The 72,089-nt window shown below is 33.1% G+C and overlaps 1 protein-coding gene and 1 pseudogene across 1 annotated transcript; both read right to left on the bottom strand.

Annotated features, from left to right (window-relative positions):
- Positions 1-24,338: 24,338 nt before the first annotated feature.
- LOC141522827 (olfactory receptor 4K15-like) lies at positions 24,339-62,216 on the bottom strand (annotated as a pseudogene).
- LOC141522826 (olfactory receptor 4F6-like) lies at positions 52,259-53,206 on the bottom strand. The gene has a single exon (XM_074236259.1). It carries the CDS (start codon positions 53,204-53,206, stop codon positions 52,259-52,261), a length of 948 nt encoding a protein of 315 aa, XP_074092360.1.
- Positions 62,217-72,089: the final 9,873 nt, after the last annotated feature.

Here is a 72,089-nt window from a genome sequence, read left to right as displayed (position 1 = left end):
AAGCACATTTTTTATTATCATTATTATTCATTTTTTTTGGGGGGGTTGCAAGGCAAATGGGGTTGGTGGCTTGCCCGGGGCCACACAGCTGGGTGATTGTTGGGTGTCTGAGGTCAGATTTGAACCTGGGTGCTCCTGGATCCAGGGCCAGAGCTCTGCCTGTGCACCACCTGCCTACCCCTACTACTATTATTATTATTGTTGTTGTTATTAATGTTTATTTTATTTTATTTTATTTTATTTATTTATTTATTTATTTATTTTTGACTTTTGCAGGGCAATGGGGTTGGGGTGGCTTTCCAGGGGTCACACAGCTGGTTGATTGTTGGGTGTTTGGGTCCGGATGTGGGCTCAGGTGCTCCTGACTTCAGGGTTGGTGTTCTGTCCACTGCACCACCTGGCAGTCCCTATTATTATTATTATTATTTTCTTTTTTTCTCTTTACTTTATTGCTCATGAGAGTCTATATTTTCAGGGGAGGGGGTATTATGTTTACTCTTAAACAAGAATATTTTAGTAATGTATAAAAAATAATTTGTACAAAAATAAGAATAAACTAATACCCCATTGTCTAAATCAGAGATAGGACTCTTCCTAGATAGGATATACAGACTCATATGATATAATCGTGCCACCCAATAATCTCCCTCTTTCTATCTCAATTGAGAACATTTTCACCCCACCTCCCCTCCTCCTTTCCACTCCACAAGGAAAAGGGCATAAGTAGGGGTGTCACACTTAAAGAGTCAAGGGGGGAGTTACAGATAAGCAATGTACATGTAGGTGAGAGATGGTGGAGATAGACTTGTACAGTGTCTCTGCTCTCTTTTCTTCTCTCCTGGAGACATCCAATGTCCTTCTGCATCTTCTGAATCTGTTCCAAAAAGTCCTCTCCAGCTCTGGTGACTCATCTTCTGGTAAAGAAACTGCTTAACATCTTATTCAAATCAAAACTCATGTTTCCATCACAAAACAATGAGATTCTTCTCATTACAATTTACATTTAGCCTTATTGCCACATTGACAGCATACTTCACTTTTAACACAATAAACTTCTATTAGTGTTTTATACATGAGCAAACTCCCAATAAGAGTTATTACATTGACTCAGGCTTGTTACATATACATTCAATAGTAGTCATCTTTGTTCAAATAGTACCCAGCATCTGGCTTAAAACAAAACAATCTTAACCTTTGCTCTCATTCCAAAAATGACTCAAACATGCTTAACCAAAATGAATTTATTTCAAAATATTCCTATAGTTTGCTTTTCCTGGTGTACTTATTTAACTCACATTTCTTTCCTTAAACTAGAACTTGAAACTGCAATTATCCTAAGAATTTCTCATTCTTCTTCTTACCTAAATAAGAATTGAGGAAACTTAATATCTATCTTCACATGTAGCTGATAGCAGGTGTCAGAGCCAGACACCTAATCTATCTCTGGCTATTAGATTCAATTTGCTGAAAACGTCTTTTTCTGGTTTGCTTAGTAACTAACTATAAAGATCCAGGGCATTAAAGGAAAATTCCTTCACAGACAATGCCAGTGTACAAGCAAAGGTCCCATGGGTAAGTCAAATGTCTTAAGTCAGATTTATTCTTCCAGGTGAGACATTATCCAAATGTTATTTTGGGGAATTCAAGTCAAAGGGGTCAAATCTCAGCCATACTGAGAAGCCACCCCCTTCAGCTGTACATCCTTGTCACCTGAAATCTTTAGCCCATTGTCTTCCTTGGCTCCAAGAACATGACATTTACCCAGTACCATTTCGTTTTGTTGACAATCCTTGTATCTGACAAGAGAAAATTGATTAAAAGTCCCATGGTCTAGAATAGTTGTTTTACTTAATTAGATCTTCCAGTGAATACAATTCACTAAATTCCCATTATAGCCTTAATGGTGTCCCAATTAATGAAACTCCTACCTATAGCTCTGAGTATCCTTCCTAGGTCTTTGCCTAAAACTAGATATTCTACCTATGATTGGCCCTGCAGGTCTCATCTCCTACATCTTGCTAGAGGCATCCTTTTGATATGAAATTATATTTACTCCATCTCTATATAAATATAGAAGATCAGATTCCCCTTGGCTAGAGAAAGGAACCTCTTTCTAGCCTGTTATATTTTTTACAACAAATAAACACCTCCTTTGACCAGGAGATTGCATAGAAAAAAAATCTCAAATTATCTTGTGTTTTTCTTTCTCATATTACACAGTACTTTGACTTCAAAGCAAACAACAACAGCTTTGGAATATATATATTAGCCATCCTCAATGTATAAGGTATTATTTTTGTTTTGACAAGGTAATTGGTGTTAAGTGACTTGCCCAAGGTCACACAGCTAGGTAATCACTAAGTGTCTGAGGCCTGATTTGAATTCAGGTCTCCTGGCTCCAGAGCCTAGTGCCCTATCCTCTGAACCATCTAGCTGGCCCCTAACATAAAAATTACTTTTCAGAATTCTTTAAAACTATTAGAATATCTTAGGTAGCTTTAAATTTCCAACATGCACTATCAATTTCAACATAACAGAACAGCAATAAGAGTATCACATAAATTACTAGATTACACAAAGCAATCCTTCCATTATCACATTATTCACAAACCCACAGATCTATCTTAGAAAGGCTCATACTTTTTGTTATTTCCCTTATTTCCCTTCAAAGCAATCACACAATAATCCCAGGCTTTACCAATATAGTATTTAAATAGCATTCCTAAAAGATAACTAAATCTTGCTAATATAATCTCTTTGCAGTTTCAAAAGAATATCACAAAACTGATAAAACATCTTATTCATCAATAAGTTACTCAAATTCTTCTTGAAATCATGAACTTGGCAAAAATGCTTTAATAGTTTGCCCCTTTCTTCTCCTATTTATCCCCATTTTACAGATACATAAACAAAACAATTAGAGTTTAAATGACTTGCCCACCTTCACATAGGGAGTAAGTGTCTGAAGACAGATTTGAACTCTGATCTTATGGACTATAGGCATGCACCCCCTAACTTTCATCTGAGTTCTTCATTTTCACCACTTATCCATGTTCTCTAACACACAACACTTACTAAATGACAGAACCACATGAGGCAGGTGTTACAATTGGCAGTAAAGCTGGGCTGTATCTTCAAAGGAGTTAAGATGGGATCCTTTGTGGGAGCATCATTCATTTTGACATTACTGTGGTCATGACATAATCATGAAGGCATGGGGAAAAAGTTACTGATTCCAAGGATGCAACAGGAAGCAGGATCAGGCATGCATCTTCAAGGATTTTGAATGGCCCATGCTATACCCACAAGTAATAATGCAAAGACATTGGACAAGAATACAGTTAAAATACTTCCCAGTAGTTTTGAAGTAAACACATTCAACCTTGGAATTAACACAAAAAAAATTGTCTTTAACATGAAAATGACTGAGGGAGCGATGAAATCAATTCTAATATTATAAGGAGTTCCTAACAAGAAACTCATCCATGAAATGCTTATTACCTTAGAGATGTTTTTTTTATTATTTTATAACAACCTTCCAGAACCATACCCTAAGAAATATGTATAAGCCAATTACCCATACTAACCCTATACCAGGCAAATTTCAATTGCAATCCAGAGTGTTAACACTATAGTTCTAAGATATGACACAGAGTACCAGGTTGAAAACAGGGATCCTTCAATAACCTCCAGAATAAAAAATATCCTGGTTGAATATTACCTCCTATACTCTCCAGTCCTTGTTTGCAAATGCATTCAAGACATCATCTGAAGTTCAATGTTCATTATTAATTTATTTTTCATCACATTCTTAAGATCTGGCAGTTACAAAACAATAAATAAAGCTTGATGTGTACAGTGTACAGATTTTATTTTTGTTTTTTTCAAGGGAAAAGAGGTTAAGTGACATGCCCAAGGTCACCCACCTAGGCAATTATTAAGTGTCTGAGGCCAAATTTGAACTTGGGTCCTCCTGACTCAAGGGCAGCTGCTCAATCCACTACACCTCCTAGCTGCCCCTGTGTCTGCTGATTTCTAATGTGTAAATAATCATAAAATTTAACTATAAGATCTAAAATATCACTTCCCCAAGACCCATTAGAAATTTTTAGCAAATTAAATGACATTGACAAGAACCCCAATTTCTTTTATATACCAGTGAGTGAATTTTGAAAATAATGTTTTGTTTTACACAATGTCACTATTTTTAGGATGTTTTTGCAAGTTAATTGGGTTAAGTGACTTGCCTAAGGCCACACAGGTAATTATTAAGTGTCTGAGGCCGGATTTGAACTGAAGTACTCCTGACTCCAGCACTGGTGCTCTATCCACTGCACTACCTAGCCACCCAGTGTCACTATTTTTAAAAGCTAGGAAGGGCTTTATTATAAATAATAAGGTCCTAATGATACCCTTTGAGCTTTTCTCCTACTATTCCTTTCATGAACCATTAACTTCAGTCACATTCTTTTACTCATAGTTCCCAGACTTGCTTCAATCCATTTGTTCAAACCATCCTCCTTGCCTATACCCTCTCTTATCTCTTTTTCCTATCTTCCTACCTATTTCTTACAGTACACATAGCAATAGTCCTGGAGTCATGAGGACCTAAGTTCAAATCCTATCTCAGACTCTTGATATTTAAAAGCTATGTGACCTTGGGCAAGTTGCTTAATCTCATTGACTCACAGAAAAAAATGAAAAGGAAAGAGAAAAAGAAAGCCAGAAGGGTCTCCTCTCCAGAAAATGAAATTCCTTTCCTAGGATCTGATTTTTCCCCATTCCTCCTCCTCTCCTGGATGATAAATGATTATCCTTAGCAATTTACATGCCTTATATTATTATTAACTTAAATGTGTATGATTATTAGCTCATCATCCTAGGAAAAATACAAATGTCAATGCCACTTTTCTTTTTCATATGCCACAGAGAAATATGCGGGACTTCAAACTCCAGGCAAAAAGAAATTTGTCTCAGTACAGAACAAATGTGACTCATAAACCCATACCAATCCTATCAGAAATACTCAGAATAAATTCTCCCCCCTCCCTGCAAAGGACCAATTCATTCATTCATTCATTCATTCATTCATTCATTCATTCATTCATTTGTTCATTTATTTATCTGTTTAACTATCTATTTATTTATTTTTAATTTAAGAAAATGGAATTAAGTGACTTGCCCACAGTCACACAACTAGGTAATTATTAAGTGTCTAAGGCTGGATTTAAATTCAGGTACTCCTGATTCCAGGGCCAGTGCTCTATCCACTGTACCACCTAACTGCTCCTCAGAATAAATTCTTATAGTTTATGGAAACTTGTTGGAAATTTAAAGCATATTCAGTCAGAGACTATCTGCAAGATATCTGTGGTTACATATAAGTTTATCCTAGTTCAAATAAAATCTAGGAAAAACCCTCAGATTCACTCTTCCTCTATCTTTGAACTGTGGTTGAAAGAGCCAAATCAACCTACAAACCTTTCTGTCCTCCAAATCTTCAAGAACAGCATGGGTCCAAGGAGAGCACTCTGAATCACTGTTGGTTATATAGTTAAAAACAAACACTTCTCCTTGTCCCTACCAAAGTAATCCTGAGAGCCACTGAACCTCCTAAATTTTACTCATAGCAAAAGGTTCATTCTAAATATGCATTTGGGATCACTGTGTGAAATAAAACATTTCAACACAGACCCTTCCAAGCCTTAGTGGAATGAAGTTTTGTTGCAATTTGCATAACAAAAACAAAAACAAACATTAAATTCATCTCTCTTATCTGCTTATTAGGTAAAAGAATAAAGTATAGTATAGCAATATTTACACAGATTTCTGATACAATTTTTAAAATGTGAGTTGTCCTTAGAAGAGGCTAAAAGAATTATGTACAACTCCTACTCTCACATAAGGATTCAATTACCAGTTGATGTATTCTAGATTCATAATGGGCACCATGGGAATTCTCTCTCTAAGAAACTTTGGTTTTTTACCCCCCCAGAAGTGCAAAAGTAAACTTTTAAGGAATGTTTAGACCCACTCTAAAAAGTTAATGCAAAGAAAATTAGTAGTTAAAAAAACCTGGAAACAATGAATTTGGTAATAAGCATATTACTGTGTTCTGAGAAATTATTTATATGATTAATGAAGAATGGAAAGGCTTATTTGAACTTATACAAAATAAGATAGGAAAAAAATAACCATATGTACAATGAATAAAACAATTAAAATGGAAAAAACTAGCAAAATAATAGAAAGTGAAATTTCTAAGACTACAAATAAAAAGCATGGTCCCAAAAAGAGATGTAAGAATAAAATCTATTCCTTTGGAGAGTTGCAAGGTTATAGGAAAATTACATGTATTTTCAGAATTTTTATATGGAACAGTTTGATGGTAAGGTTCTCTGAGAAGGCTAGAGAAAGAAATAGATAGGAAATTTAAATAATTTCAATCATGCAGTCAACCTGCTTCATTCTGGACATGGGGACTACTATCATAAACACTGGGAATACAACAAAAGATAAAAGTCATTCCTTGCTTTAAAGAATCTTGCATTCTAATAGGAAAACTACATAGAAACAAAACATAGAGAATAATCTGGGGAAAATTTCAGAGAGAATTTATTAAAGAAAATCCCAAAACATTTCTTACAGATAATGGGACTTTAGCTGAGACTTGAAGAATACCAGGGAAACCAGAAAGCAGAGAAGAGCAGACAGAGAATTTCCAGAATAAAGGAAAACAAATGAAGAAGTTTAGAATCAAAAGATGTAATGTCTTGTGCAAGAACCTGCAAGGAGGCCAGCATTACAGGTTAGATGGGAAATATAAGTAGATTGGAAGGGTAGAAAGGGCTGATATTATGGGAGGGGAAGACTGCTTCTTATATACAATAGAAGATTTTCTATTTGATCCTGGAGACAACACAGATCAGCTGGAGTTGACTGAATGGGATGGGAAAGATGTAACATGGCCACATTTGCATGTAATGATCAATTTGGGAGATTAGTTGAAGATGGACTACACTGGAGACACAACAGTCCAAGAGTGAGGTGATGAGGACCTCTGCTAGAGTGATGTTTACATTAGAAGAGAGATAAGGAGAGTGGCACATAAGATGCTTCAGAAGTAGAAATAACATTTAGAAATTAACTTATGTGAAGAGAGAGCAAAGTTAAGATTTAAGGATAACAACTAGATTACAAATCTAGGTAAATAGGAGAAAAGTAATAAACTTTTAAAATTATGTCATATAACTTTATTTAAATAAATTTAAATTCATGTTAAAAAGATATTTTTGTCCATTTAAAAGATAATGACACGTCTCATCTTTCAATGACATCGAATCATTGAAAGCACCTCATTTTGCGGTAATAAAGAACTGGAAAGAAAATAAGTATCCATAGATTGGGGAACAGCTGATGAAATTATTACATATAAATGTAATAAAGTATTATTGTGCTATAAGAAGCAATGAACATGATGAACTGATTGAAACAAAAATGGAATGGAATGGAAGACAATACTGGAAATGAGTGAAAGAAATGGAATAATGTACACATTAACTAAAATAATATAATATAATATAAAAGTATAGCAAATGATGCCAAACATTAGTATGAAGACTAGCTCAGCTCCAAGTGAGGAAATAAAAAAAATCTTCCTCTCTCTCTTTTTGGTCAGTTGGAGTTCAGAGGCGTGAGTAATGAATGTGAAATACATAGTCATATGTAGTCACTCAGGCAGTTGTTACTAAAATATTTTTTAAGATTATAGGAAATATTGATTGGGTTATGTGATTTAATCAGAACTGATTTTGAAATAAATGATAGTTATCTACAAACTTTTTTTCTTTTTTACAGTTGGTACAGAATTTAATTTCCCTCAGTTACATGTAAAATCAAATTTTGACATTCATTTTTAAAACTTTTATTTCCATTCTCTCCCATCCTCCCAAACTAACCCCCTTCATTGAGAAGGCAAACAATTCAATGTTAGCTAAATATATATGTAGTCGTGCAAAGCATTTCCATGATTGTCATGTTGTAAAAGAAAATATAGACCAAAATAAAAAACCCCAAAGTATTTAAAAAATTATTCTTCAATCTGTATTCAGATCATTGTATTGCTGAGAATAGTTAAATAATTCAGAGTTGATCAACTTATAATATTACTGTTACTTTGAATGCAGTGCATTTTACTTTGCATCAGCTCATGTAAGTCTGTTCTTATTATTCTGAGAGCAATCTACTTCTCATTTCTTAGAAGAAGAATCATAATCCATCATAATCACATAATAAAATTTATTCAGTCATGCCTCAACTGAGATCAAGGAGAAAATATTTCACTTAGGTAGAAAGAAATAATTCAAGTATTTTAGAGCCACAGGCAGGATAACATGAGATTTAGCATTAAAGGATCAGAGAACTTGGAATATAATATTCCAGAAGGCCAAAGGGCAATTTCCAATTCTTTGTCACCAAAAAAAGAGGTACTATAAATATTTTCCACCTATAGATCCTTTTTTCTTTTGTTTTTTTTATCTCTTTTGGGATATAGATTTAGTAGTGGTGCTGCTAAGTCAAAGGGTAGATATGATTTTGTTTTCTTTTGGTTATAGTTCCTAATTGCTGTACAGAATGGTTGAACAAGTTCACAACTCCACCAATGAATAAATGCCTCATATTTTCCATTCCCCATTCAACATTTGTCACTTTCCCTTTCTGTCCCATTAGTAAATCTAAAAGGAAGATGATATTAGTTTAATATTTTTATATTTTGAATTTCTCTATTAGAGTATTTTTTTCTTATGGCAATGGGTAGCTTTGATTTCTTCATCTGAAAATTGTTCATATCTTTTGACCATTTATCATTTGAGAAACAGCTCTTCTTTTTTCACAAATTTGATTCAGTTCTCTATGTGTTTGAGAAATGAGACCTTTTAAAGAGAAATTTGATTCAAATTCTTTTCATAGTATCAATATCAACCTTTTCCTCTATTCTATTTCTCCCCCTGTTTATTATCTCTCTTCTTTATGGTTTCCCTCCTCAAAAGTGTTTCCCTCTACAATCTACCTTCCCTCCTCAAATGCTTCTTATCTGAACCCCTTCCACTATTATTTGATTATGGAGTAAAAATTGATTTCTATATAAAATTGGAAGTGCATATTGTTCCCTCTTCGAGTCAATTCTGAACTGAATAAGGTTCACTTATTCTGCACCACTAACTCCTCTTCCCCATCAGTGTAAAATATTTTCTTGCCTCTTTTATGTGATTTTTACTTCTCTCTTTCTCTTTCTTCTAGAATATTCCTCTCTCAAACCTTAATTTTATTTTTAAGGTAGAGTCCCTTCATATTCAACTCACAAGTTCTCTCTTTCTCTCACTCTCTTCCTGTATCTCTGTTTCTGTCTCTGTCTCTGTCTCTGTCTCTCTCTCTCTCTGTCTCTCTCTCTCTCTCTCTCTCTCTCTCTCTCTGTTTCTCTGTCTCTGTCTCTGTCTCTGCCTCCGTCTCTGTCTCTGTCTCTCTCTCTTTGGCTCTCTCTGCATCTCTGTCTCTGTCTGTCTCTGTCTGTCTGTCTGTCTGTCTGTCTCTGTCTCTCCATAGATATGTGGGTATGGGGGTGGATATATATATATCAATATAAAAACTCTTTTTATGTGATTAATAAAGTAGAAGTTTGGGGGCAGCTAGGTGGTAGAGTGGCTAGAGCACTGGCCCTGGAGTCAGGAGTACCTGAGTTCAAATCCAGCCTCAGACACTTAATAATTAGCTAGCTGTGTGGCCTTGGGCAAGCCACTTAACCCCATTGCCTTGCAAAAATCAAACAAACAAAAATAAATAAAGTAGAAGTTTTAATTAATTAAGAAGATCATCTTCCCATGTAAGAATATAACCAGCTAAACGTTATTAAGTCCCTTATGATTTCGTTTTCTGTTTACCTTTTTATTCTTCTCTTGAAGAATTTTCTGTTAAGTTCTGGCCTTTTCATCAGGAAAGTATGAAAGTCACCTATTTCCTTGAATGTCTACTTTTTTCCCTAAGAGGTTGTGCTCAATGTTGCTGGAAAATCATTTCACTCTGACTTTTCTGTGTTCTGTCACTCTAGAATTTGTTTAGCGTCAGTATTTAAAGGTATTAGGAAGGGTTTGGAAGAGAGCTTAGGTTAGCCACTGACTTTACTCCACTATCTTGGTTCTACTTTCAAACAAAATATTCTTTTTTAAAAAGGGAAATTTGTTCCAGAAATAAATCGATGAGTATAGAATATTAATGTTGGAATGTGATAAAGTGAACACTGGACTGGAACTAGGGATCTGAATTCTAAATTTCAATATTTACTTTCTCAATAGGCATCCAACGTAATTTGTAATACCGGTATTCATATCAGGTTCCTAAATTTTCTAGCTCTGTGACCTTATTCACTTCCCAGTTTTCTGGACTTTTATTTCCTATCTATGGGATTTTCTGCCACTCTTTTTCTTGCTATCTGTTATGCCATGAGAACTCCTTAGAATTGTATACAGCAAAAAATCTTCATCAGTCATCTGCAATCACCTTTTGAATCAAATCTACAAAATCAATCATATAGCCTGATACTGATTTGAGGCCATTCAATTCCTGATAAAATATCATCAGATTTGTGAATAAGTTTATAAAATCATACAATAAAAGTTTTAGAACTGTTAAGAAAATTATAGATAATCAAAACTGACCATATAATTTTATAGATGAGGAAGCTAAGATCTGGCAAAGTTAAATGATTAAAATCACTTAGCACATTACAGATGAAGAAATTGTACACAGGTCAAGTGAGTTCAAATACAGAGTTCTTGAAGATTCTGCTACTCTCTAGATCTTTTCAGTTTTATTTCAAACCCAATTAATATACTCCCAACAGTACTGGAAGTAGTATGATACAGTTGAGAACAGAGAAGCGATTTTGGCTACTAAGATAAAAACCAGCTCATGACAAATTCCAAAGCAGAATTTTTTCTTTGATATGACCATTTTTTTCTGATCTTCCCTGCTTCTCACCCTATCTCCAATTACTCTATTCATCTTTTGTTGTCCCTGGACATTCAAGGATGCCTATTATTATAGCCTCAGTTTTTCTATCATACTTTCCCAAATTCTACTAGAGCACAACCTGTTTTAGGGGAAAAGGCATTAAATTTCAAATTAGAGGAAGTGGGTTTAGGTTCTAGCACTGTTAATGAATACCAATGTGATCCAAAGAAAGTTATTTATCATCTCTGAAGTTCAAATCCCTCAATTTTAAAATAAGAGAGGTTGAATTATAGAAATATAAGAAACCAGTTCTAACTTTGTTATTCCATAATTCTATGTCTATAGATCACCTGCTCTTTATCAAACTTCTCACAGTAAGAGATAGACAGTTCCAGCCAAGATGGCAGAGAAAAGACAGGCACAGTTCTAAAGTCTCCTGATCTTTCCCCATCTATGATATTAAACAAACCTCCTAACAGAAATCCCACCCACAAAACCCAGAAAGAAAAGCCAGGAGAAAGAACATCTACCTCAGGATTCAAGCATTGTAGAGCTACAGACAGAAGAATACAAGTTTTAACATTAAAGGATCTAAAAAATTTGGTATATAATAATCCAGAAGGCAAAAAGGCTTAGATTACAGTCAAGAATCAACTCTCCAGAGGGTCAGCACCAACACCAGTGCCTCTGCCCCCTACCTGATTCAAGTCCCCGCAGTCTAGTCCCACTGCTAGACTCCAGCAGGTCAGTCTCTTGGGTCCTCTCACTCCCCGGTTCCAATTCCATGGCTAATCTGTCTGATCCAGGGCTGATCTGCCCTCTGTGGCCAGACTAACCTGCCCAGACTTGCCCAAGCTTGCTAACAGAGCTGCGGGGAGAGTTCCAGTGCTGCAGAGCTGCAGACACCATCCCTGGGCTCCTCTGGTCTGAGGAACTCTGATGCCAGCTTCCATTGCAATTGAGGCCTCTTCCCAGAACAAGTAATTACAGACTACTTCTGCCTCAGGCACAGGTGTGTGAGCAGAAGAACCAGCCCAGCTGACAATAGGGAGAGGGATGACCTCAAGGCAGGGTAAAGCCCACCATTGAATGAAGTCAAAAAGATTCAATAACTTCAACCCCTCCCTTCAAGCTAAGGGAAAAGGCCTCAATCAAGGACACAGACATTCCAGAGAAAGCAACCAGCACCTCCTACTGGCCATCCAGAGAAAATGCACTAAGTGAGTAAAGCATCTAGCTATACCAACACCAAACACCTGTGAACCAGCCCCTCCCCAACTCAAGGGCTTAGCAAAATGAAGAAGGGTCAGCAGAAAGGTGGATCCATAGAAAAATTCTTGGAAGGAAAAGACTCTAGCTCAGAGAGACCTAGAACCTCTGAAGAGACTATGATCTGGTCTCCAGCACAGAAAGACTTCCTTGAAGAAATAAGGTAGGAGTTTAAAAATCAACTGGAAAATTTGAGAGAGACAATTAATGCCGTGCAAAAACAAAAACAAATCCTTAGAAAATGCAATTGGTCAAATACAAAATGAGAATAAATCGCTGAGATCCTCAATTGGACAAATAAAAACTGAGAATAAATCTCTCAGATCATTAATTGGAAAAATACAAAATGCGAGTAATTCTCTCAGATTCTCAACCGAGAAAAAGAAAAAAGAAAATAATTCTCTCAAAACCTCAGTTGATCAAATGTAAAGCTCTTTCAAAAGCAGAATTGACCATTTGGAAAAGAAGTTGTAAGAGGTTAATGAAGAAAACTCCTCAATAAAAAAATAAGAATGGAGTCTTCAGAAACTAATAACTTCATGAGACAGCAAAAAGCATGTTAAACAAAATTAAAAAAAAAGAAAAAAGCAGAAGAAAATGTAAAACACCTCATCAACAAAACCACTAACCTCAAGATTAGGTTCAGGAGGGGCAACATGAGAATTATTGGACTTCCTGAAAACATTGAAGAGAAAAAAAAAAAGCCTGGACTTAATATTACAGGATGTAGTGATGGAAAATTGCCCTGATATCATGAAACCAGAGGGGAAAATAGTTATTGAAAGAATGCATCAATCCCCTCCAGAAAAATATCCTAAAATGAAAACACAAGGAATGTTGTGACCAAATTCCAGAACTATCAGATAAAAGAGAAAAATCTGAAAGCAGTAAGAAAGAAACAATTTAAATATCAAGGAGCCACAATAAGGATTAAGCAGGACCTGGCTGCATCAACATTAAGGGATCCAAGAGCCTGGAAAGAGATATTTCAAAGAGCAAGGGAGCTTGGAATGCAGCCAATAATATACTATCCTGCAAAGCTGAACCTTCTCTTCCAGGGGAATAAATGGAAATTTAATGAAAGAAGAATTCCAAAAATTCCTGATGAAAAGACCAGAGCTAGATAAAAAATTTGTACATCAAACAGGAGGTTCAAGAGACACATGAAAAGGTAAAAGAAAAAGGGGGGGGCAGTAAAAGAAAAAAACAATAAGTTGAGACTGGATATATCCCAGCATGGGGGATAAAGATTCTCATAAATCTTGAGAAATGTAACTCTAACAGAGAGAATATACATAGCCAGACATGATGGACAATCATGACCTATCCATGAGATTGCTACCTAAAGAGATGTAACTGACTTTAACCTGACTTGGGACTAATAACTCAGGAATTTTGACTCTCTTCGATCGATTATACTGAACTAGAAGGGACAGACACTCAGAATTTTCTATGAATTAGATAGAATGATCTAAAAAACACTACCTCCATAAATAGGGGGACAGGAAAGAGACAGGGGGAAGGAGGGGATTGAATGGGGTAAATCTCATTACACTAAGAGGTACAAAAAACCTATGGCAATAGAGGGGAAGAAGGGAGCAGATGAGAAACACCTGAATCTCATTCTCATCAGACTTGGCTTAAAGTCAACCTACACATACTCAGTTAACATATAAAACATCTAATGTTTCAAGTATTAAAAGGGGAAAAGGGGAGATGGAGAAAGGGAAGGGGAGTGGGGGGAAAAGGGAAAATAACAAAAGGAAGGGAAGGGAAAGGGAAAGGGCAAAGGGAAAGGGGCAAGAAAGGGGAGTGTGTGATATAGGAGAGTAAACACACTGAAGGGGGTGGTATTCAGAAACAAAATACTGGGGAATATGGATAAAGGGGGGAATGGGGAAAAATACAAACAGAGGGAAGATAGCATGGAGGGCAATAAAGAATTAGTAATCATAACCTAGAATGTGAATGGGATGAACTCTCCCTTAAAATGTAAGCAAATAGCAAAGTGGATTAAAAACCAGAATCCTACAATATGCTGCTTACAAGAAACTCATTTGAATAAGAGGGATACATATATAGTAAAGGTAAACGGTTGTGGCAAAATACGTTTTTCTTCAGCTGAAGTAAAAAAAGCAGGGGAAGCAATCCTTATCTCAGACAAAGTAGCAGCAAAAATAGATAGCATTAAAAGAGATAAGGAAGGAAATTTTATCCTCCTAAAAATTACCATAGACAATAAAGTCATTTCAATACTGAATATATATATATATATATATATATATATATATATATATACATATATATATGCACCCAGTGGGACAGCACTGAAATTCTTGGAGGAGAAGCTGAATTACAGGAAGACATAGACAGCAAAACTCTATTAGTGGGAGACCTCAACCTCCTGCTCTTAGATCTAGATAAATAGAATCATAAAATAAAGAAGAAAGAAGTTAAGGAGGTAAATAGTTTGTTAGAAAAATTAGATATAGTAGACTTATGTAGGAAACTGAATGGGGATAGAAAGGAATATACCTTTTTCTCTGCAGTACATGGAACTTATACAAAAATTGACCATGTACTAGGACATAAAAACCTAATGATCAACTGCAGAAAGGCAGAAATAGTGAATACATCTTTCTCAGATCACAATGCAATAAAAGTCATATGCAATACTGGGCCAAGGAGATATAGACCCAGAACAAATTGGAAACTCAATAACCTCATTTTAAAAATGAGTTGACCAAAAAACAAATTATAGCAAGTATTAACCATATTATCCGAGATAATGATAATAATGAAACAACATACCAAAACCTATGGGATTACTTCAAAACGACTCTCAGGGGATACATACAGCTCTAAATGCTTACATGAATAAATTGGAGAAAGAGGAAATCAATGAACTAAACATGCACCTAAACAAATTACAGAAAGAACAAATCAAAAATTCCCCAATTACATAACAAATTAGAAATTCTAAAAATTAAAGGAGAAGTTAATAAAATTGAAAGCAAAAAATCTATTGAATTAATAAATAAAACCAAAAGTTGGTATTATGAAAAAACCAATAAAATTCATAAACCTCTGGTCAATTTGATTAAAAAAATGAAAGAAGAAAATCAAATTGCTAGTATCATAAACGAAAAAGGTAAACTCACCACCAATGAGGAGGAAATTAAAGTAAGAATTTGAAATTATTTTGCCCAACTCTATGCCAATAAATTTGATAATCTAAGTGAAATGGATGAATATTTACAAAAATATAAGTTGTCCAGGTTAAATGAAGAAGAGATTAAATACCTAAACATCTCTATCTCAGAAAAAGATATTCAACAAGCCATCATTGAACTTCCTAAAAAAATCTCTAGGGCCTGATGGATTCACAAGTGAATTCTACCGAACATTTAAGGACCAATTGGTTCCAATCCTTTATAAACTCTTTGGAAAAATAGGGAATATTGGAACTATTCCTAACTCTTTCTATGAAACCAACATGGTGCTGTAACCTAAACCAGGAAGAGTTAAAACAGAGAAAGAAAATTGTAGACCTATCTCCCTGATGAATATAGATGCAAAAATCCTAAATAAAATCTTAGCAAAATGATTGCAACAAGTTATCACTAGGATAATACATTATGATCAAGTAGGATTTATTCCAGGAATGCAGGGTTGGTTCAATATTAGGAAAATTAGTAAACACTAGTTTACTCATTTATATCAACAACAAACCTATCAGAAATCATATGATCATACCAATAGATGCTGAAAAAGATTTTTGACAAAATACAGCATCCATTCCTATTAAAAATACTAGAGAATGTAGGAATAAATGGACTGTTCCTTAAAATAATTAGCAGTATCTATCTGAAACCATCAACAAGCATTATATTCAATGGAGAGGGTCTAGAGGCATTCCCAGTAAGATCAGGGGTGAAACAAGGGTGCCCATTATCACCACTACTATTCAATATTGTATTAGAAATGTTAGTGTCAGCAATTAGAGAAGAAAAAGAAATTGAAGGAATTAGAATTGGGAAGGAATAGACAAAACTCTCACTCTTTCAAGATGACATTATGGTCTACCGAGAGAATCCCAAGAAATCATCCAAAAACCTACTGGAAACCATTAGCAATTTTAGCAAAGTTGCAGGTTATAAAATAAACCCTCATAAATCCTCAACTTTTCTATATATGTACAGCAAGATACAGCAGGAAGAGCTAGAAAGAGAAATCCCATTCAAAGTAACCTCAGACAATATAAAATATTTTACAAGTCTATTTGCCAAGAAAGACTCAATCTTTTTGAAAACAATTATAAAACACTTCTCACACAAATTAAATCAGATTTAAATAACTGGACAAATATGAACTGCTCATGGATATGTAGAGCTAATATAATAAAAATGACAATTCTACCAAAACTAAACTATCTGTTTAATGCCCTACCAATCAAAATTCCAAAAAATTACTTTAATGAGTTAGAAAAAATTGTAAGTAAATTCGTATGGAGAAATAAAAAGTCAAGAATTGCCAGGAGCTTAATGGGAAAAAGTGCAAAGGAAGATGGCTTAGCCCTACCTGAACAAAAATTATATTATAAAGCATCAGTCATCAAAACTGCTTGGTACTGGCTAAGAAATAGAGTGGTGGACCAGTGGAATAGACTAGGTGTAAAAGCAGGAGATGATTATATTAATCTGCTGTTTGCTAAACCCAAAGAGTCTGGCCATTAGGATAAAACTCCCTCTTTGATAAAAACTGCTGGGATAATTGGAAGTTAGCATAGAAAAAACTTAGAATAGAGCAGCACCTCACACCCTTTACCAAGATAAGATCCAAATGGTTACAGGACTTCGACATAAAAAAAAATACTGTAAGCATATTAGAAGATCAAGGACTAGTTTACATGTCAGATCTATGGAAAGGGGAGCAGTTTATGACTAAGGAAGAGTTGGAGAACATCACCAAAAACCAATTAGATGATTTCGATTACATTAAATTAAAAAGCTTTTGCACAGATAAAACCCCTGTAACCAAGATCAAAACAAATGTAGTAAATTGGGAAACAATCTTTACAACTAATGATTCTGACAAAGGACTCATTTCTAAAACATACAGAGAACTGAGTCATATTTTTAAAACAAAAAGCCATTGCCCAATTGACAATTGGTGAAAGGATATGCAAATGCAATTCACAGATGACAAGATCAAAGCAATCCGTAGCCATATGAAAAAATGCTCTGAATCATTATTTATTACAGAAATGTGAATTAAAGCTTCTCTGACATACCACCTCACACCTCTCAGATTGGCCCATATAACTAGGAAGGATAATGATCATTGTTGGAAGGGATGTGGAAAATCTGGGACACTATTACACAGTTGGTGAAGCTGTGCACTCATCCAAACTTTCTGGAGAGGTATTTGGAACTGTGCCCAAAGGGCAACAAAAATGTGCATACCCTTTGACCCAGCAATACCACTACTGGGTCTATAACCTGAAGAGATGATGAAAAAGTGTAAAAACATTACTTGTACCAAAATATTTATAGCAGGCCTGTTTGTGGTGGCAAAGAATTGGAAAGCAAATAAATTTCCTTCAGTTGGGAAATGGCTTAGCAAATTGTGGTATCTGTATGTCATGAAACACTATTGTTTGATTAGAAACCAGGAGGGATGGGATTTTAGGGAAGCCTGGAGGGATTTGCATGAGCTGATGCTGAGTGAGAAGAGCAGAACCACAAAAACACTGTACACCCTAACAGCAATATGGGAGTGATGTACAAACTTGAAGGACTTGCTCATTCCATCAGTGCAACAATCGGGAACAATTTTGGGCTGTCTGCAAAGGAGAGTGCCATCTGTATCTGGATAAGTAGCTGTGTAGTTTGAACAAAGTTCAAGGACTATTCCCTTTAATTTAGGAAAAAAAAAGATATCTTATTGTATGATCTTGTTACCTCGTAGACTTCTCTTCTCTTCTTTAAGGATATTATTTCTCTCTCATCACACCAAATTTGGATCAAGGTACAACATGGAAACAATGTAAAGAATGACCGAGTGTTTTCCATGGGGTGGGGGTAGGGGGAGAGAAGCAAGATTGAGGGGAAAATTGTAAAACTCAAATAATATCTTTAATAAAAATAAAAGAAAAAAAAAGAAAAAATCTCTAGGGCCTGATGGATTCACAAGTGAATTCTACCAAATGTTTAAGGAACAATTGGTTCCAAATCTATATAAACTCTTTGGAAAAAGAGGAGAAGATGGAAGTCTGACTAACTTTTTGTATGAAACTAATATGGGGCTGATACCTAATCCAGGTAGAGTTAAAGCAGAGAAAGAAAATGATAGACCTATCTCCCTAATGAATATAGATGCAAAAAGCTTGAATGAAATCTTAGCAAAATGATTACAACAAGTTATCAGTGGGATAATACATTATGCTCAAGAAGGATTGATCCCAGGAATGCAGGGTTGATTCAATATTAGGAAAACTGTTAGTATACTCAATTATATCAACAACAAACCTATCAGAAATTATATGATCATATCAATAGAGGCTCAAAAAGCTTTTGACAAAATACAGCTCCCATTCCTATTAAAAACACTAGAGAGTGTAGGAAAAAATGGACTGTTCATTAGAGTAATTAGCATTATCTCTCTGAAACCATCAACATCCATTGTATTTAATGTGGAGAGGCTAGAGGCATTTCCAATAAGATCAAGGGTCAAACAAGGGTGCCCTTATCACCACTACTATTCAATATCATATTAGAAATGTTAACTTCAGCAATTAGAGAAGAAGAAGAAACTGAAGGAATTTTAATTGGGAAGGAAGAGACAAAACTCTCACTCTTTGCAGATGACATGATGGTCTACCGAGAGAATCCCTACAAATCATCCAAACAAGAACTGGAGACAATTAGCAATTTTAGCACATTTGCAAGTTATAAAATAAACCCTCATGATTTTTCAAATTTTCTATATATGTTTAGCAAGATACAGCAGGTAGAGCTAGAAAGAGAAATCCCATTCAAAGGAACCTCAGACAATACAAAATACCTGGGAGTCTATTTGCCAAGACAGCCTCATAAACTTTTTGAAAACATTTATAAAACACTTTTCACACAAATTAAATCAGATTTAAATAACTGGGCAAATATCAACTGCTCATGGATAGGTAGAGCTGCTATAATAAAAATCAGAATTCTACCACAACTATACTACCTGTTTAGTGCCCTACCAATCAAAATTCCAAAACAATTACTTTAATGAGTTAGGAAAAGTTGTAAGTAAATTCATATGGAGAAATAAAAAGTCAAGAATTGCCAAGGATTTAAAGAAAAAAAAATGCAAAAGAAGTGGGCTTAGCCCTACCTGATCTAAATTTATATTATAAAGCATCAGTCATCAAAACTGTTTGGTATTGGATAAGAAATAGAGTGTTGGACTAGTGGAATAGACTGGGAGCAACAGCAGGAAATGATTTAGTAATCTGCTGTTTGATAAAACTAAATAGTCCAGCTATTGGTATAAAAAACTCTCTTTGATAAAAACTGTTCAGTGAATTGGAAGTTAGTATGGAAGAAACTTAGATTAGACCAACACTTCACACCCTTTATAAAGATAAGATCCTAATGGTTACAGGATTTAGACATAATAAACAATCCTATATGCAAATCAGAAGATCATTGACTAGTTTACCTGTCACATCTATAGAAAGGGGAGCAGTTTATGACTAAGGAAGAGATGGAGAACATCAAAAACAAACTAGATGATTTTGATTACATTAAATTAAAAAGCTTTTGCACAGATAAATCCACTGTAACCAAGATCAAAAGAAATGTAGTAAATTGGGAAACAATCTTTACAACTAATGATTCTGACAAAGGACTTATTTCTAAAATATACAGAGAACTGAATCATATTTTCAAAACAAAAAGCCATTCCCCAATTGACAAATGGTCAAAGGATATGCAAAGGCAATTTACAGACAAGGAGATCAAAGCAATCTATGTCTTGCCAATGGACTCCAATGAATCTGAAGGAGTGCTGACTCACTTAACTCCAACTCACTTACTGATCAAGATATTAACCTCCTGATGTCATTGGTCCTTTTTGAGAATGAAAGTCAAACAATCATCTTTCTATCAATGTATTGGGAGGTGGGATTCAAATAAACATACAACTGGTTCTCTGTCTCTCTTTTAAGTAGAGAAAAATATATACTGAAATGTAGCTCAATATTTCATGAATTTAATACTCAAATAAGAACAATAAGATATATACAAAATTAGAATATATTACTTGGAACATAAGCGGAACCAAAACTCATTCTACCTATTCTAACTATTTTTTTCTTCAACTTCCATGGCTTCCAAAGTGGTGACAAGATAGTCCTTGAGCCTATATCAGTTTGCTTTCTGTCAAGGGGAGAGGGAGAGGAAGAGAGAGGGGAAAATTGCTTAAATCCCTTTCTATGGTGATTTGAATTCACACTTGAAGGTGAACTTTCACAGAGTAGAAGCTGCTACAATTATGGCCAAGGTTCCTAATACTTTAGCTCTTGAACCCTTATCAAAGTGTAAAGTCAAAGTAAGAATAGTAATTACTCAATATCACATGCATAAATTTGTTGTTCAACAAGAATTCCAATAAATTCTTTTTGATTGGTTATTTTATTCTTAATTATACAAGGTACTTTTAACTATTTTTAGTACACCAGTAAGATAAAATAATGATTTTTCTGTGTCCAATGAGAAAAATGTTGGTTTTAGTGAATATCCAAATCAATGAATCCCAAATTCAGAGGTTAAAAAATTACCTATTTTTTTCTCCCCTTCTACTAGTCTTCCATCCTAAAAAAACTCCTTGAGTCACTTAACCCAAAATCAATGACATATCAATCCTATATAACTATCAAAACTCTTTCTTTTCTAGGACTCCACTACTACCATTCAGTTTGCTATTCATCTTAAAACTTATAATATTGGAATCCTCACCTACATTAAAAAAGAGGTCATTACAGCAACTAAGATTCTCAATTTATAAAGGAACACGAGAATCATTGCCTCAAAAGAGGAACAGGGCAAAAATAAATAAACCTATTCAGCTACCAAAGTTACTATCATGTGGATGGCATGGTAGACAAAACATTATACTAGGATTCAAGAAGACCTGAGTTCAGACTTTCAGTTGCTTAGATGTATATCCCTGGATAAGCCACCTAACATCTGAGTTTCAATTAACTAACCTAAATAAGGGAGATAAAAATAGAACCTTCTTCCCAGGGCTCCTATGAGGAAAAATGAGATAAGATGTATAGAGAATATTGCACACTTTAAACCACTATATAAATACTATCTAGATATCATCATCATTAATGTCTAACAAAAATGTATCCATAAAACATATGTCTCCTTTCTCTGTATCCTGAAATAATCACTTTCTGCATTTCCAGCCTTATAAATATACCCAGAATAGTAGCCCAAGCTAGATTGACAATGATAGAATTTAACTGGCCCCAAACCAGGATATGATTAAAACCTTCTTCCAAAGCGCCAAATAGATTGACAAGCTGAAAACAAACATTCTTAGATATCCAATACTACAAGATAGTCTGCCTGGATATTATCCCCTACATACTGCTGACCTTGTTTGTCTACTCTCTTGAACCAGTAAGAACTTTTAAAGTTCAAAGAAATAATACAAATAGCTGAAGTCTATTCCAATAAATTTGTTCACTGAGTTTGAGACCATAATTTTGTCAAGTGAATGCAATTCACAGTAATGTTTACTTCGGGTGCAATTTACTTTTTGTATTGATTGTTGTGATGATGCAATGGAAGGTATCAGTGAATATTTTCACTAGTTACCCTTATTTCTACTCTTCATCTCCATGAGCCCTGAACTATAGTCCAACTGCTTTATTCACTGTTTCCCAGTTGTGTCTTATACATCTTCACCTCAATTCATTGTCTCACATCTAGTTGGTAGTCCTTCCACAATACATTTCCCACCCAAATTCTTGCTCAAGGACTAGCTTAAATTTGTATTGACTAGCCCAGTTGTCAATAATTGCTCCTCCCTTTTAACTCTTGGAGCCTTTATTCCATACCGCAGATTTGGTACTTAGAACATCTAGTCCTATGTTATTTTTCTTCTTATATTGTATGTTTTGCATTCCCAATTAGGCTGCTAGGTCTACCTGATTGATATAATTGTTAAATATAGTTGTTAAATAAAAGTCAATGGATGAAATAATTTATAAATCAAATTGTAGAAAGAAAAACTGAAATGGAAAGATAAATGGAAGACATGAAAAGATGAGGAACTAAGAGGGAGAGGATTAGGAGAAGGTAGAGGAAATAAAAATAAGGATAAATAAAAGTCTATAGCAAAATTGGGAATATTCAGGCTATGGGGCTAGACCTGAAATTTTGATTAAAAGCAACATTTTTGTACCACAAACTTGACTATTTTTGACAGTTGATAATCATAAGTTGAGGTGCAAATGAAAATCCATATGCAAGCACAATCCATACAATTTACCTGAATGTACTTAGAATCTTACAATAGAATTTCAGCTTGCACTAGATACTAAATGGGCAAAGCTTTCATTTTTCTTCCCAATAAAGACCTTAATACTATATATATATATATATATATATATATATATATATATATATATATATATTTAGACAGATTTTATTTATTTTGAGTTTTAGTTTTTCCCCTATTCTTGCTTCCATCCCCTTACCCCCACAGAAGGCAGTCTGTTAATCTTTACATTGTTACCATGGTATACACTGATCTAAGTTGAATGTGATGAGAGAGAGATCCTATTTCTAAGGAAGAAAAATAAAATATAAGAGATAGCAAAATTACATAATAGATAGCCAATTGTTGGGTGTCTGGGGCCAGATTTGGGCTTGGGTGCTCCTGACTCCAGGGCCAGTGCTCCATCCAATGTGCCAGTTAGCTGCCCCTATTATTATTATTTTTTTATTTTAATTTAAAATTTTTCCTCTTTACTTTATTGCTCATGAGGGTCTATAGCTTTTATAAGATCTTCATTAATCCATCCCTCTTTAAGACTTGCTTGAAACAGTTTGAAACTCAGAACTTAAGTAAAAGAGGATGAGAGAATCATAGAACCCAACAACTGGATGGGGACTTAGTGGCCAGATAATCCATCCAAACTTTATTGTGAATCTCCTCAACATCACCCAAGGATTCATCTAGCTTCCACTTGGGTAATGCCACAGAGAAAATAATTCAATTTCTACTGAGGCAGCATCTGCCATCTCCCACCTATCAATACTGAATAACATTATTTATAGTTTTTTTCTTTCTTATCAATCTAAAACCTGATTTTTGTAATATTCATTGAGCTCAAGGGTTAAACAAGAAATGTCATATCCCTCTTCCATATAGAGTTTAATCAAATTTTCTCTTGTCCAAGGTAAATATAACCATTTTCTTTGAACAATACATGTCCAGTATGATTTCAAGTCCTGCTACTATTTTTGTGTCCCTTCTTGAAATGGTCTTCATCTTATCAGCATCTATGCTAGAATGTGACACTTAGAGATAGACATGATATTCCAAAGATGACTTGAGTAGGACATAGAAGATCTTCAGGACTATTGTATTCCCATTTAAAAAAAACAGCTCATTTCAGCTTCACTGGCTGCTCCAGTGAAGAAACTGATTCTTATCAAAAGTGTCATTCAGGGTTGGCTAGGTGGTGCAGTGGATAGAGTACCCGCCCTGGAGTCAGGAGTACCTGAGTTAAAAATCCAACCTCAGACACTAAATAATTACTTACCTGTGTGGCCTTGGGCAATCCACTTAACACTATTTGCCTTGCCAAAACTAAAAAAATGTGTCATTCACTGGGATTTTTCTTTTTTACAGAAGTCCCAATTTATCTCAACATTATAATTCTGTAAATGTGCAGTTGATTATTGACTGTAAATGTAAGAATTTTATCCCTATTAATTTGTATTTTATTCAGCCAGATCATTATTCTATTCTATTTAGAGTTTTTATAAATTCTATCTCTTGTCATCCAACATGTTAGCTATTCCTAGTTTCATATTATATAAGGTTTTATATATTCCATCTGTAGAGTGATGGCGAACAGTGAATAGGATATAGGTATAAGAAATCAAAAGTAAAATGAAACAGGTTGTAGCAAGGAATCCACTATCAGCATTCACCAATAATTCTACACCATAAGTATCCATGCAGGCAAGTTCAATCACCAGTGGAAGATCACAGAAAAAAGCTGTCAATCTCTCTAGGGCCACAGAAAGGCAGATTCACAGTCATAGCCAGTTGACTAATTGAATGTACAAGCCCAATAACCCATGAGATAACTACAAGTCAAATGCACCTATGTTGGCTCATGATGATTGTATAGTGGAGGGGTTTGCATATAGCTACACAACGGTCAAAGGCCATGATGACTAGCAATACCATCTCAGCACCTGCAGCAAAATGTACAAAGACAACCTGCCACATGCAGATTTCAAAAGATATAGTCTTACAATCTCTAAAATAAGTCTATGATTGCCTTGCGAATGGTGACCGAGGAAAGCCATAAATCCACAAAAGACAAATTGGCTAACATGAAATACATGGGAGAATGAAGACAGGAATCAGTGATAACTGTGGTCATAATAAGAATGTTACCTGAAATAGTAGACAAATAAATCACGTAAAATAATAGGAGGAGACAAATCTGGAGCTCCCATGAATCAGTAAGTCCCAGCAGTAAAAATTCAGATACCACAGAGTGATTCACTCGATCCATTCCATAATTTACTTCAGTGTCCTAGAAAGAATGGGACAAGTTGTTATTAGACTGGAAAAGATACTTTAAATAGAAATCTTTATTTCCCAAAAAAGGCATTTTTCCACATATTTTATATAAATGTAATATGTATATATATGTATATATATGCATATATATACATATATAAACATAAAAGTAAAAACCAGTGTCCATTAACATCTAACTTGCTAAGACATCAAGAGCATTGTGAGAAGGAAAACTATGAAATGAGATAATTGGATTTGATCACCTCTATTGTGTCTTCTGGTTTAAACATTATAATGTTAAGTGCACATCAAAAAATAAGGTTAAATTACACATTAGATTAAAGAACTTTAGTTTAAGATACATCCTAGAAGAATTTTAAATGTGTTATTAGCTCCAAAACACTGACATTTGTGTGACCTATTTTATTTTATTTTTTAACATTTTGTTTGTTTTCCAATTATAAACAACAGTAATTTGCACCCCTCATTTTTTTCAAGGCTCTGAATTCTGCAGTTTTCCCACCTCCTCTCTTCCCTCCCCATTAGAAGTCTGTCTGACAGTCTCTACATTGTTTCCATGCCATACATTGATGTAAATTGAATGCTATAAGAGTAAACCCCTTCCGCCCCAAGAAGATGAGAAAACTCAAGGAAAGAGAGAGAGAGAGAGAGAGAGAGAGAGAGAGAGAGAGAGAGAGAGAGGAAAAAAATTGTACTTCAGTCTGTGTTCAGATTTCAATGACTCTTTCAATGAGTTGCTTTCTTTATCTTAAGTCCAACTGAGAAGTTGCTTCAATATTTTTCCCTCAGTTGCTATTATTAAATGTACCTCCACTCTATTTACCCCAATCTCATTTATTCTATTCTCTCTCTCCTTTCATCATGGCCCTGTCCAAAGGTATGTTGAATCTGAGTACTGTCTCCCTCCATATTCACTCTCTTCTATCACCTATTCCCCCCCATTCCATTCCCCCATTCCCCCTAATCCCATCGTTTTCCTCCCATCCTTCTCCAGGAAAAGATAGATTTCCTCACCCTATTAAATGTGTATGTCATTTCCTCCCTGAACCATTTACATTGAGAATGAAGGCTCACTCATTCCCCATTACCTCCCCGCCTCCACTCCATTGAAAAAGCTTTTTCTTGACTCTTAGGTGAAATCTCTCAGCTTCTTCTTCATCTCCTCTCCCTTCCTCCCAGTACTTTCATTTATCACCCATTGACTCCATCTTTTTAGTATATTATACCATTATATTCCACTCCTTCCTGTGTCCTGTCTATATATACTCCTTCTAACAGGTCTTATAAATGAGAAAGTTAACATGAGCTATCAATATCTTCTTCCCTTGCAGGAATATAAACAGTTCAACATCATCAAGTTCCTCATGGTTAGTCAGTCTCTTCCACTACCTCTATGGTTCACCAGAGTCCTGTACATGGAGATCAAACTTTCTGTTCAGATCTGGTAATCTCAATAGGAAAGTTTGAAAGTCCCCTGTTTCATTGAAAGTCCATCTTTTCACCTGAAAGAGCATGTTCAGTTTTTCTGGATAGTTGATTCTCAGTTGTAAACCAAGATCTTTTGCCTTCCAGAATATCATATTCCAATCTCTACAGGCCCTTAATATAGATGCTGCCAGATCCTGTGTAATTCTGACTATGGAGCCTTGGTAGTTGAATTGCTTGTTTCCTGGCAGCTTTTAGAATTTTCTCTTTGATTTGTGGGCTTTGGAATTTGGCTATAATATTCCTGGAAGTTTTTCTATTGGGATCTCTTTCAGTGTGTGACCAGTGAATTCTCTCAATTTCTATTTTGCCTTCAGCTTCTAGGATCTCAGGGCAATTTTGTTGTATTATTTCTTGAAAAATGAAGTCTAGACTCTTCTCCTGGTCATGGATTTCAGATAGCCCAATAATTTTTAAATTATTGCTTCTGAATCTGTTTTCAACGTCGCTTGTTTTTCCCATGAGATATTTCACATTTTCTTCTAATTTTTGGCTTTTTTGGCAGAGTTTTATATCTTCCTGCTTTCTTGCAAAGATCACCTTCCTTTAGTTCCATTTTGCATTTGAAAGAATTATTTTCTTCTTCATCTCCTTTTCTAGATGGCAAATTCTGCTTTCTAAGGCATTGTTCTCCTCATTTGCCTTTTGTTTTGCTTTTTCCATTAAGCCTAAACTGGTTTTTAATATATTATTTTCTGTAGTATTTTTTTGTATATCTTTCACCAAGTTTTTGATTTGGTTTTCATGATTTTTCTGCATCGTTCTCATTGCTCCTCCCAATTTTTCATCCACCTCCCTTAATTGCTTTTCAAAGTCTTTTTGAGTTCATCCATAGTCTGAGCCCATTTTCTATTTCTCTTGGAGGTTTTGGAAATAGAAGCTTAGATTTTGTCATCATCTGAATATGTGTTTTGAATTTTGATTCGACTAAAGTAATTCTCTCTGGTCAGATACTTCTTTTTCTGTTGTTAACTCATTTCCCTCAGTACAAGAGTATTTTACAGTACTTCCAAGGCTTTGGGCTTGCTTTTTTTTGGGGGGGGGCACCTCACTGGGACCTTTATTCCTCCAAGGTCTTATGCTCTCTAGCCTGTGCTTTGATATATAGATGACCACAGCACTTCCTTCTGCCCTAGGGCTATAAGGAGAGCTCCAGCTTGGTTATTTAGTATGGAAGCCCCAATGGCAATATCTGAGTGTAGGCAAACAGGAGAGTGCAACCCCTGGGAGAGCAGAGAAATCCCTGCAGACTTTCCTTACCATCTCTGGGGGTGCAGGCTGCTTTCTCCCAATTATTGCTGCAGATTCTGTGGCAGTACTTCTCACTCCACAGTCAATGTGCAGCAGAGTTCTCTCACCACCCCTTCAAGCTATTGCTGGTGATCTCTGGGCTGGATTGGGCTGGGCTGCACTGCAGCTTTTTTTCCAACCCCTGGTCCCAGTGAAACACACCTTTCCTTTGGAACTTCTAAGTTGTCTTGGACTGGGAAAATATATCACTCAGTCTTTCTTTGGAATTTGCCCCTCTAAATTTTGGCTAGAGCCATCCTTTGTTCATTTTTTTTGGCAAAAGAGCATTAAATCTCATCTCCAATGGAAACCCAACTTTCATTTGAATATTTCGAACAAAGGAAAATCCATTTTTTTACCTGTTGACTATTTATAAGTGTTAAAACTATTTTCATATGTTAAGATACTTGTTTCCCTTTAACTTTTATCTTCTGCTCTTAGTTTTTGTCTAAATAGCCTAATTTAAATAGAACAAGTCTTAATGTTCCAAAACTATGTTTCTTGTACAGTATCTGAAAAGTAACAAATTAATAACTAATTTATATCATTTAATGAAATTCTAAAACATAATTAAGCCAGTATCTGTGATGATTGGGACCATTCAATCAACCATCTTATGTATTAGAGCAGGTCTATCTAAGATGCAGCTGAGGGGTGATTTTATGGGTGGTGCCCATGAATGTACTAAATACTTTACGAAATAAAGGCAAGTTATCACAGAGCTCTTGCTACAATGTCAAAAACAAATATATTGTCTGCTGTTTCAATAATTTTTTTTTAAGTAAGTTTGGGCAGTCCTGAATTAGCCTATGTCTTTAGCTTCAAAAGGATCTTGTAATCACCCTAGGCATTTTCACAATCATCCCTAAGCATCTGTAAAAAGTTCAATCATATTTGATTCAGCTATGAATATCACATCCTTTTAATCTTGTCTACATGCCCTGGCACCAAGAAACCTCTCATTTTAAAGACTAATTTTGGGAGCAACTAGGTGCTTCAGTGGATAGAGTACTGACCTTAGAATCAGGAGGACCTGAATTCAAATCTGGATCAGATCCTTATTAATTACCTTGTCCTGTGACCTTGGGTAAGTCACTTAACCCCATTGTCATGCCAAAAATCAAAAGAAAAAGACTAATATCAAAATAACAATTACACTAGCTAATAAACAATCAATTCCTTAGATTTCACTGATACAAGTTAAATTGCCTTCTATATAAATTTAAATATTTTCTTTAATTAGAAGGTAATTCTCTTCCATTTCCTTTTGACCAGCATCTCCAGTGCTTTTCAGAGGTCAAACTGGACAAATCTTAGATCAATTTCATTAATCTTAAATAACAACTATAACTCATATGATCATAACTCAGTCTTGGAACTCAAAGAAGTCTAGATAAGATTATGACATAAGAAGAATTTTCTTCTAATTAATAAATCAAATCCAACAAAATGGATACATGTTTTATATTTAAAGAGTGCTGTCTTAGGCAAATTAAGGAAGAATGGAATAGTTTAAATCTTGGATTTATAGATAATGGAAGAATTTATGATTAAGATAGAGAACAAGAGTACTAGAGGCTGTAAAATGGATAATTTTTGATTTCATTAATATTACAGGTGCTTTTTTTGCAGAGACAAAATCAAAGCAAACAAAATTAAAAGGAAAGAAAAAACTTTTACAGCAGCTTTCTCCACTGAAGAACTCATTTTTCAAGTATATAGAGAACTGAGTCAAATATATATAAAAAATTTACATATTAAATAATATTATATAATAACAAAAGTCATTCCTAAATTAGAAAATGGTGCAAATTAAAACATCTCTGAGGACCACTTCATATCTAACACAGAAAAGGAGAGTGACAAATGTTGGAGGAGATGTGGAAAAATTGGGACACTAATGCACCATTGGTTGAGTTGCACACTGATCTAAACATTCTGGAAAGCTTTTCACGACTTTGCCCAAAGTGTTAAGAACTATGCATAGCCTTTGACCCTTAAATATTCCCTAAGTAGCAGTCTTCTATGAATTTCAAGTTAGATTCCAGGTTCAAGAGATGAAAGTTCAAGATTGGGAAGACATGAAGGGAAAAAATGGTCTCCATCATAACCTTCTCTTCTCAGGACTGAAAATATTTCTTGCAGACTGGGGTTGAAGAAGAAAAAACAATAAATATTTTTTTTTCAATCTCATTTGGAGCCAAACACAAGGATAGCTCTTGCCATATGTGGAGTCACCTTTACAAGTGAACCCCACACTCTTCTCTACATAGTTTAGCTCCATAGTTAAAAAAGAAATATGCATGATTTGGAACTTATTAGTAACAGCTAAAAAAATCATATAGGTATATTCAGTATGAAAGAGTGTACATATAACATATAGGGTTAAAGATTGGGGTTTTTTGTTGGGCATTTTTTGGAAAAAGTAGAATTGAAATTATAGTTTTTAGAATTGAAAGGAGTCTTGTGGTTTAGTCATTTTCAATTGTGATCCATTCTTTGTGACCTTACACCTTTACTTGCCAAAGATATTGGAGTGATTTATCATTCCTCCTCTAGCTGATTTTATTGATGAGGAAACTAAGGCAAACAAACTGACTTGCCCAGGGACACACAGTTAATAAGTACCTAAGGCCAGATTTGAACTCTGACTATAGGTCCAGCACTCTATCCATTGTACCACATAGATGCTTAGATCAATTAATGCAATTCTTTCACATTATTAATTATAATTATAATTTCTAAATCTGTAATGATTTGCTTTAGTTTCTGAACTCTCATCTAGTAATCTTTTCACATGATCATATTGCCATGGTAGAATCATATTATTCTCATTTGCAGTCTGCAACAGCTTCACAGGGATAGGTTGAAATGAAATATGGCCTCTCCATAAAAATATATTTATGATAAATTAATACATATTAAGTTTTAGAGGAATAACATTTAACTTAAACAAAAGTACTATTTAGGTTCTTCTTCAAAAAGAGTACAATTGAAAAAAAGCAAGGGAGTCAAATCTGCTCAAATACCCACAATATTAGAGAATCAGACTCTTTATCTGCTCATTCCTCTGGTCTTCTCTCAAAAATAATAAATATGAGAAAGTTTTAAAATCACCTTGAGAAGATGAGATGCTTAGTCAGTCACTACCAATATAGTCACATTATCAAAGTACCTTTTAATCCAAATTATTTAATTATATCTTGTACTGCTTTCTGCAATTCTTCAAAATCCTATGTATAATAAAAAAACGTTAAATCTTAAGGAAAATCATATGAAGTCTTGTCTTTCTAGTTTTAGTAATTTGTATAAAATAACATAAAAAACAGTCAGGAAATGTCAGAAGGCAAATTTCATGTAATAATGTATAAGAATAAATGTGAATTACCTAGAAAACAAAATTATACATAGACCAAGAAACAAAAGCAATTAATATTTTATTGACAGAAAGTCTATTAAGTATAGAAAGTCATAGCTAGGTAAAAACAAAGAGGGTGATTTTAAATATATGGTGTATCAGCATTCCCCAAAACGGAAGACCAACATTCATTTCCCAATAGATAGTTTGTTAAAGGATATGAATTGTAATGTCTGAAAAGCTGTGAAAGCTATTAATGATTAGATAAAAAGTACTATAAATCACTAACAACAGAAATGCAATGTAAGATAATATTGAAGGATTTTGAAGCACCCAGAAAATTGGAAAGGATACCAAAAGCTATAAAGATTCAATTTTAGATGGTCTTCAGGAAGACATTATAATGATTTACTGGTATAATGGAGGGCTATAAATTGGGCACAAGATTCTGGAAAATAATTTGGAATTTTAGAATTTTGATAAAAAAACACCTAAAATGATCATACCTTTTGACTTAGAATTCCTACAATTAAGCACAGATCTCAAAATTAGTAAGGAAAAGAAAAATAAAGAAATTAAATTTTTTAAAACATTTATAGAAAAAAAATATTTTGTGTTGGTAAAGTACTGGCAATAAAGTGGGAGTCCATTAACTGGGAAATTCCTAAGCATATTGAGGATGGAATATTATTGTACTTCTAAAAAATGACAACAATTCAAAGAAAAATAGAAAGACATCTACTGATGCAGAGAAAGGTAAAACCCAGAAAAACAATATTCATAATATCTGAAAAATAAAAAAGAAGAGAACAAGAAAGTAAATATAATCTTACATATATTTCATACAAAAAGAGGTGAGAATATGTATCTCCCTCCTTTCTACCTAGGGGTAGACTGAAGAGAGTGAAATGTGGCATGTACTGTCATATGTTGTTAATGTATGAAATAGATTTAACAAATCTTTTTCAAAAAAATATTTGTTCCAGGGGAAGCCTTTCTGGGTAGATAAAAAGGATGCACATATTTGTAAATGAATTCAGTATATAAACAAATAATATTTTTTAAAATCTCTGAATATTTATCAAAATTCAAAAATTAAGAAAAGAAGTAAAATTCAAGGTTGAAGGAGTTGTGGAACAATTGTAAACAATGCAATGATAAAATTGCAAAATAATTAAGTCATTTTGCAAAACAATTTATAAATGATCAGCAAATAGCCATTTCCTCACAATCAATAATTCTAATGCTTAGAATTTGCTGAATTTAATCTAATTTAAAGAAAAATATTTTTCTATCTATATTAAAATGATTTGTTATTATATAAAGAAGGAAAGTGTGAGAATATAAAATGTCAATTTCCACTTTTCATTCAGGATCTGAGATTCAACAATACAATTAAGAATATGAAAGTAAGGAGCACAATTAAAAAAAAAATACTCCGTGGAAAATACAGAAACAGAAGGGAAGATCTATCTATCTATCTATCTGTATACATATATATGCATCAAACTATATAAGAAGAATTTTGAACAGAAACAAAAAAAATCAAATTAAATGTTTATAGGAATAAGTTTTAAAATGATCATTTGTCTTGATATTATTTTTCTTCTAAATTAAAATAAAGCAAGATTAACTGGTTTTATTAATATTTTATACTGAATTCATAATGAATCATTTACACTTGGAGAAACTAATTTTTAAAAAATATGTTGTCTTTTGGGGATATCTAGTAATGTCTAAATATAGATGTAATAAATTATTCCTACTTATTACTTTTAAATTAAATTATTAATTAAATTAAATTAAATTACCCTTAAAATTCTGATTTCCAGAATTCAGCAATGCTTTATTAACTCCTTTGACTTGATTTTATTTTTCTGTATTTGAAAGGAATAGCATTAAATTCTTTTAAAAATTATTTAATTCAAAATTTTCTCTTACTTAATCCAGACTTTGCTTGTCCTTAATCTAAATGATAGAAAATTTTCTTTTGGTATTCAGTCTTATTAGAAGATTTAAAAATTTAAAAATTAGAAGAAACACAAATGTTTGGGGAAAATTTTGTTTTGCTTTAATAATAATTTATTTCATTTTTTAAAAACTTGAAAAAAGTTTTAATTTAGAAGCTAATAGATAATGAGAACTTCATATAAGTATAGTGGACTAGACAGATCATTCATTGAGGATTCAGCACATTTGACAGTTCCAGCTTTGCCAAAAACTGTGACTTTTAATACAGTACTTATCTTCCATGAATCTAATCTCCTTCCTGGACCCAGAATGAAGTAGTGAATTGAATTCAGGTGCTGCCCTTAGGATGTAGACTGTCTTTTCTAGCTAATTCATAAGCAAGTAACTTAATGTTTCAGAGGTTCAGGCTCCCTTATTACATGTTGGTTGGAATACATTCACTATTTAACGCCAAAAGATTATTGGGAGAAGAAAAGGAATTTGGCTAACCTTAAAGCTTTACTTAGAGATAAAGTATTAGTATATTTACAAAGAAAAAATAATTTGGACAAAATGATCTCTAAGATCTCTTTTGCTTCTTCAACACATAGATTCTATGACTCTATATTCCATGACCAGTATTCTCATGCATTTCCAGAAATCTGATATAGACTAGAAACTGATTTCTGATTTTAATGAACTTTCAAAAAAATCTCTTCATTTTTTTCCACTGCTTCCTTAGGGGGAAAATTATTTCTTTTTAAAAAATCTTTAAGTAGTGGGTTATTGATTAATTAATTAGGAAAGGGGCCTATTAAATAGCATAGAACCAGGAGTGTGTTGATAAGGACTTATCAATGGTTTTTCTGAATACATTATACAAATGCATGTACAAATACGTACATATGTCCCATATACAAATGTATGTCTGCCTGCCTACATGTATATATATACATATGTATAATGTGTTTTGTGTATAACATTCAAAGTAGAACTTTAAATTCAATTAAGTCTTAAAGTCAGGCCTATTTTGTAGCATTTGTTGATAGCTGATGTGTAAATTCTCACACTAAAATTTTTTTTTTAGGTTTTTTTGCAAGGCAAACGGGGTTAAGTGGCTTGCCCAAGGCCACACAGCTAGGTAATTATTAAGTGTCTGAGACCGGATTTGAACCCAGGTACTCCTGACTCCAAGGCCAGTGCTTTATCCAGTACGCCACCTAGCTGCCCCTTAAAATTTTAACCAAAAAAAAAATTAACAGTAGAATCTCATAAGTCACTCAGGTTGACTTAAGCACAAACTTGTAAAGGATTTTTTGCCCAAGTAGAAATGATGCAGGAGCCAACCAATTAGTGTCTAACAATGTACTATCAAATATACTGTTTAATCAATCCAAGCATATCTCTCCACCTATCCAAAAGGAATTAGCACTTTATAAAGCATCAAAGTAAAGATAATGAAGAAAAGGAGAATGAAACCAAGCCTCTATATTGCTCTTGATTTGCAATTTCAAGACTAGTTATTCTATTTATTTTTCCAGAGCCTGATTCTTTACTTGATCCTTGGTAACTAGCCAATGCTGTTTTCTTTTCCCTTAGCTCCCTTTTCTGCTTTTCTGGCATATCATATTCTTCTTATATGCGAAATCATTTTTTGTACATCCATCTCACTACCTAGTTAAGGGTCATCAAGCATTTCAATCTACGAGCCTCTGACCTGTAGTTCAATCCAAAAATACAACCAGACACCTTTGAACTCTAAAAGAGTAATCCAAACAAAACATTTAAAATGGTATGAAAGAAACAGCTTAGGGAAGGCTTAATTCCCAAGCCTGACTTGGGAAAGAAAAAATACTAGGAAAAGCAGAAAGATTCAGAATAAAGCCAACTCTAGTATTCATATACAAAGAAACAAATAACAATATTCTTGTTTAAATAATTTGAGAAGGTCAAAGAATAAAGTAGATAGTTTACCATATACATAGGTTACCCTATGACCAAAAACTTCTTAGTTGATGACAGATTATCTTCTCTCTATTCTGATTTGACAAAAGAAGAGATAAAAGGGAAATATGTAGGCTAAGTCGACATTGAGATTCATGTAAGATTATCACTATCTCTTTGACATATATATTTACTGCAGGAAGAAGTACAGATAAGTCTTGAAGATGAATCACAAGCTATGTTCCTATGGGACTTCTTTGTGAAGTGAGTTATCCTAAACACAGAGCATCATCTAGAACTGAACTTTTTTTTTCAAATTTAAATGAAAAGCAACACTTAGGAATCCAGTTAGAAAAGCTCCAAATAATGAAATCTTTTTAAAGCTCCTAATCTTCAGCAATGAGCTTAAAAATATCTGCATTTCATTATCTCAACTTATATATTCTGTCAATAGCTGAAGTCTTCCTTGTTGCACTCAACCTAAAGAAAGCTTCCAACCCTCATATTCCTCATATTATGCAATTCTCCATTTTGCCTTTATCATGAACTAGCTTTTATACTATGTATTTGTGAGTATAGCATACAGCTTCTTTTCTTCCACTTCTCTAATATATTGCAAGCTCAAGTAAGGACTGCATTGGTTTTGATCATTCCAAACCAAGAACATAAAAAAAAATTTTTGAATAAATTTTTTTGTTGAAATAGTTGACTTATCTATGATACTGGGTTGATTTCATTAACCATTTTGAATTCTAACTCCATACCAGAGACTGATTTATATAGTATTAAAAATGGAATAAATAAATGAATACAAGCTTTTATGAAGCATTTACTATATGCCAATCTCTATGATAGTAGATGGGGATATAATTTGAAAGTAAGATAATTCTTGCTTTAAAGGAGTCTAAATTCTTATATTGGAGAAAACAACTCCAAGTAGGATGGAAAAGTTTTGACCCTTTTGACACAGTAGCAAAACAGAGCACAATGTATTTTCTTTAATGTCATTTCTGACTGATAAAAGTCATATCAGTTTGCGATGCTAATCATTTCACAGTTTCAATGACTTTGATAATGTGAACTTTCTTTTCTGATACTTTAACAGCTAGTTGTAGTGCTTGAAGGACAAGTTATTAAGTTGCATCTCAATAAGCTTTGCTTTTCAAAGCATGGTTCTGGCAGCATTGCTTTTAGTCCAAAGGCTCTTAAGTGCTGGCATGTGTATTGTCTCCATCAAGATTTGAGGAGAGATGGCAATAAAGGTACTAGTGGTGGTTTTATTTACTTGGTACATTATGTCTTCTATCTACCCCTCAGAATGCCTTGCTACTTCAGTCAGATGGTTGGCAAAGATGTCTGACACTTTGTGTATTGAAACTGCTTCTCTGAATGCTAACTTCAACTGGTTGTATTAGAAACAGGACCAGTGGCCTGGGAGTGTTACTACTTCCATGTGCTACTATTTCTTGTTTAAATAATTTGAGAAGGTCAAAGAATAAAGTAGATAGTTTAACCATATACATAGGTTCTCCTATGACCAAAAACTTCTTAGTTGATGACAAATTATCTTCTCTGTATTCTGATGTCTTTTGGTAATAGTTAATCAACAGTTTCTTTTTTGATGATAAGGAAAAAAGATCTGTTTTTCACAATGATTGATCCCCTCAGTCAAGGCTACAAGGTTAGAAAGGAAGATTTATTGGTGGAGGTGGCAGAGAGGGAAGAGGTGGGACATGATTATTGTAAAAAGTCTTTGCTTCAGGGTCCTGGGATATTCTCTCTATATTTTATCTGAAGTGAGATTAAAATGATACAGTTAGAAGGCTAGGGTAGTGTCAGGTTGTGAAGAACTTTGAATATTTATCAAAAGCATTTGAGTTTTATTTTAAAACTAGTAGGAAATTGCTGGATATTTCCAAGTAGATAAGTGATAATGAAAGATTGAGACATAATAAAAAACTACTAATAGTGGGATGACTAAAAAATAGAAAGCAAAGAATGTGAAGTAAGGAGGATTTCTTAGAAGGTCATTAAAATTTGCCAAATGGCAAAAGCTCTTATTCAGGTGGCAGCAGTTGAAAAAGAGATTTTTAAAACCAAATGACTGAGTGGTGAGGAAAAAAGGTAGATAATCTGGTTAAAATGACTAAAGATAATATCAAAATTAAAAGATTAAAGGAAATTCTGAATCATGTGAACAGCAAATGGAGGATTAGACACCATTTCTGATCATAATTTTTTTCTTAAAACTCTTCAAAATAGAAATTATTCACCAAAGATAAAGTTACATCAGTTCTCCATGAACATCCAGAATTCAAAAGAAAGTTCAAAAACAAAAGAATGTCACTTATTACCCTGAACTCAATTAGCAAACCTTCCCAACTTCACTACCAATAAATGAAGTGGTGAGGCTATACAAGCTCAGCTAAGGGCACAAAATCAACTTAAAACATAATCCACTAAGATGAGCTCCCCCTACATTCCCTCCATAACATCACTTAAAATATCACTTCAAATCAAATTTTAGAGTGGCAGAGCCAATGGAAGTTTACAGAGAGTTATTTTCCCAATCTAAGACAACATAGGAAGTTATAAAAAAAGTTCTATGATGTGGAAGAAGTTAGCAAGGATGAAACAATTTCAATGGAATTAAGTGATGGTGACAGAAGCAGCATGTAGTTTTTAGAACTCTAAAGTCAAAGATGGTGTGCATCTCTGTCAGCTTGTCAGAAACACCTTACAAGGTACCTCTGAGGTAGCACTTAGATACACCTCCATTGCCAAATTCACTTCCATGTCATGTATTTCAAGTACAGTGAGAATAACTTTTAGTCAAGAGGGAAGAGAGACCTGGGCAGCTAGATGGCTCAAGGGATAGAGGATCAGACTTGGGGTCAGCAGGATCTGAGTACAAATCTGGCCTCAGACAATTGATGCTTTCTAGCTGTGCGACCATGGACAAGTGACTTAATCTTAATTCCCTTAAAATTAAAAAAAGAGAGAGATAATAGAAGTTCTGAGGGTTAGTATCACTTCCAAAATCAAAGGATCAGGTACTCTGAAAATCAGTATCACTTCTCATTCCAAGGAAGGAGGGAATCTGAACAGTAGTATTTAGGCAGTACAAAAGGTTCAGGGTCCTCCCTTCCTGGGTAAAATCCAAAGTGAATACCAAGAAAGCAGTGTCCATAATTTTCACTGAAAAGGAAGAAAGTAAAGTAATTATTAAGAATTATTTTGCTCAATTGCATGCTAATAAAACTGACAATATACATAAAAATGATAAATATTTGCCAGCATAAATTGCTGAGATTAACAAAAAGAAAATAGAATACTTCAATAGTCCTATCTTATAAAAGAAATTGAATAAACTGTAAATCAATTATTTAAGAAAAAAGTTCCTTGGACCAGATGGATTCACAGTGAATTTGACCAAAGATTTAAGGAACATTTAATCTCAATTCTATATAAAGTATTTGAAAAAAAGATATAGATATATTTCTCTAATGAATAGTGATGCAAAAATTTTAAATAAAATACAAGCAAGCAGATCACAGCAATATATCAGCAAGATGATAAATTATGAACTGATAATTTATAACAGAAATTTACAGATGTTTTAACATTATGAAAATTATTAATATAATTTATCAAATTGGGGGCAGCTAGGTGGTGCAGTGGATAGAGCACTGGCCCTGAAGTCAGAAGTATCTGAGTTCAAATCCAGCCTCAGACACTTAATAATTACCTAGTTGTGTGGCCTTGGGAAAGCCACTTAACCTCATATGCCTTGCAAAAAAAAGTATAAAAAAAAGAAAAAGAAAAAAAGTTCCTTGGACCAGATAGATTCACAGTAAATTTGACCAAAGATTTAAAGAATGTTTAATCTCAATATATACAAACTATTTGAAAAAGGAACAAACTATAGATAAATTTCTCTAATGAATAGTGATGCAAAAAATTTAAATAAAATACAAGCAAGCAGATCACAGCAATATATCAGAAAGTTCATAAATTATGAACTGGTAATTTATAACAGAAATTCATCAGTGTTTTAACATTAGGAAAAATATCAGCAAAACTGATCAAATTGGGAGTGGCTAGGTGGCACAGTGCTTAGAGCACTGGCCCTGGAATCAGGAGTACCTTAGTACAAATTCGACCTCAGACACTTAATAATTACCTAGCTGTGTGGCCTTTGGCAAGCCACTTAACCCCATTGCCTTAGAAAAACCTAAAAAAAAATTGATCAAATCTATAATAATGATAAAAATATCAATAAGGAAAACATGCAGAAAAAGGTTTTTTTTTAATAAAAATAAGCATTGATCTCTACTAAAAGCTCTGGAAAACATAGAAATTAATTGAAGCACTCTTTTTTTTTTAGGTTTTTTGCAAGGCAAACAGGGTTAAGTGGCTTACCCAAGGCCACACGGCTAGGTAATTATTAAGTGTCTGAGACTGGATTTGAACCCAGGTACTCCTGACTCCAGGGCCATGAAGCACTCTTAAAATGATGAATAGAATCTTTGTGAAGCTAAGAGTAAGCATTACCTATAACAGAAATGAACTTGAAACCTTGCCAGTAAGATCAAGAGTAAAAAAAAAAAAAGATAGTATCACCCACGAGAAGTCAGGTGTGCATCTGAACATTGATTGAGAGCCAGGTTGAAAAGATGTGACATGAACACTTAGTGCCTTGAAAGCCAACACTTAATGTCCTGAAAACCATCTCTTCACTTTATTGTTGAATATGCAGACTTTTATAATAAAACTTATCTCAGACATGACAAGTCAGATGGAACCCAGCTGCATAGCTTCCCTGATTAAATTTATGATATTTATCCTTCAAAGCCTGTAGACTTCTTTATCAGAAAGTTTCCCACACCTCTAGCTCCACAGATGTTTAGATCAGGCTTCACTTCCATTTAATGAGCAAGAATACATGCATATCTCTGGTGACCTTTGTCACTAGACACATCTTCACTCCTGGGGCTGACCCTCAACAGGATAGTAGTTAACATTATAATTCAATAATTCTCTAGACATGAAAGACATAACAGTAAGAACAGTAAAAGAAACTAAAGGAGTCAAAAAAGCAATAAGGATGCAAAGCCATCACCTTTTGCATGTGGTGTGGTGGTATACATAAAAAAACCTTAGAGAATCAACTAAAATATTAGTTGCTGCAATTAACAATTTTAGCAAAGTTGAGGACAAAAAATAGACCAGCAAAAATCAACAGCATTTCTGTATATTACAATCAAAAGCCAGAAGGAAGAGATAGAAATAGAAATACTATTTATAATAATGGGAAACAATACTTGGGAGTCTACCTGCCAAAACAAATCCTATTTGAACACAATTCCAATATTTCCTTCTGCACACACACACAAAAAGACAGAATTGAAGGTATATTAATTGTTCAAGGTTAGGTTGAGCCAATATAATAAAAATGACCATTCCTCCTATAAATTTACTCATTTAGGGTAACACCAAGCTACCAAAGAATTATATTATACAACTGTAAAATACAGGAAGAAAAATTTTGTGGAAAAAAGGCAAGATTTTCAAGGAAATCAAAGAAAAATATGTTAAGAATACTGAAGTAGCAATTCTAAATTTCAAACTGTATTACAAAGAGGTCATCATCCAGATAATCTGGTGCTGACTAAGAAATTGAGTGTTGGATCAATACAATAAGTTGAGCACATAGTAGTAAATAACCATTGTAATCTACTATTTAATGAACACAAATACCTAAGTTTTGGGGAATAGAACTTACAACTATTGGACAAAAATTTCAGGGACTACTTGAAAAGAGTTTGGCAGAAAATAAGCATTCACCAAAATTTCACATCATATACTAAAATTGGGTGAAAAATACAAATTATTTAGACATAAAATGGAATTTGTAAATTAATGAGGCAGAAAATATATATTTTTAAAATATTTCATTTACATATTGAAGTTTTCTTTGATTACTGCTTCTCTCTTGCCCTCTAAGATCTATTTCTGTTTTTTAGAAGGCATGAATATTAGTTTATTGCATTTGAATTACCTCTTTTTAAAAATTATTTATCCAATTACATGTAAGATAGTTTTCAATAATCATTTTGGCAAGATTTTTTATGTATCACATTTTTCTCATCCCTCCATTCCCTCCCCTTTCCATGACAATGAGTAATCTGATATAAGTTTTACATATACATTCATGTTGAACTTATTTCCATATTATTCTTGTTGTGAATGAAGAATCAGAATAAAAAAAGAGAAGAAAAAACATAAAACAAATTTTAAAAATTGAAAATTGTAAGTTTTGGTTTGCATTCAGACTCCATAGTTCTTTCTCTGGATGTGGATGTCATTTTCCAACAGAAATCTTTTAGAATTGTCCGTGATCACTGTATTGCTGAGAAATCCAAATAGTTGATCATCACATAATATTTCTGTTAATGTGTACAATATTCTCCTGGGTCCATTCACTTCACTTAGCATCATTTGATGTAAATCATGTCCAGGTTTTTCTGAAATCCTTCTTCTCATGATTTCTTATAGAACAATAGTACTCCATCACAACCATATACCACAGTTTCTCAAGTCCTTTATCAAGTCAATTCCTCAAGAATTTCCAATTCTTTCCTCCAGAAAACAAGAAATGTAAATATTTTTGTGCACATGGGTCCTTTTCCCTTTTTTATATTCTCTTTGAGATACACAATTAGTAGTGATATTGAATATATAGCTTTATAGTAATTTTGGCATAGTTCCAAATTACTGTATATAATTATTAGATCAGTTCACAGCTCCTCCAACAGTGCATTAGTGTTCCAGTTTTCTCACATGGTGTTTTCTCAAAGTATGTTCCAGTATTCTCCAACATTTAGCACTTAACATTTTTGTCTTATTTGACAAGATATATTATGAGGTGACAGCCCAGAGTTATTTTAATTTGTATTTTTATAATTAATAATTATTCAGAGCATCAAAAAATTTAAATCATAGATGATGGAAAAATTTATGAACAAACAAGAAATGAAAAGTTTTATAGGATATACAATGGACAATTTTGATTACACAAAATTAAAAAATGGTTGCCCAAGCAAACCTAATGCAACCAAAATAAGAGGGAAAACAGGATCACTGGGGTTTCCCAAATATAGATTGAATTTCACAAAAATTTAAGGAACTGAAACAAATTTTTAAAGATAAGATTCTTTCCTCAATTTATAAATAGTCAGAGTATATAAATAGAAAAATTTCAGAAGAGATCAATGTTATCAGACACAGCAAAAAATTCTCTTAGGTTCACCTGATTATAGAAAGGCAACTTAAAATCAACTTCACATCTATCAGTTTGGCTAATGTGACAGAATAGGAAAAAGACAAATATTGGAGGGAATGTGGGAAAATTCAAATGTTGATGTGCTCTCGGTGGTGTTATGATCTAGTCAAACCATTCTAGAGAACAATCTGGAACAATATCTAAAGTGTTACAAAAAAATAAGTATGCCCTTTGACCCTGCAATAACAAATCTAAGTTTATATTTCGGAGACCAAAGGAAACAAAATAGAATTAAAAATATTCAAAGTAGTTCTTTTGTTGGTGTCAATTAAGGGAAAGTTGAGAAGATGTCCATCATTAGGGAAATGAGTAAAAATATTGCTATATATACTTGTGATGGCATACTAATGGGCTACAAGAAATGATAAACAGAATAAATTCAGAGAAACCCTGGAATACTTACATGAGCTCACATCAAGCAGTGTGAAAAAGACTAGGAGAATATTGTACATAGTAAGAAAGTTGATCAACCATTAAAGACATAGCTATCCTGATCAAGACAATGATCCAAGACAATTTCAAAGAAAACATGACTAAAATGCTATCCATCTCCAGAGAGAGAGAGAATTTATGAACTGTAGATTTAAATATATTTATTTTGTACTTTATTTTTCTAATGTTTTTGGAGGGGTACATAATATTTTCCAACATGGCTAATATTGAAATGTTTGGTATGACCTCACAAGTATAATTAAACTCTAAGGACTTGTCTTCTCAAGGAAGGAGAAGGCCTGGGACAGAATAAAAGTATTTGGATATCAAAAAACATTTAAAAGATTAAAAATATTTATATGTAATTGAGAAACATTTGACAAAATGAAAATAATAGTTTTAATAATCTATCCACATCACATTCATCATACCTTTTTTCTAGTACCATGAAGACCATACCCAAAGCTTCAAAAGTTATTCCTGGTTGGAACAAATATTCAACCAATAATATTCCATCAAGAGTAAAATTTGATCAGGAACCATCATAATGTTCCACCAGACTTGAAAACTGTAAACAGTTTGTACTGGGGCAGACAACCAGGTAACACCAGAAATTCAGATAACAGCCTGGAGCACTAGCACTGAAAAGCTCTAAATGACTAGAGCCAGAGAATTTAGGAATAGGGGAAATAGGACAGGACACATTTCTGGGAAGTTGGATGTTAATATTGGTTAGACAAGTGAATATGTGGGGGTGGGGGTGGGGAGAGCTGTCAGGACAAAGTTCATTTATCCTGAAAGAAAGAGCAAGAAATCAACTAGGTGCAGTTTTGAGCACAAAAAGTAATTTGGGACAGAGAATAACATTGGAATACCATGAATTCTCCAGCATGGATAGAGACTGAGAAGGTTTTAGATCCATTTCTTAAGGAAACAACTATCAGAATACAGGAAGTCAAAAACTTAAAGATAAAGGAAATTAAAATGAGGAGGGAGGAGTAGAAGACTGTAATTCTCAAAAATCTTGAATATAAAAATATAAATTTACTATAAGAATCCATAAATGGTCAGACTCGAGAGAAGCATGTAATGACGTATGGGATTTGATATTGGGCAAAGGGACTAGAACTAAGAGAACAATGTACATGTCAAAATAACATTGTGAGATGAACAACCTTGATGGAAGCAGCTCCTCTCAGCAATTCAGAGAGCTAAAACAACTGTATTAGACTGGCTATAGAGAATGTTATGCCCATCAAGAGGAAGAAAAACAAAACAAAACACACACACACACACACACACACACACACACACACACGCAACAACAAGCAACTCTGCAGAATCTGATGAACACTTTATAAAAATTATCTTTAATCCTAATCCCTCAATCTAAAAATTATTACTTTATAAACATGTGTATTAAAATATGCATGTAGAGTGCTTAATCTGACTGTTCACCACTGAGGGGCAGGGGGATGGGAAGGGAACATGGGAGGAAATTTTGTATCTTATAAATATTTTTATGCATATTGATGAAAATGAATAAATTTAGATAAAAAAGGAAAAATGTAAATTATAGGGTATGGAGCTCCATTAAGTAGTCAGCGAAGGCAGGGGCAGCCCCTTCTCCATCTGGTCCTGGCTTCCTGGTACTAAGTGCCTAAGTAGCAGGATGACCAGGAGACCCAGGCACAGCATATATAGTAGTGATGAGCATGAAGAAGAGATGGAGATGTATGATCATTACTACTTTGAACTACTTCCCAAGACTGGGAAACATCACTTGGGTAAAACAAGTTCTACCTGAGAGGAGGATGAGAAACTAAAGAAGTCAGTGGAACAAAATGGAACAGATGATTGGAAAATTATTGTCAATTTTCTTCCTAATCAGACAGATGCACAGTGCCAGCATCGATGGCAAAACTACTAAAATCTGTGCTAATCAAGGGACTGCTATTGGCAGAACTATTCATTGGTCCAGTCATTCTGGAAAGAAATTTGGAATTATGGCCTCAAATTAACTTATCTAGGCCGGCTATTTGATCCAGTGATAATGCTACTTGTAATGAAAGAAAGAGAAAAAAGACTAGCATATAACTTAATATAGATTTTTTTTTGGTTATGGCAAAGAATGGAAAATGCAAGAGGCTTCAACAATTGGGAAACAATTGAATAAATTGAATTATTAATACAATATAAATTAGTAGAACATTATTATACTGAAAGGAATAACAAAAGGAACTGTTTTTGAGATACTTGAGAAGACTTCTATAAACTGATGTAAGGAGAACCAAGGGAACAATTTCTACAATAACATTTTTTTGCGTAAAGCTCTGTTGTTAATAAAACCACCACCCACAATTTCAGAAGGCAAATGATGAAGCACATTACTTACAACCTAAGAAAGAGGTGATGAACCCAAAACACAGATTGAAACATTAAACATTTGGGATATGACCAATATAAAATTTGTTTTGCTTGATTATGTGCTTTTATTACATGGGTTCTCCCCCACCTTTTTATTTCCACTGTAGTTGTGGGAAGAAGAGGAGGAGATTAAAGATGACAAAAATGATAATGAAAAGAAAGATAGAAAAGAGTTATATTCAAGCATTTTAAAAATACAGATAATAGGCAAGTAAGAGTAGAATAATTCATATATAAGCAGGACAGTTTTGAAAGTTACATGTTGAATTGATAATACTTTTAAAAGAAAAGCTTATTGTGCATAATAGAAATTCTTAGTTTCATATATAATTCTCTTCTTTTTTACTTTACTGGTTACTTGGAAATGTCTATTTTATTTGGTATTTAAATTCACAATAAAAAATAAAAAGTAAAAAAAAAATTAAAATCCAGCATGGCATTGATTTCTACTATTATTTCCATGGACTATGTGAGTCTAAAGCTCTATAAAATTATAAATATATATATATATATATATATATATATATATATATATATATATATATGTTTGTGACTCTGTGTGTGCGTGTGTGTGTGTGTGTGTGTGTGTGTGTGTGTGTGTGTGTGTAAAAGATGGGGAAGGAGAATCCCTTTCAGCAGCAATATAGAAACAAATGTCATTGGGCATTATCACCATTTGCTAAGAGAACCAGAGAAAGGTTTCCAAGGCCTTGGGTAGATAGATACTACATGGAAAGTTTATAGAATGAAATTGACAAGAAACACAGAATGAAATAATGGAGATATCTCTAGCAATGAAGGGATTTTCATCATTAATGAAATCATAAATTCACCAGTTTTCCTAATATGCACACACATTATTCAAAAGAACTAAACATGATTTTAAATTGGACCATCTCTAAATAATACTTCCAAAAGTATTGTTCTTCAGGAAACATCTTTGTAAAACAGGAAAGAAACATTTTTCTCTCTTTTGCCCTCAATTAAGGAAAGCAATTTTTCTAATAGATTTGATGTGATTTGCATACTTCTTTGTACATCTATCAATCATGGTTCCTATTCCTGGGAGTTCAATTTATTACTCACCCCTCAATCTTTGTTTACATTCATCTAAGTTCATCAACCTACCCTTTTTGGATAAGAAGATTGGAAAATTCAGCTTAGCTAATTCAATAGAAAACTAATGAATTAAAGGAATACAATTTTCTTTTTTTACAAGTGCAAACAGCAGTGTTGAAAAGCAAAGTAAGAGGCAAATTAGATAGTATATAAAATATTCCCAAATGTTTATTAGCAAGTATTAAGAATTATATCTAGTGAACACAGGCTATTGTTTGAATAGAAATGCTAAAAAAAGTATTTGAAAGCATGTTTTTAAGTAGGTAAAACATTTTTTATTGATACTATTAATTTTCTTAGCAAACCCTCTTATCTAGTTATAGAGTAAAATTTAACTTCTACTAAGTTGATCTAAGTTATTATAGATTTTGGCTTACTGAAGTCAATTAATTGGGCTTTAAATTTCATAATTTTTCTTTCACTGTAAAATAGGTGTATCACATCCATCAAATTAATTTGAAAATTGTATAACCGTCTATATAAGAAAGCTTCACTTTCTTTTTCAGCATGCAAACCTTTTCTTCAAGATTTATGACTTTGAAGGAAGCAATATATTTAAAATCCTAGAATATTTATGAAGGAATCCAGAAGTCCTGTAAAGAAAATATACTCTTTAATTAAGTAGGTTTTAGTGAGGAAAACATTTTGTGTCAAATAAGGAATAAGCAAGTAACACAAAAAGTCCTAACTATTTTGTAAATCTTGAAGGATCTAACACTTTAAAAAGGAGTTGTTATCAACATCATCATTACCATCATCACCATCATCGTTATCATTACATCACCACCATCACAACCCTTCTCTTCCTTCTCTTTATGTCAGTTCAATTTTAGCTATAGTATCTATCTATCTATCTATCTATCTATCTATCTATCTATCTATCTATCTATCTATCTATCTATCTATCTATCTATCTATGTATCTATGTATCTATGTATCTATGTATCTATCTATCTATCTATCTATCTATCTATCTATCTATCTATCTATCTATCTATCTATCTATTACCCTAACCATATCTCAATACTCTGCAGCAGTTATAAGACATCTAAGGTAATTTCTGTCTTCCTCATCAGGAAAACTAGTGCTAAGAATGATTATTGGACTAATTGTTGGGTCAGGGTTTTGATTGTTGATTTCTTCATTAGAAGTGAGTCCTTGGAGGACAAAAACACTCCATTTGTCTGTTTTTTTGCATTTTCAACACTTAGTACTATGTCTGGATTGATTCAGGTGCTTAATAAATGTTTGTTGATCTCTAAGCATAAGACATCCTTTTACCTTCTCATTTCAAACTTTGGTATTGCAAAAACTTACATAAAAATCACATATACAACATATTTAACAGAGGCAAACATGTATTATCTGCATTTTCCCTTTTTTCATTGGACAGCAAAAGTTAAAATATTTGCTCAGGATCAGAACTAGATTTTATACACAGCAGTGGGAGGATTTGAAATTAGGTCTTGTTAATTGTCATTATGTCATTCTGACTTTATTTGTATTGCCTCATAATAAAGGTAAACTGAAGTGAAAAAATATAAATTATAAGGGGAGAAAATTAGAGGGAAAGCATTGAAGATACAATAAATTATAGAAGCATAAAATTAAAAGAGAGGAATAAGTTCTTGAGGAATGATAATGAATTTAGTTTTAGAAATGAAATGTTAATGGCATGTAGAAGTAGGGATGTACTGTTAGGGAACTGGAGATTCATATATGAGGTTGAGAATAGGACTCCTACATTCAGAACCCATGTCCATAAAGATGACAGTTTAACTACTGATACTAAATTATTTGTCAAGTTATAGAATTTAAAATAAAAATATGAAGGAACTGAGGATGGATAATTGAGTAATAACTCCATTATGAAGTCAAGAATATTACACCTCTTCTAGTGAATAATTGAGAGAGCAGTGTTACATGCTTAATTCTAAGGAATTGAAGATTAATATTGTTATGTGTAAGCAGAGTATTTGTAACTTTTAAAAATAATGTTTATTATTTCTTCTGTTTCCAGTATGATCACATTGATTCCATATATCTTTCTCCTTTCCTCTCCCAGTGTTAGGCCATGTTTTAGAAAGGAAAAGTCAGTACAACTGATCAATGCATTGAAAAAAAATATGCACAATGTATAACACCTGGAGTTCTCCCACATCCATGATTGGTATAATCATGGCCATATGAAGGGCATTAGTGGTATCCTCTCATATCTCTTTACCCAACTCTTCCTAGACATATAAAATTTTGTCACATTTAATTTTGGGGGCATTTTAATTGTTCTTTTCATTTATTTCATTGTAACTACGGTGTGTAGATTTTTTAAATACTTACTTCTTTCTACATTAGTTCATGTAGATTTTTCCATGGTTTCCATGGTTCCATCATATTCATCATGAGCATATTCTGTGGCTCAGATGTGTCAAATATGTAAACAGTTTTAAGATTTCCCTGAAATGTCATTCAGGTGATATCCCTTAGTCCCTAATAACCTAAGTGAGCAATTTAAGTTTATGTAAGTGAAAATCTACACTAAAACTTGAATACATTATTATTAAATTATACAGCTTCACAATGGCTATATTAGATAAGTGCTATCCACATTTTCCATGTGAGGAAAATGAGGAACTTAGAAGCTAAATGATTTGCTCAGAATCATAGCTATCCAAGCTGTCAGAATCATGGTATCCAATAAACAATTCAAATTTAGAGCTTTCTAATTGCAAGTTCTACACTCTATCCTCTAAATCTCTATCCTCTATATCCTCTATCCCTTATAACTCACTGTCTTTCTAGTTATTATGCACGAATAACAAGTGGAATAATATTAAAACTCTCCAAAACAGTTTCTAATCCATCTACTCCAGTCCCTGTGAGTTCTGTGTGTAATTTCACTTTTAGCACTCTTAAATTCAGTGGACACTAATATCATATCTTAACCAAATCTGTTTATGTATATACTATATACTTTTGATGCATGACAGACTATGTTCAGTAGACAGACCAATCATACTGATAGTTTGATTCAATAGAAATGTATTAAATGCTTGCAATATGAAAGAGAGTAGGGGCATAGATGGAAAATAGTTCCCATTGTCAAGAAGATTAAATTCTATAAGAAAACTGTAATATGAATTCAAAATAAATAAAATCTTTCATTTAAAAAGGGCAATATGTATAACAAAACATATACTTAAAATTACTATAAAGACAACATGGATACAAAGTAAGAAGTTTTCTGAGAATTATATTTATTCTAACTATCTCACATTACAGGTGAGTATGAACATTTTTAATTGCCCAAGGTCAGACAGGAAATACGAAGCAGAGGTAAAAGTTGAACCTGTATCTTCTGACTTCAATCCTGGACTCTTATACCAAGAAATAAAATGTCATCTCCAATCCATGTACAGGAAATTTAATTCCCACATTTGGAAATGTAAGATAAAATAATTAGAAAGTTATCACATTCTTGGTGGGGGGGCAAGGAAATCCTACAAAATGTCATTGTAAAGAAGATGCAAAATAAATATATTAAAGTAGATACTGAGGTGACTGAACTACAATTGTTTGACAGTCTCTAATTCTTTCCTATTTAACATTTTTATGAATGACTTCTCTAAAACTAAGTTTATCCATTAAAATAATAACATACTTTGGAAAGATTTACTAGTGTACTCTAGTGAATCAGGATCTGGAAAAATCAGGAAATGTGCAAAATTAATGATTTGTAATTAATAAATGTATAAACAAGAAGTCATACTTATGAATATGGGTTTTTAAATAAATTGGACAGGCAATGAAGATGATATAGCTTAACAATAGCACATAAGAAAATAATTTTTCAATTTTAGATCACTACAAATTAACATATTGACAATTTGACATAGTTGTCAAAAAGGTAATGAGGTATTTTCAGGCATGTTCAGTCTTGTTGGAACTAAATAATACTGAATTTCTTTTAATCTGATTGTACTTCAAGTATTTTGTATATTCTTAAATTGATGTTAAAAGAAGGTCATTGATAACCTGGAGCACTTTCCTAGAAAGATGAATGGCAATGCAGTATGAAGGCTAACAAATTAAACTTGAAATTAGGAAGTCCTGAGTTCAAATACTGTAAAAACATTCAAATGCTCAGAAATGAGTCTGAAAAAGTCATGAATTTCTTTGAACCTCAATTACCTAATCTAAAAAAGTAGAAAAATCATAAGTATAAATCACTAGACTGTTGTGAAGATCAGATGAGATACCATATATAAAACATTTTTATGACCTTAAATCACTAAATGAATAGGAACCATTATTAGGTAAGAATTTTTCAAATCATTTTAAATGAAGAACAGTCAGAAAGCTAAACAAGTCTAGCCAGGAAGACAGATATGAGAGAAGAAAAATAACTCTCTAAAGGGCTGACATGGGAAAATATCTTTAAATTATACACAGGACAGAACTATTATCAATATTTTCATGTTACTGTGTACAGGGGCAAATTTTAGCTAAAAATCCATACTACTAAATATGGATTGAAGTTTTATTATTACCCTCAGTCTTCAAAGATTCAATTTAATATTTTCTTTCAGCAATGGTAAACTCACTCCCTTATGTATGCTTCCTTTTGTTGAAAGCTGCCTTTTTTCCATTCATTATTATATATTCATTTATTTATTTGATTTTATGGATGTAAAGCAAAGTTAGTTACATGTTTTCTGACAAGTAGAATTCCCCAACATTAGATAATTTCTTTCAAAGTCATGAATTTCCCTTCAATGTAAATGTTTAATCCAGAATTGATTCATTTATGATATTAGTAACAGCTTTATCATACTCTGTATCATACTAGTGATCTTTGTTGCTCTGTGAAATAATGAAAGGAAATATCAAAGAATGTTGTAAGATTTCACAAAAACATCCATCTTTGCAATATAAAACTTGTATTGAAATCCACAGAACACAGTAAAAAGTGAGTGGTTATAGGGAATGACATTTTTCCTTCTCATTAAAGGTCAAATCTAATTGTAATCAGTCAAAAATAACAATTCTTCATTTTTGTGTTTGATTCTATTCATAGAAGCAAAAATCTGAAACAAAAATCTTCTAAAGAGAAATGAATTGGGAAAAAAAGTTTACTTAGAGAAAGAGTAGCTATTTTATGAAATTAAAATATTACATTATTGAAATTTTAAAGATTAGAAAATAATTTAACAGACAGAATCATTCAAGTATATCATCTCTTATTAATGACACAAATCAGTAACATTACATGATACTTAAATGTACTGAAAAATAGCATTTTGTGACTGACAAAATAATTTGACTGTAAAAGACAGAATCAGTCCCTCTCAGACTTGCAAAACATGTTCCTAAAATTCCAGAACAATCTATAAATCAAACAAAATTTAATACCCCTGTTCATCAAAGTAAACTTTTCTATGAAGATTTTAATAAGACCTTCTTAGTTTTCCTTTAAACTCTGTATAAAACTCATTAAGACTTTTTTGAATACCCTATACAGTAAGCCAGCAAGAAAAATAAGTATATGAAGTTTTGAAATGATAATTTTTTAACTCAAGAAAGAAAAAGATACAAAATATTTATTTGAGCCATTTTATGTGTCAACAATATGTTCTGGCACACTTAGATAGTCTGGAAATCTGTTTGAGGACCATTGAAATACAGAATTTTAAGAAGATGACTCCTGTGCTAATGCTAATGTTGACATCCACAAGTTATATGAGGGCCAGGATGAAATTGAAGCATATTCTTCATCTGTGAATTAGAATTTTAGGATTTTTTTTTTAAAATTCACCAACTGGCTGCTCAGTCTCTTGACTGCCAACTTCATATCTTTGTTCCTGAATGTATAGATAGAAGGATTTAAGACAGGGGTAATAATAAAATCTACAATAGCAAGAAATTTATCCACTGGCATTGTAGGAAATGGCCATACATAAACAAAGATACATGGACCAAAGAAAAGGACCACCACACTGATGTGAGCTGATAGAGTTGAGAAAGCCTTGGACAATCCATTAGAAGAATATTTTTGAACAGTGACTAAAATGTAAATGTAGGAGATGAACAAAAGGAACACAGTGCCAATGGAGATGAAACCACTATTAGCAGTGACAATGAACTCCAACTTATAAGTGTCTATACAAGCCAATTTGATGAAACGAGGAAGGTCACAATAAAAGCTGTCAACTTTATTAGGGCCACAAAAAGGCAAATTTATCACAAAAGCCAACTGGGTCAGAGAGTGTAGGAGACCAATGACCCAAGCAGACATCTGGAGAAAAATGCATAGTTTTGGATTCATAATAGTCAGATAGTGGAGAGGTTTACAAATAGCAATATATCTATCAAAGGCCATAGAAATGAGTAACACCATCTCAGTTCCTCCCATTAAATGAATAAAGAATATCTGGGTGATACAACCTTGGAATGATATGGTTTTATGTTCATAGGAAAGGTCATAAATCATTTTGGGAACTACAACTGTGGGGAGACACAAGTCAATAAATGATAGATTAGCCAATAGAAAATACATAGGAGACTGTAATTGAGGGTCAGAAGTCACTGCGAATACAACGAGGAGGTTTCCCAAAACAATGGCAGCATAGAATATGGAGGAGAAAACCAGCAGGAGCTGTTGCATGGTCCAAGAACTAAAAATTCCCACGAATACAAACTCTGACACCATCGAATGATTCAGTTCTTTCATCAGACTATTTTTATACCTAAAAGTAAGAAAATGAGGATGAAATTAAAGCAACTCTATTTCAAAAGGTGTTTTATATTAAAATTTTAATATTCCATATAGTATATGAAGTTGTGGAAGCAGAAACAAAGATGATGGAAAAATAGGAATAAGTATGGTAAAGTCCAAAAACTTATCCAAACAGATCTAGAAAAGGCACCAATTGAATCCTGATATGATAAGTTCAAGAAAAAGTCACAATGAATTATTTTTGCTAATTTTGTCTAAGGGAGATAGAGCTATGTGGACAATGGCTATGTTAGACAAGAGTGCTGAACATAGAACATATCAAACAAGAGATAACTTTTACAATGAAAGAAAAAAATGTGTCTGATCCATGTTGTGATCCCCAGACTCATTTCAGGGCAATACAAAGATAACAGGCACCAACTGGTAGTTTGGTAATCCACCACTAAGTTACAGGTCCCAAATCTAAGGGAAAATGAGGAAACAACTTTAAGTAAGTGTGGAATTAGTTTCTTGGCAAGACGCTCAGAGTAATATAAGAACACATTAATAACAATATTGTGAGATGATCAGCCTTGATTGAAGCAGCTCCTCTCAGCAGTTCAGATAGCTAGGACAATCATATTAGACTAGCTATGGACAATAGACACCATCCAGAGGAAGAAAACAAAGCCAAAACAAAACAAAACAAAAACCCTTCAGAATCTGATGAATACTTTATAAAAATTATTTTATGTATCACTTTCCCTTATTCCTAATTCCTCACACTGAAAATGACTACTCAGGGGGTGGGAAGGGAGGGTAGAAGGAAATTTTGTACCTTTAAAATATATGAATGCTGAAATTTTTTAAAATTACTAATAGAGAAACAAGTTCAAAAGCAAAAACAGGTCCACAGCAGTTTCATTTTTACCACTTGCTCAGCCTATAGAATAATAACCAAGATGAAAATACCAAAATAAAGATTTGTCTACATTCTGTCACTCTGAACCAATGTATTTTTCAGATTGTTGATGGAAGCTGAATCCATGAGTATGCTACAGCCATACACAAACCCAGGTCATGAACTTGTAGGGACATTAATCAGACTTTGTTCTGGTTCAGACCATTTTGGGAACACCTAATTCCTATTGCTTCCCACGTTAAATTTCCACTAAGATCTCGAAATAGTTAGAAAATAGCAGTAAGATCAAACCAAACTTCTATCCTAAGGACCATTCCAGAACTTAGTCCTAATATAAAGTCTGAAGTTGGGAAGTATGATAGAAAAGGATCCCACCATAAAAAGTCATTTTAGTAATAGAGAAAGTCAAGAAATCAATGCAGAAATCAATGAATCCTAAATATCCATGAGCCAAGTCTCAAACTCCCAACAGACAAACACACACACACACACACACACACACACACACACACACACACACACACACACACAAACACGCAGACAAATGCACAAAAAGCAGTTTGGTTGCAACTTCAATCAGAATATCTGGAAGTGAGGAAGCATCTGTTTATGAAAGATTTAAAAAGATTTTTATCGATAAAGTAAAAAATTCAAAGAAAAAATTTATAAAAATTTGGAGCTAAACAAGAAAGAATTTTAAGAAAATTAAGTTGTATATGACAGTTATAAGCCTTAGTCAACAATAAATTTTAAAATAAAAAGCATGAAAATTTTTAACAAATATATAAGATAAGAACTGACTACTCATTGAACTATTTGAATGTTTAAAAAGAGCCTCAACATCATATTTCAATAAATATTCCAATAAACCTGCCCAGGTCTCTTAAAACCAGAGAGGAAATTGGAAATTGAAAGCATCTATTGGTCACATCCAGAAAAAAACCCCAAAGTCCCATGAGTTTTATTGTTAAAATCTAGAATTTTCAGATCAAAGCAAAAATTTAGCAAATTTCCATAAATAGGTCGCAAGCAGAATAGCACACTATTTAGTAGCATTACATAGAAATGAGAAGATTAGAATATAAACCAGACAGTATACAGCCAAGAATTAGTAAAATAAATATAATTCTACAAAAGAGAAATGAATCTTTAAAAAAATAGAGATTTCTAAACATTACTGATAAAAGGGAAGAGCTATGTAAAATTTGTGAAATATAAATGAATAATAATAAAAGCATAAAGAAAAATAAACTATGTGTTAAATAATGCAAGTCTCTCTGAATTTATGATCCTTGGGATACATCAAGGGACTATAAATAGAAAAAATATTCAGAATAATTCTGTTTTCTCCATGACAAGAGAAGAATGGAAACAGAGAGGAAGAGTTAACTCAGAGGTAGAGATAACAGAAAGGAACATTAGGGAAAGTGATCTCAAATAATTTGAATACACAAATATACAACTATACAAACAAGAAAGAAGGGGTTACAGTGGAGGGGAATGAATGGCATTGGAAATTCACTTATCTAAACTGGTCAATTAGAAAAGAATACCCACAAGTAAACAGCTGGTTAGAGAAAGAAATGGAAGTAAGAGGGAAATGGAAGGGGAGAAAGGGAGTAATAAGCATAGAGTGACAAAAGATTTAATCCTACCAAAACAAATTCTAAGGCTGCCAAAAAATACTCACAGTCCTTTTTTGAAGACAAAGATTGAAAACCTAATGAGAGTGCTATGCACTTGGGAATGCAATGGGAATAATAGAAATAATAGGAATAAATTGTGACATATAAATAAGATGGAATAATATTTTGCTGTAAGAAATAATGAAGGGAATTTTTAAGGGAAATTTGGGAAGGATATATGGAAAATACAGAGGAAATTGAATAGAAGATAAAAATAGTTTTGAAACAATTAGAAGCTGAATTATGCAATGATGTATCATGATTTCAGAGGATTAATGTTGAAAGATGCGACATACAAAAATCTGAAGAATGAGATATATTTTTTGGACATGACCAATGTGAGGTTTGTTTAGAGTGAATGTACATGCTTGTAACATGTAATATACTACTTTGAAGGGCAGGAAGATTTGGGATAGGAGGGAGAAAGGATTAATTTCTACTGAAATATATGCATGCATAAACATAGACTATGAATTACATTTAAATATATTTATTAACTAAGTTACAAAATACAGACAATTATTCTTATTTTAATATAATTCCTAAGAAATTTGGTAAATATGTGTATGTCAATGGGTCCCAAATCTTGGATTTTCTATAACTCCATGAAAAACAATCTCTCAGTCAACAAATCTAATTTTATTATCTAACTCAACAGATTCCTTAGCCATTTTTCCTTAATACTGTTCAATATATTTGCTCATTTACTTCAGGATTAGCATTGCTCATTCTGATATTTTTATTGAAAATTAATGGTGGAACAACTGTTAAGTAGGCTTCTGATGGTTTAGGGAAATGTGATTTAATGATTTTGAAATCTGAATACTTCAGTAGTCTTATGGATCAAATGACATAATGCATTTTCTATATTTTGGAAACACTAAAGTGCATTGCAAATTTTTATTATTTTTTAGTCATCAATAAAAGTTTAGTAAATGCTTGTTGTGTTCTAGGACTACAATAGCTGAAACAATATATTTAAATAGCTAAAGACAGGGATTCTGTGGAGACAAAGTGCTAGTAATGAAAAATTTTATGAAAGATGTCTTCAAAACTGCAAGCCTTCTGTCTGAATGGTTAGAACTGCTAGCAACAAATTTAGGGAAATAACTTAATTATCTTTTATTGCAATTGCTTCACTCAACAGATGTTTATTAAGATCCTAGTGACTAAATGTTATAATTCTGCTACATTCCAAAATTTCCTCGTCTTTATCAATTAAGCTTTTTGTAAAGCAATTCAATAAATGACGTTAACATTATTTTAAAAGATATCAGAAAAAGGACTTCAAAATAAGAATGTATGATGAAGCCAGTTTAAAGAATCCAGTAGTTCTGACTTCAAAACAACAATGATTGTCAAAGGCATCAGGTAAATATATGACTCTTCTACCAGAATTGTAAAAGCAGTTTTTTTTTTTTTTTTTTGCAAGGCAATGGGGGTTAAGTGGATTGGCCCAAGGCCACACAGCCAAGTAATTATTAAGTGTCTGAGGCCAGATTTGAACTCAGGTACTCCTGACTCCAGGGCCGGTGCTCTATCCACTGTACCACCTAACCGCCCCCTGTGAAAGCAGTTCTTACTTGGACATAACTCCCTCTATCTCTTATAGGTCTCTCAAACTCAATATGAATATAACAGAACTCATATTTTCCAAATTAATTTTTTTCTACATGCTCTTCTATTTGTATTGATAGCATCACCATCCTTTCAAAAAAGCCTTAATGTTCGATCTCCTTCAACCCTATGCTCAATCAATCATCAGATTTTTGTCATTTTCCCTCCACCAAAATCTGTTGCATTGGTCATCTTTCTATTTATACAACACTTCAGTTGATTGAACTTAACTATTGGTACTATTGAAATTGTTTCCAAATTTGCCTCTTTGCCCTAATTTCCTACTTCTAATTTATGTTACACATAACTACTGAATTAATATTGGCAAAATATTTTTCTTACTGTGATAATGTATTTCTATTGTTCTAAAGCAGGGCTATCCAAAATGCAATCCACTGGCTGCATGTGGACCACCATGCAATTTTATGCAGCCTGCATGTGAGTTTGCTAAATGCTTTAATAAATTGAAGAACTCTCACTAAAATGGCAAATCAAAATACATTGTCTATTGTTTCAATAAAAGCTTTTAAAAGTTTTGACAGCCTTGATTTAAATCATTATCATTTGGAGAAATGCAATATTAAACAATATATCAATATTATAAAATTATCTTACTCAGATAACATCCATATAACAAAAACTTCTGGAGCCATTATGTCCTATACTGTCCTATATTCATTTGTCTATACTCCCAACCCATTTGGAATATTTAATGATTTATAAGGTTTAAAGAACCTTTTTGTCATGCAAAAGACAGCTCTAGACCCTTTTCCAGTTGGAGGGCATTTGATAACCTAGATCTAGTAAGGGACCTGAACACTGGATATGATGGAAATACTAGTCAAAAAAATGAGAGTATGGTTCATATCATGTGAATATTTTGTATTAGTTAAGAATTGAAATTTTTTGGAAATGCAATGCACTACCAAGTCTTTATTCTCTGCAACCATACCACCTTCTAATTGACTTCATGAAATTTTTGTACAGTGGTTAAGGATCACTCAAGGATCCCAGAAAGTTCTGAAAAGTCTTTCAGTGATTGATCCTATGAGGTGAAAATTATTTTCATGATGATATTAAGATGTCATTTATCTATTAAAATGCTTTTCTATTTTTTAATTATATATCTCTGTGAGGTAAAATTATCTTCATTTACTTCAATCAAACTATTTATTGTGACATATTGAATGCAGAAGTAGACATGAGGATTCAACTATGCCCCTGTTGATTGAGACAATTAGATTTTCACAAACATGGAAAACAGTACAACTCCTTTGACTGATTTTTATTATTATGTGTATAAACATAAAATTGATTATTATTATTTATAAATAAATGCATGATCATTAGATAGGTTTTATTTTATATTTGGTAAATTTTGATGAACTTAAGTACCATAAAAAATTATTTGATATTTTCAATAATTTTTAAGAGGGTAAAGGTTTTGTTTTTAAGAGCAAAATGTTTAAGATATACTGATCTTCAAACAGATTACAATATATTACTCCAAAAACATGTCTTTCCTTTACCCATTCAATCAAGACATTCCATTGCAGCAATATCTAATAGCCTGTTATTTTCCATCTGAATTCTACCCAAACCTCTAGAACCATCTTAAATTCCCCTATGAATTCCCTTTCCTGGATGCCTCACAGTTACCCCACCTCTAAACTTCTGCAGTCTTTTTGTATGGACTATAGTATACCTTTTTTCTGTCAGAACATGCCTTCTCTCATTCATGCATATCCTATCTGATAAAACCTGATTTTAAACTCTTTGTTGTCAAAATATGTTTTGATCTTCTTTTCATCCTCCTATCTTCCTATCACAAAGATCTGTATATATCTGGTATTCAATATATATTCTTGCACAAAGTAAATTATAACTTAATTGATTAAAAAAAGAAATGAAAGGAGGAAATTGGTGTAAGGAAATTTAATATGGAGAGAAAGACGGAGAAATAATATGAAAAGATTAAGAGAAGCCAGAAGAAAGAAGAGGAAGGATTCAATGAAACTTGAATTTCAAACAAATTTGAACCTATGCTAAATGACTTAGATGAAATAATAAATTTTTAATTTTTTTTTTAAATTCTCTACCTCAGGACAGCTAGGTGGCACAGTGGATAGAGAACTTGCCATGGAGTCAGGAGGACCTGAGTACAAATGAAATCTCAGACACTTAATAAGTATGTAACTGCTTGACTTGGGCAAGTCACTTAACCCTATTGCCTTGCAAAAACAAAAATAAAAAAAAATCTAACCCAGACATTAATCCTTACCATATTCCAAACTTGATGTCCATAGAAAAAGTTGCAAATAAAGACACATGTAGTAGATACATGTAATTGGGAAATGTAAATGGCTCAAGTCTCTCCTTAAAAAAACACTTTAACATATCTATCTCTCACAGAATACTTGAACTAAGCAACTTCCGATTTACTGTCTAATATGTTGTGTGATATATTAATTTCATACATGATCTTTTATGTGATCTTATGGCCTAAAATACATCTTGCTTCATCCTTGACCAAAATTTATATAATCTATATTCAAAGAGGATGCTACAGAATCACAGACATTCAAGATTGAAAGTCTATATATTCTTCTAGAGCACTCTATGAAGATATAGGAATATATTCGGTAACTTCTACAAATGGTTACTCTACTTTTTCTTTTAAGAGCCCTGAAGGTATATTGCCTCTTAAGGAATACCAGTCCACTTTTACTCAGTTCTGTTTTTGATCACCCAAATGTGATCTGAATAAAGACAAGGAAATCAAGTTCATAAATACCATTACCGGCCCTCATTATTAACGTAAACTAAGATCCTATTAATTATTTTGTTGTAATATAAAACTGTTGATTTATATTGAGCACTCCATTCTCTAAAACCATCAGGACATTTTTATTGGAAATATGTAGTCATTAATCTCACTTTCCGTGTCAATTGTTTACCTCAAATACAGGATTTTATTTTCATCTTAATTAAGCTATATTTTGGGGCAGCTAGATGGCGTAGTGGATAAAGCACCAGCCCTGGAGTCAGGAGTACCTGGGTTCAAATCTGACCTCAGACACTTAATAATTACCTAGCTATGTGGCCTTGGGCAAGCCACTTAACCCCATTTGCCTTGCAAAAACCTAAAAAAAATTAAGCTATATTTTGAATTAGACTATTATTCCAGCTTTTTGAGATATTTTGGCAATCTATCTGTTTTTGTTACTTTTGTCCATCTTCAAAATTGACAATCATGCCAATAGGTTTCAAGGGAAATTCTGGCTTGAATTCTACCTCTTTATAATAATCTGGCAAGAATTTCTTGAATCAAAAACTTTTCAGTGAAGTATTTCATTGCTACATGTACTTTAAAAAATTTTTTTCCCAAGCCACAGGTTTCCATCTTATGTCCTTATGTTAATCTTTTCATTTCACTTTGGGTCTCTTCTGACTCAGCAATCATCACATGTCTCAATTTAACTGTGTCTACATGGTATTGCATTTAATAGTAGTTTAGCCTTTTAAAATTATTGAACAATAACACATGAAGGCAGTTGGTGCTTCAGTGAATAGAGTACTGAATGCAAAAGCAAGAAAATCTGAATTCTAATTTGGACTCAGAAACTACCTAGCTTTAAGTAATTTTATTTTTTCTTATCTCAGTTTTTTAAATTTTAAATTGGGCACAATAATAACATCTAATTCATCGAGTTGTGAGGATCAAATGCCATATTTAGGACTTTTTCAAAGCACTTAGGACAAAGCTATATGAATGCTTAAATATCCTAACATATTAGTAATTCCTAATGTTTTTTTCCTACAGACTTTTCTTATAACTAAGCAGATGAGAAAAATCAGTAACAAGGATCCAACTGAAATGTTGATACCAACTGGTTGTATTTGTCAGTTATTCTGTGTGTCATAAATACCCTCTACTTCTCTCTGTGTGCTCTTTATTTCTGACTTTCCTTTTTTAGCATTTAGCAGAAAGACAACTGTTAAAAATTATACTATAAAATGACCATTGGATTGCTTATTTCAAGCAATAATGAAAATAGGTTTTAAAATGAATATATAGAAATCTTTTATAATACTACTTTCAGATCAAGGAAGAGTGGTGCCACAAATTTATAGGAACAAGTTCCACCACCAGAATGAGAATGGCTGTTATCAGAAATCATACTACCTTTTTAATTTGATTAGTGTCTTCACCAATTAGCCCAATGCCCTCGCCTCAAGTCTCCTCTTCAGCCCTCAAATAATCGGAAATACATATACAACAGGCAAAAAAATTTAATGTAAAACAATGCAACATAGAATCATAAAAGGTTCATTTTATTCACCAGATTTCAGTAATAAGGCTCAGAATAAAACCTCAAAGATTGGACTCACATTCCTTAGTTTAAACATAACCACCATTAGAGTCCTTTCCCCATTCACCATTCCAATTTTATTTGCTAGACGTCTTATATGACTCACCAGGAAGACATTGACAATCTTCTACTTTCTGAATATACACAACATGGAGGAAATATGTGTTCTTCTCTCCAAATGCTCTTTCCCCAAAACTGAAATTATTTCTTCACAATCTGAATTTCCAGTGTTGGGTACAGATGATCTGCAGGTATTTGCATAGGGTTTTTCTATTTTCAGATCATATTGGCTTGATGACAGGGAATGAGGGAATTCTCCCCTGGGGGGTGGGGTTGAAATATACCATTCATACTTCAGCTCTTTATTATGTGGAACAAAAACTTTACTTGATTTCAAATACTATTCACAAACCACTGGCACGCCCCTGTCTTCTCTGTATCCCAGGTTAGTTACTTTACCACAAATTACAGAAATATAAAGTTTGGAATGAGGAGGAATTCAATTTGCCACTGAGTTCTATGAGGTCACAAAGGAGCCTTCATTTGATTCATATCTTCTATGAAACTTCCCTGAGTCCATCCTCCCACACACTCTTAAATGGAATGAGAAGATAAATCCTCAAAACCTTCAAAGAGAATACTGTTATCTAAGTGACACCTTAAAGTAGTACAAGACCATCATGGTCAATACATGAGTAATCCCAAGACTCCAGAAACTCTTTGATGGCACAGAATGTCACCTCTTTAGTACAAATCAAACTGAGTAACAAAAATTCTACAGTTTGATTGATTTCACATAGTGGTTTTTGTGACCACTACGCTGAAATGTTTTACTATAATCTTTCCAATAACCAAGGACTGGAAACTAGCCCATAACTTCTCTCCATAATTTCCTATCTGTCATCTGTTTGTGGTTAAACAAGAGGATAGCAATATCTTCCAAGAATTCTGCTGTTTTTAAAAAAACAAATAGTGTCTAGAAGCACTAAAACAACTAGAAGAGATATTGAAGATCAATGACCAATTGATTCAGGGATCATTTCATCCAGCCCAGGTGAAGAGAGTTCATGGTATGATCAATATGGGGATTCTATCTGTGAACAACCTTTGTCTTAAGGGGATAATAACTGGATCAGTTATTTTCCCAAGTCAGCATAAGTGCATCACCAAGGGAGATAGACTAACATAATAGAATTAACATTGCAATTAACTTTAAAGAAAAGAGCAGTGTTTTAATCTTGAGTTTGCTACTGTTTGTAAGATTTTAGAAAAATCATTTCATCTCTGATCTTTGTGGGCCCTTTAAAATTTGGAGATAAATTAGGTTTAAGCTCTAGTGTTCTTTTTCCCACTTTGAATTTTCCACAAAATCCCTTACAGTAAAGCTGGTTTAATATTACAAATTATCACTTCAATGCAACCTGAAGTCTTGGTCAAAGGCAGAAAATCAGATGGCTCTTAGAACACCCACAGTATCTTCTAGAGCTCAGAATCAGTTCAGTGAGAAAGGAAAATGAAACTTGAAACAGTGATGCCTTTCCTAAGAAGGAATGAAAACACGAGGAAATAAGAAAGGAATGGGATGACATAAGGAAAAAAAGAGGAAGGAGAACAAAGAAGAAGAAGGAGAGAATGAATATAAATAAAGGAAAAAAGATATACTTGGACATTATGAATAAAAATCATACAACTTATCCTATGACAATGAACCTCAGTTATTTGTAATTGAATGTCTTAGATAACATTTTGTTTAATAATTTTATGAAATATCTAGATAATATTTAGATATATGTTCATAAAAATGTGAAAGCTAAGCAGAAACCTGGAAGAACAGCTTATTACATGCTTTATGAGGAAAAATAGAGTTGGGGGAGGTATAGAATCCAGCTATCTGACTTAAGTATTTGGCAGGTCATCTTGTTAAAGAGTGATTTAGTTTATTTTGTGTAACTACAGCAAGTAGACACCACTGAGTATAAGTTAGAATGAGCTACAAGAGATAATTCTATTTACTCTAATCAATGTTTTTACAACAGAGCTATGCACAAAGCGTGACTTTTTCAATGTTAGAGAGAGAGAGAGAGAAGAGAGAGAGAGAGAGAGAGAGAGAGAGAGAGAGAGAGAGAGAGAGAGAGAGAGTTTCCTATCACAGAAAGTATTTAAACATAGTTATGGAGCTATTTATACTCCAAATCAAACTTTAAAAATTTATAATTTGTACAACCTTACATAGACTTAAAACATATATCAAAGCACTTTGTAATATGTACTTTATAAAAATCTCATCATTCCTAAGGTTGGAATTCACACTTACTAAAAAAAGAAAAGGTTAATGAAAGAAACACCTCACTGATTCTTTTTAAAAGTTAAATCTCACTTTCAGGATATTTCAGTATGTATTTATAGTTTTCTTTGGCTATATCATCTAGCAACAAAAGATGCTTCATAAGAAAAGACAATCTGGTTAAGATGAACAGAAAGAAGGTACCTTTATCATCATAGACTCTAAAATTACAGGGATTTTGGAGAGCCTAGATACACCTAATAAGTAATACCTTCCATAGCATACTTTCTCTAGGGTGTTACAACAGCTTTATTTCAAGATAATTATTAGGAAATCATAATAAAGTCTATTATTCCACTTCTCTAAATTCATACCAGATGAAAATAGGAGGTGCCAATGACCACTTTATAATGGGTAAAATAATCCTATTTCTAAAGAAAGTATTACTGTCTGTAAGAGACTAGTTAGTTTGAATGTAAAGAAATGAATCTGCATGTGAAAGGTGTTAAATTTTTAATATCTTTCCTGAAAATTTGAGCCAGCAGCAAGTATTAAATGAACATTTCAGAGTTAGAACTTGTTTATATGTTGTTTATATGATTGTTCAAGCAGATGAAGTAGTAGTCAAAATATCTATAACGTGAGTAAGCTTTTCATCAGTTTAAGGACCACTACTGTACAGCACACTGTCAGTCAAGCTCCTGGCTTGAAATATTCATATTTAAAATGAAAGATAAAGGAAAATATCACTATGAATGCTATAAGTGCTATTAGAATTCCCTTTTTTGAGATTAGAAAACTGAAGCTAAAAGACTGTGACTTGTCCAGAGCACTATTCCTGGTAAATGTGTAGAGAAGAATTTGAATTGAAATTTTCTTTACTCCAAATCATCACTCTATACAATTTTCCATGGGTGCAGGAAATTACTGCATGAGGAAATTCTGACAAAATAAAAATCAGATCATCCCTGCTCTGAAATGTATGAACTGATCTGCACAGAATATTGAGAAACTAAGTGACATTTTCATGGTTATATGGAAAGTATGTGGCAAAGGGAGAAAACATATCTAAATTTTCCTAGTTTCCAGGTCAGAGTCCTATCCACAACACCACACTGCACCAAAATTACAAGTTAAATGATGAGCATGAGAGTGAAGAATATTATTTCTGTTTATAAATGTTATTTATAAATTTTCCCTAAAATTCAGTATCCAGCCAATCAATCTCTTCATTGCTGCCTTCATGTCTTTATTTCTAGATGTACAAATAGAAAGATTTAACACAGAGGTGATAACTGTCAATAACAGCAAGAAATTTATCCACTGTAATTGTAAGGAATGGCTACATACACACAAAAAATCATGCATGGACCAAAAAATAAGATCACCACACTGAGGTGAACTGAAAGAGTAAAGAGAACCTTGGACAATCCACTTGAAAAATGTTTCTGAACAGTGACCAAAATGTAAATGGAGGAAATGGATAAGAGAAACATGCTGCCAATGGATATAAAACCACTGTTAGCTGTGACAGGGAACAACTTAAAGGTCTCCATGCAGGCCAATTTGATGAACTGAGGAAGATCACAACAAAGACTATCAATTTCATTAGGACCACAGAAAAGCAGATTCACCACAAAAGCTATCTGGATCACTGTGTGTATAAGAATGATGACCCAAGCAGATACTAAATAATAATACACATTTAGGTTCAAAATGGTTAAATAGTAAAGAGGCTTGCATATGACAATATATCTGTCAAATGCCATTGAAATGAGTAGCACCATCTCAGTTCTTCCCATGAAATGAATGAAAAAATATCTGGGTAAAACAACCATGGAATGATATGACATTGTATTCATCGAAAAAGGTCATAAATCATCTTGGGAAATGCAACAGTGGAGAGACACAAATCAGTAACAGAGAGGTTGACTAACAAGAAATACATTGGAGAATGAAGGATGACTATTAGAAATCACTGCAAATACAATATAGAAGTTGCCCAACATGACAGTCATATAGAAAATGGTGGCTAATAACAGGAGGGCAAGTTGTATTGTCCCAGAACTGGATATTCCTAGGAGTATAAAATCTTACAATATGGAGAGGTTCAATTCATTTATCAGACTAACTTTACAATTCCCTGAAAATAATACAGATTATTTTTAAAGTTAATTATTTTTTATAATAGTTCTTGTGAATATTGGATGTTTTTAAACACCTCATTTATCAGTATGGTGCATACTTAATTTTTGTGCCAAGAAATGTAGTGGTTTCTGTAAATGCTGTATGAATAATGCAAGGTATACCAAACTCTGAATTTTTGTGATTAAGTTACATGTGAGAAAACATATGGAAGGACAGTGAAGTGAGAGCAGCAGATTGCTTGGCTTATATCTAACTAGTGTCAATCACACTTTTCACTTTCACTTTCTAGTTTTTCGTTGGAATAAAAAGAACAAAGATTAAATGGAAATATATAATTAATGATCATAGTCATAGATGTTGATGAAATTACCTCACAAAACAAAAGAAAATAGTAAACTGGTTTAGAAAGCAGAATGTATTATGTTGTTAAAGGAAACAAATTTGAAATAGGAATATTGGCATGGAATTAAAGGAAAGGATTGGAAAAGAATTTATCATGTGTCCAGGGAACTAAAAAAAAAATAGGGGTAGCAATAATGATCTCAAGCAAGGTAACAGTAAAAATAGATATAATTTAATGAGATCAACTGAAAAAACAGTATACAACTTAAACATATCATAGTAAATATACTAACATCAGTAGTTGATACTGGATTGTATTTTTTTGTCCTTCAGTCTCAAAATAAGGTCATGACATCAGGGAGGTGATACAATGGCAAGCACATGAATTGGTTTTCAGTGGAAGGGATAATGTGCTGTGTCACCTGCCTCACTTTCCTCCTGAGCCATCTAGGTCTGACTGGAGATGGGCCATATGAGGCAATCAGGATTAATTGACTTGCCCAAGGTCATAAAACTAACAAGTATCTGAGGCCAAATTTGAACCCAAGTTATCCTGACTTTAGGGCCATCTAGCTGATGTCTCATGAGTTACATGTTTACTGAATGACATAGCAAATGTATATTTAAAGGGAAATATAATCAGATTGTGGGGATAATAGACAATCAAGTTATGATATATGGGAATCTTAGTGTATCTTTCAAACCTTTAAAAATTTAACAATAAATATAAGCAAAAAAGTTTAGAACCTAAATAAATATTTATAAAAGTTATTTTTGATAGATTTATGGCAATTATTGAATGGTAATCAAGACTGTATGCTTAGTACTCATCTGTACATGGACTCTTTTCAAAAACAATCAAACATATTGAAAGCATAAAATCTCATGAACAAACTCATGAACAAAACTTATGACAAATTAGATATAACAAATACCTCCTTTACTGACTAAAAGAAGCATAAAATTGTAATAAACCCAGGGATGTTTTATAAATAATTCATTACAAATAATCCTTGAGAATTGGTGGATCAAAGGAAAAAGTTACTGAAAAGCAGATAATTTCATCAAAGAAAATGAACCCCCAAATGAGGTATCATATAGAAATAGAATGTACTGAAAACAACCCTCAGAATAATTAATTTTCACCTCTAAAAGCTTTGATCAACAAAAGAGAGAAAGAGCAAATTATGAGTATGGAATGTAACTTAAAACAATTAAAAATTTAAAAATCAAGAAATAAAGAAAGACCAAAAGTAAAATTTCTGATTAAATTGAAAGTCAAGCAACAAATTGATAAGCAAAACTAAGCTGTTTTAAAGCTGAAAAAGTAAACTTTTGGCTATTCTTGTTATAAAAAAGGAAAGAAAAATGAAATGGTCTAAAAAGGAAAAAGGAAAATTAAAAATAAAATTAGAAGTTAAAGAAATTATAAATAATTATTTTGCTCAATTATATGCTACTACAATTGATAGTTTAAAAAATATGAGAAAATTTACAAAAAGCATAAGAAATACCTAGATTAAATGTTAGCCAGTCAACAAGCTTTCATTACATATGTACCATGTGTCCTTCATTAATGATGATGCAAAAGGTAGGTGGGGAACAGTCACTGTATTAAGGAAGTTCAAATTATATGTGAACAAGAATTGAAAAATTAAAATATTCCAAATTTAGGAAAATACAATGAACAAACTATAACTGAACTTTCTTTTCTTATTTTTTTTGCAAGACAATGAGTTTAAGTGCCTCGCCCAAGGTTATACAGCTAGGTAATTATTAAGTGTCTAAGACAGGAATTGAACTCAAGTACTCCTGACTCCAGGGCCGGTGCTCTATCCACTGCACATCCTAGCCACCCTATAACTGAAATTTCAAAGGAAAATAGAAACAGTGATGGATTTACAAGTGAATTATATCAAACATTCAAAAAAGCAATTGTTTCCAATATTGCATAAACTATTTCCAAAAATAGTAAAAGAATATATAGTATCAAATTCCTCCTATTGTCAAAATAATAGTCTTGGGATCTATCATTGTTGTATCTTTCTATATTATTGTTTTTTTTGAATTTTACAATTTTTCCCCCAATCTCGCCTCCCTACCCCCTACCCGATACAGAAGGCAGACTGATAGTCTTTACATTATTTCCATGCTACACATTGATCAAAATTGAATAGGTTGAGAGAGAAATCATATCCATGCAAAAAAAAATAAAATAGGGGAGATAGCAAAATTACATAATGAGAGAAATTGTTAAAAATTAAAGGCGATAGTCTTTGATCTTTGTTTAAAATCCACAGTTCTTTCTTTGGATACAGATGGCATTCTCCATTGAAGATACCCTAAAATTGTCCTTAATTGTTGCACTGGTGAAATGAAGAAGTCCATTAATATAGATCATCACCCACTTGTTGTTAGGGCGTGCAATGTTCTTCTGGTTCTATTCATCTTGCTCAGCATGAGTTCATAAAAAAATTGTTCCAGGCCTCTCTGAATTTCCATCCCTCCTGGTTCTAATAGAACAACAGTGTTCCATGACATACATAAAGCACAGTTTGTTCAGCTATTCCCCAACTGATGGACATTCATTCAATTTCCAATTCTTTGTCATCACAAACAGAACTGCTGTGAAAATTTTTGTACAAGTGATGTTGTTCCCTTTTTTCATAATCTCTTCAGGGAATAGATCAAGTAGTTGTATTGCTGGATCAAAGGATATGCACATTTTTATTGGCCTTTGGGCATAATTCCAAATTACATTCCAGAAAGGCTGATTGAGTTCACACCTCCAAAAACTATGCATTATTGACCCAGATTTCCCACATCCCTTCCAATAATGAAAATTGTTCTTTCTGTTCATATTGACCAGTCTGAGAGGTGTGAGGAGGTACCTTAGATAATATATTTTAATTTGCATTTCTTTAATCAAGTATAATTTAGAGCAATCTTTCATAGATCACTTTGATTTCCTCATCTGTCAATTGCCTCTGCATATCCTTTGACCATTTGGCAATTGGGGAATGGCAAATTTTTTTTTGTAAATTTGACTCAATTCTCTATATATTTTAGAAATGAGTCCTTTATCAGAAATACTAGTAGTAAAAATAGCTTCCAATTTAGTATATTTCTTTTGATCTTGGTTACAGTGGTTTGTTTGTGCAAAAGCTATACAATTTAATGTCATAAAAATTATCTAGTTTGCTTTTAAAGATGTTCTCCATCTCTTCCAGTCATAAACTGCTTCCTTTTCCATAGATCTGACAGGTAAACTATCCCTGTATCTCTTAGTTTGTTTATAATATTGTCTTTATGTCTAAATCCTGTGCCCATTTAGATCTTAGCTTGTTATACGATGTGAGATGTTGGTCTAATCCAAGTTCCTGCTGTACTAACTTTCAATTTTCCTGAGAGTTTTTATTGAAGAGAGAGTTTTTATGGCAGAAGTTGGACTTTTTTATGCCTATCAAGAAGCAGATTACTATAATCATTTCCTGCTTTCTCTTTTGCATCTAATTTATTCCATTGCTCCACAATTTTTTTTCTTAGCCAATGCCAACTAATGCTTTATAATACAATTTTAGATCTGTTAGGGCTAAGCCACATTCTTTTGTACTTTTTTTCCATTAAATCCCTAAATATTCTTGACTTTTTAATTTCCCCATATGAGTTTACTTGCAACTTTTTCTAGCAAATTCATTTTGGAAGTTTGATTGGTAAGTCACCAAATTAGTTTAATTTAGATAAAATTGTAATTTTTTTTCTTATATTAGCTCTACCTATCCATGAGCAGTTGATGTTTGCCCAGGTATTCTAAGACTGAGCTTGTTTGTGTGAGAAGTGTTTTATACTTGTTTTCATAGTTTCTGTTTCTTCCTTGGCAGATAGAATCCCAAGTATTTTATATTGTCTGAAGTTACTTTGAATGGGATTTCTTTTCTGAGTTCTTGCTCTTGTAACCTGCTTATAATTTACAAAATGTTGAGGATTTATGACAGTTTATTTTAAATCCTGTAACTGCTAAAGCTTCTAATTCTTTCTAGTAGTTTTTAAAGATGACTTTTTTAGGATTCTCTAGGTATACCATAATGCCATATGCAAAGACTGAGAATTTTCTTTCTTCTTTCCCATTTCTAATTCCTTCAATTTCTCTTTCATCTCTTATTGCTGAAGCTAACATTTCTATCACAATATTGAACAGCAGTGCATCCTTTTTTCACCCCTGATCTTACTGGGAATGCCACTAGCTTAACCCCATTGCATATAATGCTTGATGATAGTTACAGATAGATACTGCTTATTATTGTAAAGAATAATGCAAGGGGCCACCTGTGGTGCAGTGGATAAAGCACCGGCCCTGGAGTCAGGGGTACCTGGGTTCAAATTTGGTCTCAGACACTAAAATAATTACCTAGTTGTGTGGCCTTGGGCAAGCCACTTAACCCTGTTTGACTTTCAAAAACCTAAAAAAAAAGAATAATCCATAATTCCTACACTCTCCCTAGTGTTTTCTGCAGACCAACTTTTGCATAAGTACCATGTACTGCAGGGGAAATTTTTTTTTTCTTTTTATGCCCATTCATCTTGCTCCAAAGGCCTATCATGTCTAGGTTTCCTAACATTTTATTTACCTCATTTTCTTCTTTCTTGTTTATTTTTATGGCTAGATTTATCTAAATCTGAGAGCAGGGGGTTGAGATCTCCCACAAGTAAAGTTTTGCTGTCTATGTATTTCTGTAACTCATTCAACTAGCCCTCTAAAAGTTTGGATACTATACCACTTGGTGGATACATGTTTAGTACTGAAATTACTTCATTGTCTATGGCACCATTTAGGAGGTTATAGTTTCCTTCCTTATCTCTTTTAATGAGATCTATATTTGCAGCTGCTTTGTCTGAGATAAGGATTGTTTCCCCTGCTTTTTCACTTCACCTGAAGCAAAATATATTTTGTTCCAACCTTTTACCTTTATGTATCTCTTTGCTTCAAAGGAGTTTCTTGTAATCACCATGTTGTAGGACTCTGAATTTTAATTTTAATCCACTCTGTTATTCTCTCATGTTTTATTTAAGAGTATATGCCATTCACATTCAAAGTTATAATTACTAACTCTTTATTGTCCTCCATGTTATCTCCCTCTGTTTGTATTTTTCCATTTTTTATCACTTTTCCATATTCTCCAGTATTTTGTTTCTGTATACCAACCCCTTCAGTGTGTTTGCTCCCTTATAACCAAGCCCCTCCCCTTTCTTTCCCCTTTCCCTTTTTCTCTTCTTCCTTCCCTTCTTATTGTTAGTTCCTCCTTTCTTCCCCACTCTGCCTTTCCTCTTTTAATTTTTGAGAGGTAAAGTAAATTTCTTAACTTAAGTGAGTGAGTGTGTGTGTTTATGTGTGTGTGTGTGTGTGTGTGTGTGTGTGTGTGTGTGTGTGTGTGTGTGTGTTAACTCAGCCAAATCTGATGAGAGTAAGATTCAGGCAATTCTCACCTCCTTTCTTCCCCTTTATTGCAATAGGTCCTATGTGACTCTT

The sequence above is a fragment of the Macrotis lagotis genome, chromosome 4, assembly GCF_037893015.1.
Source record: "Macrotis lagotis isolate mMagLag1 chromosome 4, bilby.v1.9.chrom.fasta, whole genome shotgun sequence".
NCBI lineage: Eukaryota > Metazoa > Chordata > Mammalia > Peramelemorphia > Peramelidae > Macrotis > Macrotis lagotis.
The sequence above is the reverse complement of the archived record's forward strand: the minus strand, read 5'-3'. Positions and strand labels throughout refer to the sequence as shown.

Bases quoted from the DNA above. Each gene is read 5' to 3' on its own strand.
- LOC141522826 (XM_074236259.1), bottom strand. From the start codon at position 53,206: ATGAAAGAACTGAATCATTCGATGGTGTCAGAGTTTGTATTCGTGGGA.